Genomic DNA, 72089 nt, shown 5'->3' on the forward strand with positions numbered 1-72089 from the left:
CTGAGGTTCCGTAGCCCAGTCTTAATTTCTCTTGAAAAGCTACTGACTGTTTTGAAAAGTTCTAGATTCCTTTCTCGTAGATGGTCTGAACAGATACCCTACTATCTTCTAAACTTTGCTAAGTCTACGTACAGTACTATGCAGGCATTAAAATCTTGCGTTAAGAAGAATAATACAAATACAAAACAATTTATTTAATTCACACATTATGTCAAGAGATCAATTATTCATTTTATTGAATAAATTTTCAATTTTCATGCCCAACAATTTTTATCTTTAACCACGCTCATAAGGAATCCTTTATATTTTGATTATGTTAAATTGCTTGGTTTCTTTTTATTGTACTTTTAGCAACCCTAAAGCCTCTGTGCCATGTTTTGGCTAAATGCCACATCCCTATTGCACGTTTTTTCTTGAAAGTTAAATAATAAATTCTTTCCCTTATTAAGTCCAAGATATGAAAAAAGAAACATTTCTTTATCAGTTATGCTTATATATATATATATATATATATATATATATATACATATATATATATATATATATATATATATATATATATATATATATATATATATATATATATATATATATATATATATATATATATATATATATATATATATATATATATATATATATATATATATATATATATATATATATATATATATATAAATATATATATATATATATATATATATATATATATATATATATATATAATATATATATATATAAATATATATATAAATATATATATATATATATATATATATATATATATATATATATATATATATATATATATATATATATATATATATATATATATATATATATATATATATATATATATATATATATATATATATATATATATATATATATATATATATATATATATATATATATATATATATATATATATATATAAATATATATATATATATATATATATATATATATATATATATATATATATATATATATATATATATATATATATATATAAATGTAGGTATAAAAAGCAATAACAAATGCAGAATGACACAAGCATTAAAAAGAACAATATTTAAAAATATACCAGTCAGGCATGTTCACCGGATGGGTGCGTTTTTGATGGGGGGTGGGGAGGGGGGGGGGTTGCTTCAGTTACGTATTCATTAATTTAAGCCTGCCAACTTCAACACTATACCAAAAAAGAAGAAAAACATCCTAGATTCATCACTAATCTTTTTATTTATTATAATAATTAGGACAATTCATTCCAACTAATCAATTGCAGGAACTTTTTATCAGCTTGAAAAACCCTTATCTAGCGAAATAATTACAATTACAATGCAATCATCACAGAAAAACCAAACTTTTCCACTTTCAAACATTTACCACTTAGAAAAATCAAATATATAAATATAACACACACGATCTGAACAAAAAAAAAAACACAACATACTTCAAAGCCTACTCAGGAGGGGTTTCAGCTCAGCCACAGCTATGGATTTTCATGCATCGATTGTTCAGAGAAATATCTAAATCTTCAAAATCAGGGGGGTGACAATTGCCCTCTCTGCATCCCGTCCAATTGGCACCCCTGATCCATAGTTACAGATTAGTTTAAGGATCTTCTTAAAGTCCAACAACCAGGTCGGCCTAAGACACTACCTAACTTTTAAACCATGTAGGTTTCCTTTTGATATTTCAAAGGGTATTAGGGTACAAGAAGTAAGTTTAGAGGAGAGTTAAGAAACATAAATAATACTTTTTTTGTCAATTTTACAGTTATCTACATAGGATGTTAAACAAGAAAGATGGCTTTCGGCCTTCTTGGTAAGACAAAGCAATTTTAGGATCCAAAGGTTAATCTTAAAACTATTTTTACGAACTGGATTAAAATACATAATCCGTTTTGAAAAACAAACAAACATTTTGGAATGAAAGTTAGATATTAGAAGATTCCATAGGAATGGGACAAATTAATATTTTATCCCAAATATAGCTCAACTTCTTAGTAAAGGCAATAACAAAATTTAAAACTGAACTACAAACAAAATACTTGCTAGATAAATGACAAAATTGTCTAAAGTGACACCAAAATCCAAAGAGTCCGTATTACTGTGATTAAACCGAAATTATACATGCTTAAAATTGATCAACACATGCATTTTCAATGAACATCATACTAAAAAAGGCTTTGTATTTGGATCAAGACAAGTAGAAGAATCTCAACTACAAAAAAGTCCCTTATCGCAAGTATATCAAGTCCATTTTATTGTTGGTTAGTTATTACAGTTCACTATGATCAGGAGAAGCATTGCTATTTTTTTTATTTATTTATTGGTTTACTAGATAAACTCATCACGAGCGTTGAAAAGGAATTACAAGACTTGAAATACTAACACAAACTGTAAAATAGAAATGTGTCAATTAAAAGATAGTGAAAGCATGAACAAGCAACAAAACAGGAGAGGTCATGTGATTGATTTTAGAAACGAGTAAGAAAAAATATGTTTCTAAGGATATTCCAAATAGAGTCGCACCGTTCTTTTTTTTCACAAAACTTTATTCCCAGAACCAGGAATAGCATAGATGTCCAGTACGCCGCTAGTCTTTTATTTAGTTCCATTAACACGTTTTATATCTCTCAAAATTTTGTCTAAAGGAATCAAAAAGTATTTTAACAGGATCACATGCCTAAGGAAAACCGCCCCAAATGGACCAACAGCGCAACACAAAGCTCAAGTAATGAGTCCTGAGTTCAGAAAAATATGAGAGGAGAACTCTCCAGTAAGAGACGAGTGCATAAACAATGCATCTAGATGGAAAACAGAAATAGAAAAAATTGGCATATATATCCTTTTTTATTATAGCAGCTGTGTCCAAATGGGGATCAAACATGTTCTTGTTTGTATAAGATGTCTATAGCCTATAATACTAAAAAACTTGAACTTATAAAAAAAAACAGCTTGGAGCTACCCCCTTTAGCAGAAAAACAACTGGGGCGAAAAAAACGATACTAGCTGACCTCTTTATTGTGGCCCCACATTATTTTGTTTGTAACTTATCGCCTTTAAAAAAAAAAAAAAAAACAGATAGGTAACTCGTAGAATTTGTGCCGTCTATACCGAAAAAAGTTAAAAATAAAAAAATTAAGCATAGGCTTCTAATATAGCGGCCTGGGAATATGAAGCATTTTTTCTGATGCACTTAACAACGGGTTGTGCTCACCTGGACCCCAATCTTTCAATGAAGCAACCTTACACACTCTGTGAAGAAGGTTATTTGCCACGCAAAAACCTTCTGTGTCTTCCAGGTGCGAAAGGACGTTTAAGACTTGACGATGCAGCGGAGGTACAGAGTCACAGGTGATTAGAGAGTTTCTGGTACAAACCAGGTTCATACTATCTGAACAGTCTGATTTGACCTGAAACCAATAGCTTGAGTTCATGTTTTCAGCAACAATCAAAAGGCCGGCAAATTCCAATTTTACATAATAGATATTGAACAAGTCTCGACTTTTGTTTTTACACCCTTTTTTCAAAGCAAACTGGATTAAAGCGTCAGCGAGAATAAACTGTGGATGATTTATCAGCTTCTCACAAAAAGTTTTCTTTGAGCTACGCACTGATATTACGCAAGAACGATTATCAGAATCCCAGTGGTTGAATGAAAATCCGATTATATAATATTGCCCTGGTTCAAGAACACAATAACAGCCGACACTACTTCTCAAAACTCTTGGTGAGCTTTCTATTAGAGATCGTAATGTGCCAGATGCATCAGCCCTATAAACACAGATCATAATATCAAGCCGGATGGATTGAGAATCGCCTCTCAACCCCGACTGGTATAAGACCACTTCTGTCTGCGTCACTTCAAAAACATTTAGTGTCAAAATCATATTACACATATTCTGAGAACTTCTTCCAAAATCTGCCTTAAATCTTTCTTCATGCCAGGCTGGGCAATAACGACAAACATCGATCGCATCAAAGAATTTCAGAATATCTGCAAATTCCATCCAAAACACGCCCTTTTCCTCCTTATACTTTAGTTTCTGTTTGACTTTCTCAGTCCAGAGACATGATTCTGGTGACCAATTACCATTCCACTTAGAACGACCCCAAGGATTTTTGAATTTTACCAACTTTTTATTTTCTATTTCTCGAACGTCGAGTACCGAATAAGCGTGATTCTTATCTAGGCCAGAGAGTTTGAATGAAGATGGTTCTAAAGTGGCATTTCCAGTCCCACAAGATGCTCCCATTAAAAAATTTTGGGTATGGCCGCTTATCAACTTAGCCCACAGAGCGTCTTTATCGATAATTCCATCAAAAGAATTAATAACAAAAGTTTCACACAGTGCACCCGTCAAAATAGAAAGCCCCTCGAAGCAATGTCCAGCTATAAGTGCCGAGTATCTTCCGAACGCCTTGGCTACTCCTTTTTCAATTAATGAAACCCAAAGCTGTCTTCTCTTGGCATATGAAAAGGCGAAGTCACAACTTATGGTCTGTGGTAAATAATCATCAATAACAACTCCAGCTCGCTGACCCTCAATACAAAGAAATATTACATATATACCGTACTCGGAGGCAGTGTTTGGGATGATCATAGCTCTTAGTAATTCTTCTCTTTCAGCAATAACTGCTAGGCCACTAATAAGCCAACAATCTCCTAAAGAACCTTGAATTATATCTGACGATTTTGGGCCATCAAAAACAGACCATCCTCCTCGTGGATAATCACTAGGGCGAAACCATCTTGTTATGCCATAAGAGTTGACTGAGTCTATTTCATTTTCGGCACACCAATTGCCGTAAATAGCAAGCTTTGTTGGAAAACTTTCATCGGTAAACTTCTTTTTTTGCTTTTTACATTCCTCCAGTATTGTTTTGTACTTGTCCAGAGCTTCATCAGCTGGGTAATAAAGCACTTGGTCTTTCATTTCAATTTTTTTAAAAAAAATTTCGCAATACAAATATGCGTCTTCATTTTGGAATGTACATGCTGGACATTCAACAGTCATCATAAGAATCTAAATAGAAAAACAACTGTAAATAAAATCAGTTACAAAAAATAAATCATTCACAATTAAAACAACCAGTAAACAATCCAAAACAAGCAACTTCAAAATTTTCATGGAGAAGGTAGGGAAATACGTAAAAATAGAAAATAAAAGAATTAACTCCTATGTAAAGGTAATTGCGCAAGGAAATCGGAAATTAAATCTTTTCGTTTCGTCATCTCCATCTAGCAGCACTTTATTTTTTACAAGTGAATACACATTTCTACGTTGATTTGCAGTTTAGTAATTCGTACAAATTCAGTATTCCTACACAACACTGAACAGATTAATCATAAAAACAAAGAAAATTTTGTATCAATTCTTGTGTGTCAAGATATTCCAAGTATAGTTACAAGCACTTAAAACACATTTTTTTTTTTGCTAATGAAGCCCATACCAAAACTTCTTAAACTTTTTACCATGTCAGACACCCAAAATTCTTAATACATCGCGCAAATCCTTTAAAACTTACTGCTAAAAAAATTGTTGATGTAAAAAAAATTGTATTAAATGCATACTATAGTACACGTATAATGACGATAATCGCATCATCCTCAATTACTACTCACATATAAAGATAATGTATATATACTATCTTTATATGTGAGCAATAATTGTATATGTGTGTATGTACGTATGTTGTTCTCGAAAACACGTATAAAAAACACGCATTGTAAACGCATAAAAAAACGATCTAGATAGGTCAGAAGACTGATAAAAATCGTTAAAAGCCTTAATTTTGGTTTTTGCAAATGACATAATGTACTATGTTAGTACAGCATATAAGCATTTCGTATGACATCATATAAGTATTTTCTTATATGATGTCATGCATAGCTTCGTTTCTGTGAACCGAGATCCATGCCAATAGAAATGCAGAACATTTTATGGTCAGGTCCTGTTTCTAATTTTGATGAGAGGCCTGACAGATGTTTTCAAACCAGCAATAGAGGAACTAATATCTATAATTTCTCGTCATTAGGGGTAAAAAAAAAAAAAAAATTGGACAAAAACAGACTAAAAGAAATAGTGCGTGGCCATGAATGCTATGATAAAGGCTACAAAATTTCCAAAAACCACGAAAATGTTACAGTAGTAAGGAGTATATTTTCATCTCCAAGCTATTGTAATAAACAGAATAATCCCGGGTCTGTATTGCAGATTCATGGGACTAGCTCATACTGTCCCATTAATCCTGGAATCGAACTCCCTCCTAGCACCTCGCTAGGAGAAATCATTTTACATCCGGGAATGAAACTCTACCTCGAATTTGGTGTACGAGATTGTGAATATCGCCACCGCCTTCCCCAGCTATTTAAAACTCTTGATAAAGACGGGAATTGTAAACTGGACGCAAATGAAATATTACAGGGACTGAACTTGAAGAGTGAGGAAACTGTCGTGAAGATGATCAAGGTTCATGATACAAACGGCGATGGTCTAATAAGTTTGGAGGAGATTAAAAATATGTGCATTCATTTTTCTAATAACAGCGAATCAATCTTATTTATGTTTTTTGATGACGATTTAGAGACAAGGATCATGGTTGCAGCTGTAGCTGCAACCTAGTAAAGAGCGAACCACAGCCCATAGTAACCAAAGGTTAAAAATGCGTTTTGAAAAAAACTACTCAGTGAAAAAAATTGCCATCTGACAGTGATCCAGGAATGTTAAATATTATTTAAGTTCGTCTTAAAAGTAAAAGTTAATTGCGAAAAGAAATTTATGGTGATTTCGAAAAGAGCCTGGAACCCCTCGAAAATGGCGTCGGATCGAAACGAAAAATGCACCATAGGAATTAACATGGTCCTCTACTTTGAACAACAAGAAAAAGCACTTTTTTTGCATGGGTAGCACTGATGTGTCTCCTTTTTTTCTATCAGGGCTAGCGGGTTACCTAAACATCATAGCGAGATGTTTAATAGTTCATTCAAACAGAAATTAAATTTGTTAGTGCCCTTTTTAAGTGACCAAAAAGATTGGAGGGCATCTAGCCCCCTCCCCCCAAAGACGTCTGATCAATATTTTAAGATAGCCTTATTGTTCAGCATAGTTTAAAAGTCTAAAAACTATGGTTTTGGTGATGATATGACCCTCTGTAGTTTCTGGAGAAAGGGATGTACATGGTGTAGGGCGTCAATTGTTTTTTTTTTTTTCAAGAGTGGTTTTGTGCCTTCTATCATGGTTGCAGCAGTAGCTGCAACCTATTAAAAAAAAAACATAGCCCATGGTGGAAAAACGCAGTGTAAAAACGCATTTTGAAGAAAAAAAAAATGTCTAATGGGAAAGAATTGCCATCTGACATTGATCCAAGAATGGTAACTATTATTACGGTTCATCTTCAAAATAAATTTTTTTGGTGAAAACAAATTTAAGGTGATATTGAAAAAGAGCCTGAAACTCTTTGAAAGGGGTTTCAGATAAAAAAAAAATTGCACCATTGGAATCAGTAAGGCCAAAAACCTTGTATAGGGTGATTAGAGTCCCCCACCATGAACAACAAGGAAAATCACATTTTTGCATGGGTAGCACTGATGTGTCTTTTTTTGTCCTTTTTTTACCAGGGTTAGTGGGTTACCAGAGCATGATAAAGAAATGTTTAATGGCTCATTCGAACGGAAATTAAAATTGCTGGCTGCCCTTTTTAAGTGACCAAAAAGATTTGAGGGCATCTAGCTCCCTTCCCCTAAAGTCGTCCAATCAAAATTTTGAGACATTCATTTTTTTCAGCATAGTTGGAAAGTCCAATAACTATAATTTTGATGATGATACAACCCTCCATCGTCCCTGGGAAAGAGTTTTCCATCGGAAGGAAAATTTATGGAGGAACTTTCCAGGAGAAACTTTACAAAGGGGGAGAGGGGGATCTCGTCGCATTATTTGAAAACTTCACAAACTAAATAAAAAATTCAACTGGAGGTAAGAAGTAACATTAAAATTTAAAACGAACAGAAATCATTCTTCACAAGAGTGGGGCTACCCCCTCCATAATAAAAATAAAATAGATCCTGGCAGTGTTGCTTTTACATTAAATTTAAATTAAAAACGGACAAAGATTAATTCAAAAACGAAGTTTTCATTTTTTTTGTATTGGTATCATGTATGTGTCTCCTTTTTTTCTTTCCAGGACTAGGGGTTGATCAAAAAATGATTTACTATTTTCTTCATTGCTTAATTCCAGTACTGAAACATTAAAGTAATCTTGAAAACATCTTATAATACTCCATTTTATTCCACTCTGCGTGGAACACTCATAGCTACGCGTAAGCGCGCTCATCTCCTTCCAGATTGCCAGGCATGGTACATTTCCGCCATGCACGAAATACCACATGTGGTACACGATTTTTGAAGGTGGGTAAACCCTCACTTCCTGGTTTAAGCTGAGATAAGATTGAACTTGATAGAACTTGTTGTGGTTGTGTTCCTTCTATATGATTTTTTATTAAAAACGGGCAAAGTTTAATTTTAAAAACAATTTTTTTTCTAAGGGAAACAAAGAGCGAAGTTGAAACTTAAAACGAACAAAAATTATTACTGCACATCCTATCTAAAATATATCGAAAATATTTGTAATGTTCCCTATGTTAGTAGGATTACAGAAGAATAACGCTTTACTGAAAACACAAAGGCCAAGTATAAAAAGCAAGAATATTGATTTAGGAGTCAAAAGTGAGTAGGTAGCCTCACAACAACAAACCCTTCTATAAAGTTTTTCATAGTCTAACACAAGCTGTGATATCAGTAGCTTTCAGTATACAACTAAAATTACCTTAAAAGCTTAGGCATACTAATAAATATTATCTTAAGAAGTGCAAAGTCATTAAACAGCATACAAATATAATGAATCGATCTATCAAGTGACATCTTGGTCTCACCTAGTATTATTCGAAATGAAGAACAAATAAACCATAATATGAACTCTTGAAATCCTGTTATTTCTCTCTATACAAAGGAGAATTTTAAGCTATGATACAAATTCTAAAGCGATTCTGTAGTCCCAGTACTATCAAGATTGTTTCACTCCGAACTTGTCTACAAAATAATCAAAAAGTATCTTGATTATATGCCAGGGGCATATAAAACATTATATGCCCCCGGGGCAAGGGTAACGTACAACCCTTGTCCCTGGGGGCTTCGTCAATCCTGGAGGCATTGTTATATGTTCATTGGACTACTTTTAACAAAATGGCTATCTCACAATTTCAATAAGATGCGTTTAGAGAAAAGAGGGCTCTGGGGGGGGGGCCTATTTGGCCTTCATAACTTCTGAATCTGAAAAGGGAAAGCAAACTTTGGGCCTCCTCTAAAGTTTATAATACCACCACCTCCAAAAAAAACATATATGCATCCGGGACATAACTTAAAACCTTTCCCCCTGGCTCCAGGGGTTTGTTTCAATCGCAAAGGCCTTGTTATATGACTTTTGGACTATTTTGAAAAAAAAACATGGCAATCTTAAAATTTCTATTGGATACATTTTGGAAAAAGAGGAAGTGGGGGGGGCTAGTCGCCCTCTGATTACTTTTGACTATTAAAAAGGGCATTATATCTTCCGATTTCCAATCAAATAAGTCCCTTCCGAAGTTTATATGACCATCCCTTCCATAAAAACCTTATATGTTAAAAATGCACTAGCATTACTTATAGCCCTTGCCCTGAGAGCTATGGGAGGGGGCGTCATCCCTAAGGACATAATTAATGGACCTTTCAACTATGCTGAACAAAATGGATATATCAAAATTTGATTCTATGAGTTTGGGAAAATGATAGGGGTAGCAGCTGGTTGCCCTCCAATCCCTTTTGAATCTTAAAAAGGACACTAGAACTTTCAGTTAGCAACTGAATGACCGCCTTTTGAAGTTTCCACGACACCTCCGTCTATAAAAATCTCTTGCTCACATGATACAAACAAACAAATAATACATTATACCAGCATCGTTCTTTACTTACGCAGTGCTATTGGGCTAACTATGATCCGATCAAGGAACGGGTCAAAATAATTAAAGTAGACCAAACATTGATTGTTTACGATTTTTAACCTGGATTCAATCCCATCTACCTTGCATTATCAGTCTGAATAGGGACTGAAATCAATCAACTATACTACCATAGTTGTCACATTTGATTTTACATGCACAAATCCATTTTTCTATACCCTAAAATTGAAAACACTTTTTCAAAATCCTCCTAAATAGCGGTATTTGTTAATTAAAATATGTCTTGACTGAAGGGCAGGGACATCCAAACTCCTTTATCAAACCAATGTTTTGGTAGCTTCATTAATGAATAGATCCGTTTGACACTCTCAACGAGGTCTTCAACTGTAATCCATCCGTCTAAATCATCATCGAAAAACATAAATAAGATTGATTCTCTATCTCTAGAAAAATTAATGCACATGTTTTTAAGCTCCTCTAAACTTATTACCCCATCGCTGTTTGTATCATGAACCTTGATCATCCTCACGACAGTTTCCTCACTCTTCAAGTTCAGCCCCTGCAATATTTCATGTGCGTCCAATTTACCATTGCCGTCTTTATCAGGAGTTTTTAAATAGCTCTGGAAGGCTCGGGATGAGATTGAATCAAGGTTACAAATCATAAACACTCAATCCTTGGTCTATTTTAATTCTTTTGGCTCGTTCCTTCATCGAAAAAAGAAAATAAATTCAGCAATAAAATTGATACTAGGTAAAGAAGGACCATGAAACTTCCCTAAAAATCAAGCTCCAGCACCCTTGTTTTCTAAAATGCAATAAAAGTCTAATATGAGTATATAAGAAGGTGAGCGTGGTCTAGTAGTTTATATGTGACGTCCTATATACATAGGGCGCCAAATCGATACTTCAGTTGCTCGGTCTGTACGTATTTTTAAAAAACAAAATGACCTGGGTATTCGAAAGCAAGGAGAGCTAAAACTTATAGACTTTTGTTTATTGAAAGTTGTTGCTCGTGCAGCCTTTCTCTTAAACGTGGACGAGTTTTGCCGATATAAAATTATGCACAAGAACATGGGACACCCAAAACCTACCGATAATTGGATCATGCAAACCTCCTTATATTGGCTCATGCAAGGGGTTACTAAAGTTCTCGAAGATAGTCAAGAACATTAGCTTTGAGATAATTTCTTTAAAAGGCACAAGTACAGCAAAATGATTGAAAAAGACACACGTAGAGTTAAGACGAGGTGAACAGGACTAACTTCTAAAGTAAACAGTCGACCACAATTCCTCTAGAACGGAAGTTCTGGGGATTGGCCAACAGAATATGCACATGAGAAGGACACATGAGAAGGCACATGGGAATCGTGTCGTCCGCACGGATGACTACAGCCAATGTGCTTTAAGGTTGCTACCACGCTTTAAGGAACTTATGTACAATATTAAAGGATGCCCCTTAATTTTGAATTTATTCTACTCCTTGTTGTTACATGTCTTGTAACCTCATATTTCTTTGTTCATTACTTTTGTTTTTGACTTGGGTTAATTCTTAATGCGGCTTATCTTTGAACTAGATGTTTCTCTCTTCTTCACTTTTATCTTTGACTCCTTGTAATCGTTGCTTATGCAAGTATTCTAACAGTACATTTTTTTTTCTTTGTTTTCATTTACCATTACTTTAGACATTTTTTTCAATTAATTAAAAAAACTTTTCCCACAAAAAGTTTTTTAAAGAAAAGTAAAGAACTGCATTAAACCAAAAATGAGCAAAAATTAAATCCAAAAATCTACCAAGCGTGAAACTACCACAAATCAGCAACGATAAATAAATGAAACCCAAAACGAACAGAAATTACGATAAATAACCGATTTAAACTCAAAACGAGCAGAAATTAACAGAAATTTGGCGTAAAACCCCTATGCCTTCCTATGGCCAGAACATAACTTGAACTTTACTGAAAAAACATAAATGTTTTTACTTTTATAACTTTAATAAATCAAATAATATTAACATTTTGATTACTAAATATCAGTATTCAGGGATCAAATTCACTGACACGGGTGGTTATGAACTTCATAAGTTCGATTAGGCAGCAGAACATCGAATTGCAAAAAAAAAGAAATAGATTAAAACAACACCAGGGTTGAAAATAAATCACTAAAACTAGTGATAAACTACAAGGGATTACAACATATTGAAATGAATAGTTGCATGAAGATTTCAGAGGTGCGTGTCCTTTTTTGAAGGAAGGTGGGAGGCATGCGTTATAATCATTTCCGTAGGTGCCCCCCCCCCCGCCTATATTTCGGAAAGTGTTTTTTCATATTTTCATTGAAAGTACCTTTTTTGGTCTTTTCGTTTTAAAACTAAATTTAACCCCCATTGACATTTTCATGCCTTGGTGCCCCTGGTAGATTTTATATAATTTGAAGAGGATTTTTTTTTAAGTATCCTCTTCTCGTGTTTTAGAAAACCCTTTTTTGTTTCCTAGCTGTCTGTAAAAAGGAAATGAGTGCTATCGAAAATATCTAAAGAATGGTAAATGTAGATAAGACGCATTGCTAATCCATTTCACTTATTATAATTAACTGTAATCAGTTTATAGAAACTGGGGAAAACTATTCAGCAAACTTTGTTTCCAATTCTATTAAAAGTTTCGGATGCCTACGTAAAAGTATTAATTAATTTTTCCCAGCTATAGTCAGTTAAAGTAGAAGAAAATATATCGAAGTAAAGCTGTTGAGATGTTAAAAGATCTATCTCAAAATTTTTATTGGATGTGTTGGGGGGACTGAGGGGTGTCGGGGGGGGACTAGTTGCCCTCCAATCACTTTCGACTATTAAAAATGGCACTAGCCCTTTGAATTTTCAATCGAATGGGCTTTTTTTGAAGTTTCTACAACAGCACCTTCTTTAAAAACCTTATATGCCCCCAGGGCATAACTTAAAACCCTTGCCCTGAGGGCTGTGGGGGAGTGTCCTCCTCAAAAACATATTTTCTATCCCAAAAATGATATTATTGATAAAATGATATAAATGATATATAGAATGTTTTCTATAAAAAAAATAATTCTAACAAAATGGCTATCTCAAAATGTTGATTGGATGTGTTTGGGGGAATGATGGGCGTGGGGGAAGGGCTAGTTGCCCTCCAATCACTTTCGACTATTAAAAGGCCACTAGCCACTCCAATTTCCAATCTAATGAGCCCTTTTCGAAGTTTCTACGACAACTCCTTCAATACAAAGTGCCCGGGTATGAAGAAAAAACAAAAAAAAAAACACATTGTGCCCACATCATTCTTTACTTTGGTTGGTCTTGTCATATTTAATGGTCTAGGTTGCTCATTTGTCCACTAGGTATTATGAAACTGCTTAAAATGCCTTCTGTAAAAAGACTAATTACATTCCTTTTGTAATATTGCATGCATCAAAGATATATAAAAACAATATGTTCACTCTTGTTGGGGCGGGGGTCATAAATGGTTAACTTCATTCTCTTGAAATGTCCTCATAAATATGATGTCAATCATATGATTTTTATTGTCAATTAATTAAAACAACTTTTTCCACAAAATAAGTTATTCAAATAAAGTAAAGAACTCCATTAAACAAAAAATGAACAAAAAGAGAACCAAGCAATCTACTAAACCCAAGAGTACCACAAATCAGTATCAATAAATAAATGATACCCAAAACGAACAGACATTAAAAGAATTAGCAGAGTCAAACCCAGAACGAGCAGAAATTAATATAAGTAGGGTTCTAAAACCCTATGCTTTCAAAAGCCAGAATAAAATTTGTATTTTACTGAGAAAAAATCAAATGAATAAACTGAAAAAAAAATGTGCACTGTCAGTTTAATATACATATGCTGATATTCATTCCTTAAAATTTTTGATTTTTTTTTCTTAATTAATTTTTGATTTCTTTAAGTTATAAAAATGAAACCATTTAAAAGAATTTTTTCCGTAAAGTACAAATTATATTCTGGTTTTTAGAATGCTACTCATATTAATTTCTGCTCGTTTTGAGTTTGACTCTGTTATTTATTTTAATTTCTGTTTGTTTTGGATTTCATTTATTTATTGATACTGATTTGTGGTAGTTCTATGCTTTGTAGATTATTTGATTCTATTTTTGTTCATTTTTGGTTTAATGGAGTTCTTTACTTTTATTGGAAAAACTTATTTTGTGGAAAGTTTTCTTGATTAATTTCTGTTCGTTTTATATTGACACAGTCTTTTCAGGGAAGAAGAAAATAATACTTTGAAAAATCGAAATAAATTTTGATTGGATGTGTTTGGGGGAATGATAGGCGTAGGGGGGGCTAGTTGCCCTCCAATTACTTTCGACTATTGAAAAAGGGCACTAGCCCTTTGAATTTCCAATCGAATGAGGACTTTTTAAATTTTATATGACAACACCTTCTATAAAAACATTATATGCCCCCAGAGCATAACTTAAAACCCTTGCCCTGAGGTTTGTGGGGGATTGTTCTCCTCAAAATCATTCTTTTTCTTTCTATTTTCTATCAGCAAATCAACTACGCTGAACAAGATGGCTATCTCAAAATTTTGATTGGATGTGTTTGGGGAAATAATGGGCGTGGGGGGGGGGGCTAGTTGCCCTCCAATCACTTTCGACTATTAAAAAGGGAACTATCCCTTTGAATTTCCTATCGAATGAGGCTTTTTCGAAGTTTCTACGACAACACCTTCTGTAAAAACCTTATAAGCCCCCAGGGCGTAACTTTAAACCCTTGCTCTGTGGGCTGTGAGGGATTGTACTCCTCAAAAACATATTTTCTATCAGGAAATCAACTATGCTGAACAAAATGGCTATTTCAAAATTTTGATTGGATGTGTTTGGGGAATGATGAGCATGGGGGGGCTAGTTGCCCTCCAATACTTTTCGACTTTTAAAAACGGCACTAGAACTCCCAATATTCAATCGAATGAGCCCCTTTTGAAGTTTCTATGACAACCCCTTCCATATGAAATGCCTCTGGGAAAAAAATAATAATAAATAAATAATAAAACATTGGAGCCGTATGGGCTTTACTATAGGCAACACTACAGTGTTGCCTCTGATTAATCAAAAAAACTTTTTGCACAAAATAAGCTTTTGAAAAAAAAGTAAAGAACTCCATTAAACCAAAAATGAACAAAAATAGAATTCAATAATCTACTGAGCATACAAATACCGCAAAGCAGTATCAATTAATAAATGAAACCCAAAACAAACAGAAATTAAAATAAGTCAAACTCAAAACAAGCAGAAATTAATCTGAGTAGGGTTCAAAACCACATGCTTTCTTAAAGCCAGAAATAGTTTGTATTTTACTGAAAAAATACTTTTAAATGTTTTAATTTATCTAACTTTAAGAAATCAAAAATCAATTATGATTTTAAGGAATGAATATCAGCATATCTATATTAAACTGACAATGCACAATTCTTCAGTAAATTCATTTGAATTTTTCAGTAAACTACAAATTATATTCTGGCTTTTAGAAAGCATAGGGTTTAGAACCCTACCCAGATTAATTTCTGCTCGTTTGGAGTTTGACTTATTTTAATTTCTCTTTGTTTTGGGTTTCATTTATTAATTAATACTGATTTGTGGTAGTTGTATGCTTGGTTTGACTTATTTTAATTTCTGTTTGTTTTGGGTTTCATTTATTAATTGATACTGATTTGTGGTAGTTGTATGTTGTATGCTATTTGATTCTATTTTTGTTCAGTTTTGGTTTAATGGAGTTCTTTACTTTTTTTTTGAAAAGCTTATGTTGTGCAAAAAAATTTTTTGCTTAATTTCTGTTTGTATTATATTGACATAGTCTTTTTTAGGGAGAAAGACTGAGCCTCTTCTGAAGTTAAACAACCATCCCTTCCATCAAAACCTTAAATACTCCCTGGGCAAAACTTATAACCCTTGCCCCTAATCTCTGTTTTTTTGTTTTTTTTTCAACCCCAAAAGCCTTGTTATATGATATTTAGACTATTTTTAACAGAATGTATATCTCAAAATTTCTATTAGACACATTTTGGACAATATGACGTGTGTGTAAGGGGGATGGGGTAGCTGCCCTCTGATCACTTTGACTCTTAAAAAGAGCACTAGAGTGTCTGATTACCAATCAAATGAGCCCCTTTCACTGAATGTTGAAATGTTGACACAATGCTCTTTTAGTTGTAATGGGTTTCTTGGGTAAAAACAGGTACAAATTAGGGGTTTGTTGACTCTGATTGCTTTTGGCTCTTAAGATGGGCACTAGAAATAGCAACTTTTGAAACCTGACAAGAGATAATTGTGCAGAATCAATTACTCGCGGGTGGTATTTTCCAGGGGGTAATCGCCAGGCGGGGATGGGGGTAAACGCCGGCCACCATTGTGCCTGTATTTTGGAATATTGGTAGAATATTCCAAAATTCCTTCTTTTCTTCATTTTTTTTAGTTTGACATACTTTCTCTGTGATGGCTCAATTTTACATGGAGGGAGATCTTCCAAGGGGTGAATTTTCTGGGATACAAGTTCTCATTGTGAAAATCTCTTCTGGGGGTAATTTTACCCGGGGGAGGGGAAATTTTCCGCAGAGGGAATTTTTGAGGGCTTTTGACTCAGTTTTTACTATTAGAAAAGGTACTAGCCCTTTCAATTTCCAATCAAGTGAGCCCTTTTTGAAGTTTCTACAACAACACTTTTTATAAGAGCCTTATGTGCCCCCAGATATAACTTACAACCCTTACCCTGAGGGCTTTAGGGGGGAGGGGGCAGGTTTCATCCTCAAAGACCTAATTTCCAAAACTTTCAACTATGTTGAACAAAATGGCTATCTCAAAATTTTGATTGGATGTGTTTGGGGAAATGGTGGGTTTGAGAGGGGGGTTAGTTGCCCTCCAATCACTTTTGACTTTTAAAAAGGGCACTAGCTCTTTTAATTTCTAATTGAATGAGCCCTTTTTTTAAATTTCTACGACAATACTATCTCTAAAAACCTTATATGGCCCCAGGGCATAACTTACAACCCTTGCCCTGAGGGGTGTGGGGGTTTGTCATCCTCAAAGACATAATTTCCAGAACTTTCAACTATGATGAACAAATTGGCTATCTCAAAACTTAGATTGGATTGTGTTTGGATAAATGGTGGGCCTGGAAGGGCCTTCCAAAAACTTATGACTATTAAAAAGGGCACTAGCCATTTCAATTTCCAATCAAATGAGCACTTTTTGAAGTTTCTACAACAACACTTTCTATAAAAACCTTATATTTCCCCAGGGTATTACTTACAACCCTTGCCCCGATTGCTGTGGGGGGGGGGTCTCATCCTCAAAGACCTAATTTCCAGAACCTTCAACTACATTGAACATAATGGCTATCTCAAAATTTTGATTGGATGTGTTTGGGCAAAAGGTGGGCAGGAGAGGGGGGCTAGTTGCCCTCCAATCACTTTCAATTATTAAAAAGGGCACTAGCCCCCTGAATTTCCCATCAAATGAGCCCTTTTTTAAGTTTCTACAACAAAGCTTTCTATAAAAACCTTATATGCCCCCAAGGCATAACTTAGAACCCTTGCCCTGAGGGCTGTGGGGGGAGTGTCCTCCTCAAAAACATAATTTCCATTTGGAAATCAACTATGCTGAACAAAATGGCTATCTCAAAATTTTGTTTGGATGTGTTTGAGGAAATGGTGGGCGTGGAAGGGGTGTTAGCTGCCTTCCAATCACTTTTGACTATTAAAAAGGGCACAAGCCACTCCAATTTCCAATCAAATGAGCCCTTTTTGAAGTTTTTATGACAACTCCTTCAATAAGAAGAGCCCTTGTCTAAAACCAAAAAAAAAATAAAAATAATAAATAATACATTGTGCCAACATGACTTTTTAACTGCTATAATAAATTTTTATAGAAGAATGACTTGCTATAGAGTGACCAGGGGCATCGTTTGGGGGTGGCAAAGGGGAAGTTGCCCCCCCCCCAATAGTGTGAAGAAAAAATTATTATACATCCCACGCCCTTTGACTATCCAGATATGGACCTCTCTTGCCCCCCCCCCCAATAAAAATGCTGGAGGTTTGCCCCTGAGAATGACCACTATAATAATACTATAGTATATTATACACAAAGACTTTATGACACAATGAAATATCAATAAGCTAGAGGAGGGGGAGCCACCCTCATATACAGAATAACTTCTGTTCATTTTTTATTTGTAATGTTGCTTCTTCTCTCTTGAAAAAGCCTATTTTTTTTTAATTTAATGCATAAGTAAAACTGTTTAATTACAAATTTTATCAGCACAGATATTTTTTAGCCTGTGAACAGTTTTAAGTGTGCATTTTGTACAGTAGAAAGGAAGGGAATTCAAATTTACAATATCTATGCATTAGGGACAAGAGGATTCATATTTTAATGGCAATGAGCTTTATATTTGGAAACCATAGCCTATCTATCCTTTAGGATGGTGAGCATGTCAACAATACAATTAAGATTAAGCTCTGCTAGCATTTAAATTAAAACAATAGCTAGCAATTTGTGTGATTAAAGTGAAAAAGAGGGGCTATGAAGAGATGGCAATTCAAATAACCTCCCTGAAAAGCCAAAGTTTTGGACAAATTGTAAAAATTTTACACCTCTTTTGAACTGGATATCCCAGGCTGTGTATAGCCAAGACTCAAGTTAAATATATATGCCTGTTAGTCTATTTAGGAGAATAATTATTCCAAAAAGCCTATTTGAAAATAGGATATAATTTAAATTTATTTATAAAATGTTCATAAGAAATTAGCAGCTTGGTTTTCACCCAGTTAAAACTCAGTGTTTTGTAACTATTGCACTCCTGACATTAATTTGTGTAAGCCCCTTCACAGTGAAGAGGACCTCTTCACAGTGGTAGGCACTTGTTAGCTTCAGTTAGATTTTCCAAAATATAGAAGTAATAATGATCTTTTCTCTGAAAAAAATGTATTATAACAAATGTGCAAGGTATAAAAAGTTGTCTATATGACTTTATTTAGGCTGCTCTATAATGGTATGATCTGTAAAAGGTTATCTGTATGACTTTTTGTTGTTTTCTCTATATAGAAGTTGGGCAGTAAAATGTCTTCTGCATTAACTTTCAGTGTATCATATATATAAAGAGAAAACTGAAAATTCATCTGTATCCCTTTATTTATATTACATTATAATAGAAGGAGAGGCTAAAGATCCCTCAGTATGACTTTATTTAGGTTGATCTATAAAAGTATAATGTATAGAAAGTTATTTGTGTGAAATTTTATTGTTTTCTTGGTAAATTTTTTTTGTTGTTAATTGACTTATAAACAAAGTGAACATACCACTCAGTGCCTTTTTTATGCTCTTTCTAAATATAATAATCACTTTTGCTGCAAATGGATTTTAACCTCACCCCTATATATACCAATTCAGGGTATATATTTGCACATTAGGGGGTGGGGGTTATAATAGAATGATACATTAAAAAGCCATCTGTATGAGTTTATTTAGTCTGCTTTATAATAGTACAAGAAGTTGTCTTTTCAATAATAATTGCTTTTTTACCAAATTTAATTTTAAGCCTTTTTAGGACAATTCTAAATAATAATTTCTTTCTACGGTTTTTTGGCTACAAAAAGGGTTAAATCATTGGTTTCTAGCAAAATATTTCATTATGAAAGCCATATTTTTAGAGTAATATAATATGTAAACATTGATTTGTCACAATTAAGTTGGATAAAAATTCAAAACAACTTTTCTATATGCCATGTTTCTTCTATTGGCTTTGATATTTTCTGACATATTGGTGAAACAGCAGTTTTTCAGCAGCCAAACAGGATAAGAAGAAAACATGGCAGAATTCTTTTTAATTTTTTTTTTATTCAACTTAGTGGTGACAAATCAATGTTTGTGAATTATACAACTTTTCCAAAATGGATTTATAATAAAATAGTAAGTTTGAAACAAATGTTTTAATCTATTTGCATATCCAAAAACTACAGAGTTTTTTTTATTTTTGAGGGTCCTAAAAGCGCTTAATATTGAATTTAAAAAAAAAACAATTATTACATTAAAAGAGGCATCAAATTGTGCATTCAATTTCTTTGTAGGTCAATTATATGAGCTGTTCTATATTTACCTATTTTCCTAACCTAACCACTTTTTAAGATAGGCCTAGCAAAAAGTAGTTTAGGCTATTTAGAATTGTAGGCTACCCTCTAGGCCTACTCTATTTATTTGACAAATATTTTCATCAGGCCTAACAAAGAACTTTTTTTCATCTTGAGCAGAATTTTAAGCCATATCAATGGTTTTTTCCTACACTTAGGAAATGTATTTATGTCTTCTTGGAAACCTCATTTTTCGGTTTATTTTCAAGCTCTATGATTTGGATTGTAAGCCTACATTAACTTATAAATGTTTAACTTACTACCACAACAAATTTTTGAGTATGACAGAAACTGATATATAATAGCTTTACCTGTAATTTTAATCAAAATAGTTGTTGAGTTGATTTGAGGTCACCTCACGTCTTCAAGGACCTTGTGACCAATTTAATCAAAATAGCATTTCTTGTGTTTTAACTTTTGAACTTGTTGCTTAGACAAGCCAGCGTTGCTAAGTGTGTATCTTTTTGTCGGTATCTCCAAATCCTTATGCTTTTCATTTCAGAATTTTTACTTTAATGGATAGAATTACAAGCTCAAGAAGCACCTTTGGGGCCTTGGTGGCCAATAAGCCGAAACTAAATTTTCATGGTTTATTAGGGCTCCAAATCACAGACAAAAATTATATGATACAGATGTGTATAAGCCCTATTTTCCAATGTTAAAAAGAGGTCGGGTTCCCGGGTGCCTTCAGTCTATTTATGATGACGTTCATGGGTTCATGCATACTAGAAGCCTAAGAAACTGAGGATAGACGAGTATAAGCATCAAATTGATTAGTATAATTCAATTATTTTAGTTGAATGTCCACATTACACGCATTTTGTCTGTGCTCCAACTGATTCTCAAGTTCAAGTCCGATCAGCAGAAAAACAAACTGTTTTTGGCCATTTTTCAGGGTAATTGTTTTTTGTGCTTTTGATTGACAAGAATTTGAGGGCATATTTTGGACGTATCAAGAATTAATCTATTGATCTACGGAACTGAAGATTTTGTTAGCCCAACGACTCACAATTTAGCTTCATGATATTGAACAAAAATATTTCGTTGACCCTGCTCTGATCCCATTTTCAGCCAAACCTAATTTTGTGTTTCGGTTGTAGGTAAATACGAACTCCTTAACCTACTAAACATAAATTTCCAAGATTTTTGGACACAAATTTTAATCCAATTCAAAAATGGCCTATTTCGAGGATCCATGTTCCACAAATCAAATTCTATTTTGGAACATCAACGTTCCCATCTTATGGCTGTTTTTAGGCCCCAATTTGGTTCTTTTTAGGACTCTATTCAAAAGAAAACTTTTTCTTTTGCATTGATATACTTTTGGGCCATGGAATTCAGAAAAAAGTTTCAAAGTCATCAGCGACAAATCTTCTGACCTTGTTTTGGGATCTAATTTTTGGCAACCCATACCCCAAAATAAAAAATGTTCGTATATTCTAGGCCCATTGGCTGTTGAACTTGTTTTGGTGTCTTTTATAACCCCATTTGTGGGCTAATCGATGATTTTTGTTATTTTTTGTGTAGTGGGTTACTGTGCACTGGGTCAATTTTTTATGCCTTGATGTTTTCTCGCCTTTTCACTTAAACATACACATTTGAAACCGATCGTAAAGAAACAGTTTTCTGTTGTGTTTGGGCACCATCATCAGGCTTAAACTATTTTTATTTTTTTTTATTTGGACTGGGGTCAAGGTTATACATATAACCTTCAAGCCGATCAGAAAAAGGGTTTCAGCCGATATTCAGGACCCATAATTTTGATCTGATATCAATGGAGATTAAAAAGGTTACCGGGGTGGAAATATACTCGTTATTATTTCATGACTTTTGAATCCAAAACTACTCGAGTTTCTAATTCCCAATTAATTCAGCTGCATCCCAAATTTTCATGCCTCTTAATTTTTTTTCATATTAATCTAACTATAAAAATTATTTTTTTTACAAGAATAAAGATAAATTAAGATTGATAACAATATTATAATTATAGCTGGAAACTACATTTAATGCTGCAGTAGCAAAAGTGGCTAGAAGTTTGAGTTTTCTGAGAAAGCTAAAGAATGAGCGTCTACCAAGGATTCTGATGGTCTTGTACCATTCGCTTTTTAGCTTATATTTGTATCATGGATTTTTGCTTAATGTGGACTTTTTCTTTTAAGTCGAATTTTAAGATTTTAGAAATTTGACAAAATATAGTGGCTCGGTGATTTTGTGAGATTTAAAAATTGTATTTTGATTTGTTTGACTAGGCCAAATATCTTTTATGTTCATCAACTAAAAGAATTTGAACTAGTTATTTTTTTCTCGTCAATGTTTGAATCGACATTCATCTAAATGTTTTTTTGTGAAATATTTAGGTCCAATAAGTTTTATTATTGTTATTGTTTTGAAACTAAATTCTTTGGGAACATTTTCTGAGGCCCAGAATATTTACTCAATACTTAAGATCTGGTAGGAAATTCAAACCAGTTCAAGAGTAGATTGAAACCCTGGGAAACCATGGTTGAGAATAGGCCGAAATACTACCTGCTGCAGGGGCGTCGTTTGGGGGTGGCAAGAGGGGGCAGTTGCCCCCTCAATAATGTGGAGAAGAAAGTTATCATACATCCCATGCCCTTGGACTATCCAGATATGGACCCGTCTTGCCCCCTCAAAAAACATGCTGGAGATTCGCCCCTACCTGCTAGGAAGTTAATGATGATTTTGATTAGTGGATTTTCTTTGGAATGAAGTTTAGAATTTGTATTTATATGTACTAACCAGCTAATAATTTCTTTATGGCAATCGAAAGATGTTTGAAATGATATTTTGCTTATAAGTCTATATTGTCTAAGCTGAAGAGGGATTTCTGCACGAATGCAAATACAGTCTGTCATGCAAAAGATTGTTTATACTACTGTACCTCGTCCTGTGTGATGGGAATAGATTTTAGAATAGCTTTACTTATTTCAGACCATACAGACAAACTATTTGAAAGAACAAATAATCTCAATACGAGAGAGAAGAAATCATATACTAAGCATCCGCGACCAAAAGCAGAGTGAATATGAAGCTATCAGATTGCGAGTAAAGTTTGGATCGGAAAGGTAATTGTTAATACTTTAAAAGGCTAATCTAGTGATTCACTAGTGTCTAGGTGTCAATACAAAATAAAAATATATGAATTTGTACATCACATAATATTTATAGCAATTTTAGAAACCAGGATTCAAAAGAATTTTCATTCTCTAGACTAAATCGAGAAATATGAAATTTAGAAAACAAGATAAAGCGAATATGATCTGATGGAATACAATTGAGGCTACTGGTGTGGGTTTACCATACATACGGAAGTACAATACAGAATATACAAGGTGGAGAGGAAGAATAAAATAAATAGATAGACTTTTTGGAATAATTTATGTTAAATTACCGTAATTCTCAATAATTCTTGGTATTTTCCTCTCAGTAATTATTGCCACTTTTTTTTACCGACATATTCTTTCCTTTTGCTGCTTTAAGATACATTTTTAACCTTAGGTTTATTTTTATCTCTCAAGTTTTCGGTTATATTCTTTATTTTAGTTTTTGACGCAAACCTTTTCTTTCAATTTATCAACTGTCTCAGACTCTTTACTTGTATTATGATTGTGTTTCTGTACAGGTTTTGAAACGCTTTGACTTGAATGTTGAATTTGGCTATTTTTTTCTTGCAGCTGGTGACAGTCGTTTATCAGTTAAGAATTATGTATCTATTTAATAATCTGCCCCTTCTTTAATTTTTTCCATTAATTGTGTAATGATTAATTTAGCCTACTAATTTTAGGATGACCATTGATGACCAATTTTATGTACTAAACTTCTGTAAATGTTTTTTTTTTTACATTTATCTATTGTTTTGACAGTTAAATTTTCTCTGCTTCTGTTCTGTTTTTTGTTCTCTTTTACTTTGCATAAGAAGTGAATTTCAATTCTCCTACCACAGTCCGGGACTTTAATACTCTACTTAGGCATACAGGCCTAGTGTTCAGTCCTTGCCGAAGCAAGGCTGGGCGAAAAGCTTCCTACTTGTCCCTGTAAAAAAGACCCATCAATTAAAAAATCGAATTGACGCTCTGTGTGACAGCAATGGCTTTGGAGGATCTTTATCCTTATTTTTAGTCCAAGGCTTTCTGCCCTTGTGGTTTTTCTGGGGCTCTTGGGGAAAAATTCTGTTACGGCTTAGTACTAAGGAAATTTTATGTTATATACTGTAAAAAAAAGGCAGAGAATACGGCATTGGACTTTACAGTCCCTACCGGCGGTGCTGATCTCCGTTTCTTGGCCCTTCAGTCAGGAGGTGAAATGGGGGGTTGGGGGCCAACCCATACTGTATATACTGTATACTGTGTTATATACTGTATTAGCATAAATTTTACATTCTCCTGTTACTACCAAGGAGAAACATTAGAAATTTATTACTCCACTGACGTAACTTGTATGCAACCGGTAATGGAATGTCTTTAGCCTACATGGTCAATTCACGTCTGGAGCACAATTTGATTTGTATCTATCTGTCACCATCTTTAGTTTGCTAATAGAATAGATCCTTAGAAACAATGCATCATTAATTTCAGTATTTGTGGGTTTGTGAATTGATTTTACTGTGTATAATAGATTTAAAAGCCTTGATATACAGGTTATCTACTCTGGGAATGGTCTAAGGATTTTAATTTCTACTTCTCTAATATCTAATTAACCCTGCAATGATTCTCCAAATTCTCTTATTTGTAACGGGAATACCTAATAAACGTAGATAACGTCCTATTCTTTAATTTTTGGATTTTTTGCTGATTTATCAAACAGTTTGCGGTAACAAACAGTAAGAATAGAGCTACAGGGCTCAATAGTAACCGAAATTCTTGAAATGGAATTTTGGAATGAATCAATATTTCATCGGCCTAATAAGTTGATTCCGAATACATAAGATTCATTAAGCTTAGTTTTACCCATAAGAAGCTAAAAAACTGTGAAAATTTGTCTGATTTTTCAAAGAGGAGGAAAACACCAAATAAAAGTGAAAGAATTTTAATTAAGATAAAAACCATTAGATTCGGTGTATCAGAGAACCCTACTGTAGAGATTTCAAGTCCACATCTGCAAAAGTGTTGAATTTTGTATTGTGCGCCAGAAGAAAAATCACAGATGCGTGTCAATTTCCTTTTTGTTCTGAGGGTGATCGTGTCAAAATAATGGTTCTAGAACATCAGGAGAAGGCTCAATTGAACGGAAATTCAAATTTCTGGCGTACCTTTCATTTGACCAAAAAGATCAGACGGTTATTAGCCCCCCTCTCACGTCCTTTTTTTCCCTAAAATTGTTTGATCAAAAGTTTGAGATAGCCATTTTGTTTAGCATAGTTAAAAGGCTCCAAAACTATACCTTCAGATTTAACATGACCCACTCAGCCACTGAGGATAGGTCTTGGGATGAAAGTAAACTAAGGATAATTTGCAAAGGATATTAGGGATAATATATGATCTATGAAAACCAGTTTCATAACCACAAAAACAAATAATGGGTGACAGAATGGATTGGGCTTGTGTAACTTGAGCTATATATTTGCCCATTAGGGAGGTGGGAGTAAGGTTCGGTTACTTTACATCCACACCTCCCTAATGTGCAACTATATAGCCCAAACTATATTATTGTATAAACTAAAGTATTATAAGTTCATCATATTTTGGCATATTTCATTAGGATTAACATAACTTTACTTCCTAGGCCAGTTCCGCATAATTAAAAGGTACCTCTTTATTTATAAGAAGCAATAGGACTGATGCTTATCGAAATCTGTGAAGAGTGGGACACGTTTTTTCCATGGAATTATAAAATTACCATTTTCAAAATCGTCGCTGATATCCCAGTAATTATAACAGCTCAACAAGAGTGAAAAAACAGTTCCTATAACTTTTGGGGAAAAAACTTGAATTTTTGGATCGACAAGAGAAAAAAAATTAAAAATAAAAAGAAAATTTTTCGATTGGATCACCGATAACCAATTATCCGTGATCAGAATATAAACCAAGGGTACCGATACGGGAACAGGGAGGAAGTATGGATTTTCTTCCATTCTCTGCATAAGGATGCAAAAATGCATTTCTCAAAATTTCAAGGGTATTTTTCGTTGGAGAACAAAAACCCATCAAACTAAAGGTATTTTTCCACATCTAGGAAGTAATTTCACCTCCTTCCAGTAGGTGGGCCTGTATAGAATATGGTAAAGAAACAAAACAATTATTAATTACAATGATAAAGAGTATCAGAATTCTAGTGATTTATTAGTGATTTTCGGTCAATAATCTAGTGATTTATTTGCTGGTTTTGTTATTTTTTTCTGAAATCTAGTGATTTTTTTTCTCACCAGGTGGCAACCCTGGTTGGTTTTCAAACATAATAAAACACTGAGTAGTTTCAAAAATTGGTTTAACAAGCAAGTGAAAGCAAAAATTATTAAAACTATCAATAGATATATCGAATGCTGGTCTTTAAATCATTGGTGCTAAAAGTACTTTATTCTTAGGAAGACTACACAAAAAAAAAAAAAAAAATGATGTTGGTATTGGATTTTCAAGCTATCAGAGGCAACGCTGTAGCGTTGCCTATAGTAAAGGCCATACGGCTCCAATGTTTTATTATCTATTTATTTATTATTCTTTTTTCCCAGAAGCACTTCATACGGAAGGGGTCGTCGTAGAAACTTCAAAGAGGGCTCATTCCATTTTTAAATCGAGAGTTCTAGTGCCCTTTTTAATAGTCGAAAATGATTATAGGGCAACTAGCCCCCCCCCTACGCCCATCATTCACCAAAAAACATCCAATCAAAAATGTGAAATAGCCTTTTTGTCCCGCGTAGTTGATTTCCAGATAGAAAATATGTTTTTGAGGAGGACGCTCTCCCATAACCCTCAGAGCAAGGGTTTTAATTTATGGCCTGGGGGCAGATAAGGTTTTTATAGAAGGCATTGTCGTAGACTCAAAACAGGCTCATTCGAATCGAAATTCAAAGGGCTAGTGCCCTTTTTAATAGTCGAAAATGATTGGAGGACAACTAGCAATCCCCCGCCCATCATTTCCCCAAACACATCCAATCAAAATTTTGAAATAGCCATTTAGTTCAGCGTAGTTAATTTCCAGATAGAAAATAGGTTCTTGAGGAGGACACTCCCCCACAACCCTCAGGGCAAGGGTTTTAAGTTATACCCTGGAAGCATATAAGGTTTTCATAGAAGGCGTTGTTGTAGAAACTTCAAAAAAGGCTCATTCGATTTGAAATTCAAAGGGATAGTGCCCTTTTTAATAGTGCCCTTTTTAATAGAGGGCAACTAGCCCCCCCCCCCCCCTCACGCTCATCAGTCCCCCAAACACATCCAATCGAAATTTTGAGATAGCCATTTTGTTCAGCGTAGTTGAACTCCAGATAGAAAATATATTTTTGAGGAGGACAGTCCACCACAACCCTCAGGGCAAGGGTTTTAGGCTATGCCCTGGGGGCATATAAGGTTATTAAAGAAGGTGTTGTCGTAGGAACTTCAAAAAAGGCTCATTTTATTAGAAATTCAAAGGGCTTGTGCCCTTTTTAATAGTTCAAAGTGATTAGAGGGCAACTAGCCCCCCTCCCCCCCTCCCCTACGCCCATCATTCCCCCAAACACATCCAATCAAAATTTTGAGATAGCCATTTTGTTCAGCGTAATTAATTTCCAGATAAATAATACGTTTTTGAGGAGGACACTCCCCCACAACCCTTAGGGCAGGGGTTTTAAGTTATGCCCTGGGGCATATAAGGTTTTTATAGAAGGCTTTGTCGTAGAAACTTCGAAAAAGACTCATTCGATTAGAACGTCGAAAGTGATTGGAGGGCAACAAGCCCCCCCCCCACGCCCATCATTCCCCCAAACACATCCAATGAAAACTTTGAGATAGCCATTTTGTTCAGCGTAGTTGATTTTCAGATAGGAAATATTTTTTTGAAGGACACTCCCCCACAACCCTCAAGGCATGGGTTTTAAGTTATACCCTGGGGGCATATAAGGTTTTTATAGAAGGCAGTGTCGTAGAAACTTAAAAAAAGGCTCATTCGATTGGAAATTCAAATGGTAAGTGCCTTTTTTAATAGTCGAAAGTGATTTGAGGGCAACTAACCCCCCTCTCACGCCCACCTTTTCCCCAAACACATCCAATCAAAATTTTGAGACAGCCATTTTATTAAACGTTGTTTTAGGTTCTGGAACTTAGGTCTTTGAGGATGAAAACTCCCCCACAGCCCTCAGGGAAAGGGTTGTAATTTAAGGATTCTCCGAATCCTTCATATTATTTCTTATGGAATGATGCTCGTATAAACTTTAGAGAGGGCTCATTTGATTGGAAATTGAAAGTTCTTGATCACTTTTTAAGAGGGGGCAACTAGCCCCCGCCTAACGTAGTCTAAAGTAATGTAATTTACCTAATTAACGCAAGATTGCGTTAATTAAACTTACTCCTAACGCAAGTTCATCGGATCAACCTATTTCGCGCCCCCCCCCCCCTAAAAAAATCCTGGATCCACCCCTGGTGTAACGGCACTATAACTTTTAATTTGTAATTCAATAAACCCCGTTCCAAAGTTTATGCGACCACCTCTTCCACATAAAGTGCCCCTGGAAAAATAAATGAGTATTAATTCATTGAACCCTTATGGCTCTTTACTTAGGTAACGCTATAGCATTGCTTTTGACCTAAAAAGTTGAGTAGAAATTTCAGCTTCCATTTTTTTGAATATCCGAAATTATCTGAGGGGAATATGTTTGGGAGCATATTCCACGGCTGGGAAATTTCTGCTGGGTGGAATTTAACGCGGGGGAATTATCAGCAGGAAAAGAAAAGGTTCTTGGAGGGGGGAGGAATTTCCCAGGGGGTGAGTTTTCCAAATTTGTATTATTCAGGGAGGGGCGACTAAACCCATTCGATAATATTCTAAATTTTACATCTGAAAGTAACGGGAATAAAGAATCAACGAAAATGTCAGAGAGAGGACTTCAGGTTTCTTAAGACGATTATTTTCATGTCTTGAAAAAAGGCATTTTCAAAAGACAAATTATTTTATTTTGTTTTACTTTGTCTGCGACCGCTCGATTACATTTGTGAGAGGGGAGACTTCTCCCCACCAAGGGCTATACTCAGGTTTCAGCTTTTATCTCAAGGCATAAAAATGAACGCAATGCGATAAAAGTATAACTCAAAATAACATATATAGAATAATATATGCACATAACACGGAACAATTAATCAAAATTGTATATTATGAGTAAGGCTCAATAAGGCTCAAAGGTCATGAGGCTCACCCAAATCATGGGCCAGGGGGCTCACCATTCCACAATCTATGAAAGCAATCCTGCAATAACTAAAAATGTAAAGTATTTTTGTGTATTTTAATGTCTTCCACAACTCAAACAGTCTAACATTCTACATCCCAAAGAGTCTCTCTAATCTCCTAAATCGGGAACGGAGGAGATAAGTGAAGTTCCGCTCCGTATTGGATGATTATCCAACTTCACCCTCCCCTCTCCTACTGTCTACGCTAAAGTTTTCTTCTTTATGCCAACTACGCTGCCCCCACTCCAAAGACTTTAATAAGGTAAAGTTTTGTATGTTAAAAGCACAGAGAAAATCTACTATAAAGTAATTAAAATTGAAGCAATAGTTAAAATAAGGTTAAAATACAAATTTCGTAACAAATAATAAATTGATTTGGCACAGAAAATCTAAAAAGTGGTGTAATCAAAATAACGCTATTCTTTCTGTATCAACAAAATTGAATAACCTAGCTACTGCTTTTAGAAGCTGTTAATTCGATCCATTCATTGCTGCGTGAAAAAATCAGGTTTGATTTTTCAGAGGCATGTAATTAAGCTGTCTATAGCAAAGGCCATAAGCCTTCAATGTTTTATTATTATTAATTTAAAAAAAACCCTACATAAAATAAGTTTTCTAAGAAGAGTAAAGAGCCATATTGAACTCAGGACTAGCAGAAATTAATTCCTATTATAGATAAAACTCAAAAAGACCAGAAATTGCAGTTAAAGAATAAACAAAACCCCGAACGAACAGAAATTAAAATTTATTATCTTACAAACATAAAGAAAAGCGGTGCAAACATAAATAAATGACTAAATCTTATATAGCTTCAATTTTTTGTATTATTTTCCTCCCAGAGCTGCTTTATATGCAAGGGTTAAAAATACCATTTTGTTAAAAATAGTTGAAAGGTTAAGTAACAAAACTCTGGCGTCGACAAAACCCCAAGGGCCCGGGGGCAGGAAGGGATTCTCATATAAACTTCAGAGAGGGGTCATTTGATTTGAAATTGGAACTTATAGCCCAGCTCTTAAGAGTCAAAATTGGTCGAAGGGCAAATAACCCACCTCCCACGCCCTTTTTCCCAACCCCTTCCTTTGAACTAATTCTGTTTATATCTGAAGGCCAAATGAGAGTTAGAATGTTTTGGTATTAACACACACCTATTAGGCATCTGCTCTCCTCCCTAACAAGGAAAGAAACAGAGAGTGTAAGGCAGTGGTGGATCCAGGGGAGGGGCAAGGGGAACCCCCCCCCCTTAGCGTAGTCTAAAGTAATGTAATTTACTTAGTTAACGCAAGATTGTGCTAATTAAACCTGCTATTTTTTAATCCATTCATTGCTGTTAATCTCTTTCCACAAGTTATGCAAGCGGTCTATTGTTCATATAAAAGGTTTATATCAAAGAGGTAATCGTAGAGACTTTGAAAAAAACCTCATTCGGTTTCAATTGAAAGTTCTAGATCCGTTTTTTAAAATCAAGAATAATCGGACAGTAAGCAACCCCCCCATGCCATAAACACTTGAAACTTTTTGCAATCAAAAACGAACAAAAATTAATTAAAAAAAACTTTACTAAAATAAGTTTTTGAAAAAAAAGTAAAGGCCATTTTAAACTTAAGCTCAGTAGATACAAATACCTGTTAAAATTCAAACTCAGAACGACCATAAATTACTATTAAAGAATAAATGAAACCCAAAACGAACAGAAATTAAATAAACAATCATATAAAAAAACATATAACAAGTAATAATATAAATGAATAAATAGATCTTAAAGCGAGTAATGCTTCGATTGAATATGAAAATCAAGCTTAAAACGAAAAAAATAGTTTCCAATTAAAGTATAAATGAAACTTAAAAGGAACAGAAATTAAATAAACAATCAATGCGAACAAGCATACAATATATATTAATGTAAATGAATAAATAAATCTTAAAACAAATGAAACTTAAATTGAATACGCAAATCAAGTTTGAATAAATAAAAATAACTACAAACAAGAGTTTGGGTATTGCCTCACTGCAGAAGCCTAAAACCTACTGCGTCATTGGTGCTTTACTGAAAACAAATTATATTACAAATGTTTTCTTTTGTGCTTAATATTGAAGATAAATATTAAAATTAGAGTAAAATTTTGAACTGATGAGCTTTCAGCAATTAATATCATTATACATAAAATATTCAGTTTAATTTATTAGTTCTTTCCAAAATTGGTCAAGACAAATATAGTTTCACTATAAAAAAAATTTGGATACTGCCCCCTTCTTTAACTGTAAAAACCTATAGCCTTCTGCGTCATTGGCGCTTCACTGAAAACGAATTAGGCGTATATTACAAATTTATTCTTTTCCAGTTCTTACAGCATTGAAAATGAAAATGAAATTACAGTGAAAAAAAATCTTGAAGTGATGGATCTTTCAGCAATTAATATCATTATATATCTAATATTCAATTTAATTTTGTTTATACTTTCCTAGACTGTTCAAGACTCATATAGTTTTCAGTAAGGCGCCAATGACGCAGTAGGTTTTAGTCTTCTGCAGTGAGGCGATACCCAAACTATTGTTTGTAGTTATTTTTATTCGATTCAAACTTGATTTGCATATTCGATTTAAGTTTCACTTGTTTTAAGATTTATTTATTCATTTACATTAAAATATATTGTATGTTTGATCACATTGATTGTTTATTCAATTTCTGTTCGTTTTAAGTTTCATTTATACTTTAATAGCAAACTATTTTTTTCGTTTTAAGCTTGATTTTCATAATCAATCGAAGCATTACTCGCTTTAAGATCTATTTATTCATTTATATTATTACTTGTTATATGTTTTTTGCTATGATTGTTTATTTAATTTCTGTTTGTTTTGGGTTTCATTTATTCTTTAATAGTAATTTATGGTCGTTTTGAGTTTGAATTTTAACAGGTATTTGTATCTCCTGAGCTTAAGTTTAAAATGGCCTTTACTTGTCATTGAAAAACTTATTTTTCGGAAAGTTTTTTTAATTAATTATTTTGAAAAGCTTTCAAATTTGTAATTATTATTTCAAGAAATTTGATTTGAAGACAGTACATAATCACGATTTTGTATAGCTTATTTATATGCTTGTATAAGTTTATATTAGATGGGAATGAGTGATAATTATCAAATCCAAAATTTATCTATTTTTTGTGGATAAATCAGCTATAATAGTGGTAAAGGATCCTTATGTGAACCAATTGTGTCAAAATACAGCAGAACAGGAGAAATCACACAGAAGATGATGTTTATGATGCGAGCACTAGGTTTTTTTTTTTTAAGTAATTAACAATGGGTTTATTTTAAAAAAAAAAATATATACATCATCGATTCCCTGAAGCATATATCTTGAAAGGTTATTGTTGCTTAAATGAGCGGAATATGTCCATAAATTTATTTGAGACTTCATTGCAGCCCTAACTTGTTATTTTGTTAAAGTCACTTTTCCTTTTCAAGTCAAACTGAAACATCAGATTAGATTTCTCAAAAATTGGCATCTAAAAATAATAAATGTGTTTTATTTTCCTTAATCTTGTTTTTAACTTTAGGTACGGTAATGTTTACCAAGATGTCACTAGATTAGATGAAGATATTACAAGACACAGTAGAGAAATTGGTCAATTGGATGCAGCAATTCATAGAATGGAATATGAAATAATCAACTTGTCGAAATCGTAGATTGTTTTAACTATAAATTTTAATATTTTCAACTTAAAAATATTTCGCTCATTTTAATATATTTTATATTAAGAACCCCCATTTTCATACGCTTGCTATTTACTTTATTAGTTTTGGTGAGGAACGAGTTTTTTTTTAACTAATTGGAAAGGTTTATTTAGCGTCAAATTTTCTAAAAGAGATTACTTTCAAGTGGAATTACTTTCTTTTCCATTGTGGAAATACAGCTGAACGAAAATAGAACAAATATAGTTTCAGGAAACTATATGAATAACGAAGTAACCAACTTAAAAACTTTCAAGATAAGTGTTTTAATTCAAACAGATATATTGTTGAAAAGCTACTGAAGAGTTCAAACATTCAACATTCAAAGATATATAAGAAAAATAGTTTTATTTATGTTTCGTTTCTTAAGAGCTATCTGCTCTCTAATTATTTAATTTTTATTTTATTAATCAATTATTGATCTATTAATTACTTTCATTTATTAATTGCACCCTCTACTTATTTCAATAAAATTTAAATTCCAAATTACAGAAGATTATAATCATTAGATTATTTATTTGAAATTTTACATCCCTAAAATTCCTGCACCAGGGACAAGTGCCCTTTCTGCCCCCTCCTTTAAAACTGCCTCTGCACAGGTGGCTTAATTCACACCCAAACTCACGTTCTTACCACATATGGTACACATCTTTTTTCAAACAAAAAATTTTCAGAATCATCAATAGAAGTTGCGGGGGAAAACCATACTGTTGTGGTACTCAAAAACAAAACCAACAAACAAAGTAAAATAAATGAAAATAGAAACATTCCAAGAATTATCTTAGTTATTTTTATTCACCGCTAGACAAAACAAACAGTTAATCATTTTAGTTTATTGTTCAATCCCCAATTTAGATTTTGATCTATCACAGTGGTTCATTTTGTTCATTTGAAATTTAGGGGTCATGCTTTGTGAAATTTTAAAAAACAATATACATTTTTTCAATTTGAAAAAATTTGAAAAAAAATTTGAAAAAAAATTTGAAAAAAAAATCTAGCACTGAAACATTGTAAGTGTTTGATCCTTCAAAAAGGCTCTTGTTCTGTACTTTTTCCAGTTATATTTCCTTTTCAGTAGATTACATGACATGAGAGTTGAAACACTTTTGGTTTTTAAATTAAGTAAAACAGTTTTCCCACGAAAATTAAACACCAATTGGAAACTTAAATCAAGCTTATGTTAGCCAATAAAATATAAAGAACATCGAATCAAAAATGGATATAAATAACTATGAACAAGTAAATGCAACCAAAACATATAGATATTATAATGAAAGACAAGTCAAACTTAATACAAACAGAAAATGCCACTAACACGCGTGCTGTCGTCACCCCCTCAAACCTCCTAATGGCTAGACCTTCATTTGTGAATTTCAAACAGTTTTTTTCTTGTTTTTCGTCATATAAAAAAAACAGGATACTGTTCAAACTAGTCAAACTTCTCAAAAAAAACTTTTATCAGTAGTTATTTTTTTTCTTGTAATTTAATCTTCTTAGTTTAAGATGGCACTTCTTTTCATCAACGTTTCTTTTTTCTTTTAGATCTGTTCCCTTAAACTTCGCTAGCTTAATTCAAAGTTTCAAAAATATACATTGGTAATATTGAAACCAATCTTGTGATTAACAATGAGTTACATATTTGAATTACACATACAGGATAGAAAGAAAACTAAAATGAATAGAACTTTGAACAAATGAGAGAGACACCCTTACTGCTTCCAGCCCGCATGAGGATAATATCTTATTTGTGTTTTAATAATAATATAGAAAAACTAATCGAGTTTACGGGGAAAATACTTGATAAGAGGTTTGCGACAATTAATTCACTTTTACTTATTTACATATACCTTTACTTTGTCACTATTTTCTTGCTTTAAATTTATTCCTTTCTATTACATAGAAAAATGATTGTCTAAAGACAACCTTCAATTCAGCCCTCTAGTAAGTTTCCAAGCAGAAATGACACTAGCACCCAAGGGCACATCTGAGACCTTTTTTTCGAGAAGTGGGGGGGGGGAGGGTTTACAAAGTTAAATTAAAAACACGCATCAAAATTTGTTTAAATGCATTTTCTTCAAGTTTTTTACAAGTCAAGCCAAAATTGCAGGGGGGGGGGGTCAAACTCCGTAGTCCCTATGGATAAAGCCTTGCTAGCACCATACTTATTTGTGGTAGCTTCTGTTTGTTTTAACTATGAATTTATTGTACATTGTGTTTACTGTTGGTTTCACATTTGACATCTAGTGTTTCCTTTTTTTTGGAAAACCAAATTTTTGTATACGAACTGGGTTGAAAACTAAGAGCCAGCTGGTGACACATTGTAATTTCTTATCACTTACTTACTTAGGTCCCGGCCATCCTCGTTGGACGTTTTGGGGCCACTCCTCTTGCTAGCTCATGCGTAAGGGCTCGGTACATTGCTCTATCTGGTGCGATATGTGTGATAACTGGGCTATCTTGACGTTGTCGAAGTGGAAGTTCTCCATCCATCGTTTTCGTGGTCTGCCTCGAGGGCGAAGGCCATGGAGGGATCCTTCAAGGGCGATTTTCGGGAGGCGGCTCGGCTCCATTCGCTTGACGTGGCCGAACCAGTGCAGTTGTTGTTTATTTTACTGAGAATGGTTTCAGTGGACTGGAGCCTTTGACGTACTTCCACATCTGTAATTCGTCAGTGTATTTGATTCTAGTAACGCGTCGGAGACATCTCACCTTAAATGCTAAAAGTTTTTTCTCGTCTTCGGTTTTCAGGGTCCACGTTTCGCATCCATAAATAACTATGGGGATTACTAAACTGTTGAATAGGCGCATTTTGAGTTTGTTGGATAGGTGGTTACTTTTCCAGAGGTTTGCTAGTCTTCGGAAGCTAGAGCTAGCAAGTGCAAGTCGACGTTTCACATCAAAGCAATGGCAATTATCTGAGGAGAGTAGGCTACCAAGGTACAGGAAGTGGTCAACCGTTTCAACCTGTCTCCCGCCTATGGTGATAATGGGCGGGTTGTCTAGTTCACGTCTCGTAGTTACCATGACTTTGGTCTTGCTGGCATTGATCTCCATCCCGAACGGCTTTGTGGTATCGTAGAGTTTATCAGCTTGTGCCTGCAATTCTTGTGTAGAGTTGGCTAGCTCATCAATATCATCAGCGTAGGCAAGATTCTCTATTAGCACCCCTCCTATTGTTGCGCCATATTCCGACTGCATAATCGACTACATTATTTCTTATAAGGGAGCTCATATTGCAATTTTGGCCTCATATTTATAATTTAAGACTTAAAGGTGTACAAAATAATAGGAGCTAAAAGGGAAGACATCCCAGAGCATTTTTTGGGTACTCCAGTGCTCAAATTGTTACCATACTATCGTGCCGTGTTACATTATTTACTGTGTTCTGATTTGAGCATTCAGAAAATGATCCTTGGATAATTACAACTATGAAAGAGCTGCAATATATTTATAAATACTGATTAGGAAGCTGTAGGGGAACGTGTAGGGGGGACGGGATATGTAGTTGGTCTGAGCCTCAAGCCTTTGCGATTGTTTTGACCCTAAGATGCGTAATTGGCTGCTTACTTCAACCAGCCAATTTTCAGAAATTCAGAAATTCAATTCAGAAATTAGATATATCATTTTCAAGCAAGTAAAACTTTTACTTCCATTATTCCAAAGTACAACTTCCATAATTTCGTCAGGTAACTTTAATTCGTTGCAACAATTTCTCATTAAGTTACAAATATAGTTGAATTCAGGGTATACTAAATGATATAGCAAATATCTCAAAAATTGTAATTCAAAAACACAAATTTAAGGAAAATTTTGCTAATCGTGACCTCTGTAGAGTCCTAATCTTTAATGTATCCCAGAACAGCTTCTCGGTTTCAGGACGCTAAGGCGATTTCTTCATAAAGATACCAAAATTGGACATTTGTATGTGTTTCCTTCCCAGTAGACAAATGGGCTTGTATCCTTGTCACATAACGGCTAATTTAAATATTAAGTAGGTCATGATTGGATAGTATGGGTTTTCATCTCTTTAAACACAAAAAGTAATAAAACATTGTTAAAAGTAGTAAAACAAAGTAATACAAAATTTAACAATCATTTTCAGGATTCACATCATTCCAATCTCTTGCTTAACCGTCACCGATTCAGAAGTAGATTGTCAAACAGCCAAATCAAAGCAGCCAGCATTGTTTTTTTCCAACCCGTAAACAATGATCAAGCATTGTTAAGAGGATAAAGTTTTTATTACTAGTTTTACTTAAGCTCTTTTCTTCACACCCACCTTAAGTGAATTGGCCAGATTTCTGAAAAACCTGTTGCGTGGACAGCTCTCTGAATCTGGTTCAAGCACTTTTATAAGAATCATAATAGATGGCATACGTATAGATGATGTGACACCTCTGTCAGGTTGACCTATAATTATCAGTTCTTCAAGGTGGTGGAGCAGTGACAATAGCTGTTGCAGTAGAAGCCGTTTGGAGTAGCTAATTTCCAACCTTTCAAAAATCAAACAGTTCGTGGTAACGAACTGTAATTAAGGAGCGACCCAGCTCAATGGTAACCGAAACTGTAGAAAACGGGTTTTTTGATACCAATAGATACATCAAAAGAATCAGATTTCAATGCTGATTTTAAATATATAACTTTCATCAAGTTTAGTGCTACCTATCAAAAGTTACGCACCTGAGAAAATTTGGCTGATTTTCGAAAAAAGGGGGAAAGACCCCCTAAAATTATAGAACCTTAATGAAAGTCACACTATCATATTCAGCGTATCAGAGAACCCTACTGTTGAGGTTTCAAGCTCCTATCTACAAAAATGTGGAATTTTGCATATTTTGCCAGAAGAAAGATCACGGATGCGTGTTTATTTGTTTTTTTGTTTTTTTTCCCAGGGGTGATCGTATCGACCCAATGGTCCTAAAATATCGTGGGAGGACTCATTGTAACGTAAATTAAAAGTTCAAGTGCCCTTTTTAAGTGACCAAAAAAATGGAGGGCAACTAGGCCCCCTCCCATGCTAATTTTTTTCCCAAAGTCACCTGATCAAAATTTTGAGATAGCCATTTTGTTCAGCATGGTTGAAAATATGAGAACTATGTCCTTTAGGATGACTTAATCCCCCGAAGTCCCCGGGGGGAGGGCTGAAAGTTATGAACTTTACCCAATGTTAACATATAGAATTGGTTATTAGGAAGAATACAGACGTTTTCAGGTGGGATTTTCCTGGTAGTAAGGGAGTGAGTGGGTCAAGGGTTATGTGGGAGGATCTTTCCATGAAGGAAGATTTCATGGGGGAAGGGGGCGCCGGATTTCCCAGCATTATTAAAAAAAAAGATCAGAAATTAAATATAAAAAAAACAAGTTTTCCAACTGAAAATAAGGAGTAACATCAAAACTTAAAACGAACAGAAAATATTACGTGTATGATTGGGTTCACTCCCTAGTCAATACCTCGCTCTTTAAGCCAAAGATTTTTTAGTACTTTCATAAGAGCTATTTATTCTACGGTCTTTGTGATTAAGGGGTCATTTTTAAACAATTGGAACACAATTCGAACTTTAGCTTAAAGAGCGAGGTATTGACTAGGGGCGAGCCCCCTAATATACGTATTAAAAATGTATGAATATATAAGTTCGTTACGTAAGTTAATTCGTAAGTTACGTATATTTATTACTAATAAAAACGTTCGTAAGTAAAATTAAACAAGTTTCGAGAAAGCCATTTAACCAAATAAAAGTAAAATTAATATACAAATTTTGTTTTAATTATTCATTTACGGTGAGCCAAAATCAAAACCTGAATTAATTCAAAAACGATCAAAAATTAAATAAAAAAAAACAAGTTTTTTTAACTGAAAGTAAGGAACACTGTTAAAAATTAAAACGAACAGAAATTATTCCCTATATGAAAGGGGCTGTCCCCTCCTCAACGCCTCGCTCTTTACGCTAAAGTTTGACTTTCTCACAACTCTTATTTTTGTTAACAATAAAAACTTTAGCGTAAAGAGCGAGGCGGTGAGGAGGGGACAGCACCCTTCCATATACGAAATAATTTCTGTACGTTTTAAGTTTAATGCCGTTTCTTACTTTCAGCTAAAAAAACTTTTTTTTTTTTATGTAATATTTTAAAAGAATAACAGAAGACCTTTAAAATGGAAAGATTAGTCATTAAATGTGAATTTCAGGATGCTCAGCCGTGGCTAGAATAAAACCATGCTCGTGGGGAAAATTGGACTACCAGACTGTTTCTACCAAAGCTAACAAGACTATGACCACAACTGAATTAATGTAATGCCACCAGCCTTTTGAAACCCCAAGGCACAATGTACAATCAAAGCAACTAAACTTCATCGGTCCTCTTTTTTCACCTGTTTTTCCAACTTCTTCCTCGGCAACATGCTACAATAATAATATCTTTCTGTCAAACCTTTCAGTTAATTGTTTTCGTCAATCACAATGGAAAGATTAAATAAAAGAAACAAACGATTACGGTTCGATTATTATTATCCTTTTTGTAGAATGCAATTACAATTTGATTACGATTTTATTAAAAACGCAGAATCAATTGCAATAATACAATTATTCAATCAATCGAGCGTATCTCTGTCTTGATCAGAGTCTTTGGAGGATCCTGGTTTCAACAAGATATAAAAACATGGTTGCCTTTTTATTAAATGTGTCTAGGAAGTTTCTGTTTATAAATGGGTGATTTTTATCAATTCGGGCCCTTACCCTTTCGATTCTTCAAATTGGATTTCCCCATGAGGAATTTTTTTTGGACCATTGTACCTTTTTGATTCAACTGGCCGTTTTGAATTTCTCGTCTAATGCCGTATCGGGCTTTAGGGGGAAAGGAAATAAACAAGGTGATTGAATGATCTCGTTTCAAACTTTCTTTTAAATGGAACACTTGAGTCTTTGATTGCAGTCGAATTAGCCCACCCGAAAGCTTCAACGGCGATCTATTCTATATGAAAAGACTCTGGAAAAAGAACAAATAGAAAGCAATACGGAGAAGACACATAAACTCTTTACTACGTTAACATTATTGCACTGAATATCATATGAGCTTGTGAACACATTTTTGTTATTAAACTAGCGTTTTTTAACTTTTTAATAAATAATGTGAGCGAAAAAATTTCCATCCATATTACTGCTGTCTAAAGTTATTTTGGCTTACATATAGATGTCTCTAAAGAGCTAAGGAGAAACATAACTGAAAAAGCAAAATAAGCCTTGTCACAGTTTTCGTGGCATCAATCGGGGGGAGGAGGGGGGGAAGGGTGCAAGAGGGCCACTGCCTATAAATTAGATTTTTTACACCCTTTTCAATTAAAAATGCCTTTTATTTGGTTTTTCAATGACTAATTTTTTTAAAAGAAAAAGAAATTTGTCCCTCGTGTCCATGTCTTCCCCAATATCACTAGTTAATTTTCAATCCTTATCGCTTTAAGTTTTTTTTATAAACAAAAAAATGGCCTTTCTTTGACAAAAGTCAACTTCTTTGTCATTATTAACCAACAAATGTAAATTTGTTTTAGATATCCTACAATTATCGATAATAGTGAGGAAATATCCAAACTAACTTGTAATAGGTCCTAAAAATTTTAATCGCCGATAGCAAGTTCAGGACCACTACAACATCTTTAAAAGAAACCTTATTCAAATGCCCTATTAGAATTTTAAGATCCCTGCCGTGCACAAATTTATAATCTAATTTTGCTCTTCTTCCATTTTTTTTGTTAGCTTATTTGCATTGCAAAGAATCCATTTTCCAATTTAATATTTTTCAGATGCTTCTGGAATGTAAGAAACTGTTGTCAGATCAGCTGCTTTGCTGGTATTTGTGCTGGACACTTCAAACTGAATAATTTATTATAAAATTATTAAAATATTTGCAGTTGAATTTGAATACAAACAAACTTGATACAAAGCTGTGGCAATACTTAGACTAGTAAAAATTGGTTTAAAAAATAAAATGAGAAAAAAACGAAATAAAGTCAAAATTACAAAAAAGGCTTTTAATACTTCAAGACTAAAACTAGCAATAACGAATTATCGAAACATCATTTACCATCTTTGTGCCAAAAAAACAACAAAAAACAACGTAAAAAATACGAGGTTAGATTTATTATTGCAGAGTCCTTATTGTAAACTAGGACAAATAGATTGCTATGCTTTTTGTCACTAAAGGCTTTGCGTAAATATGTTTTCACAAGTCGCATAGAGCTGAACAGTCTGTGTGCGTCACAGGAATCATCAGCAGAATAAGAGTCATATCAATAATTCTGATAAATTCGTCGACAGAATTTGGCAGCTTGGACACCTTGAATCGAACTTAAGAGACATCTGACATGCAAATCAGTATCAATTTAAAAAAGTGGTTTTGCTGCCCATCTTATGAGGGAAGGGCTACATTTTGATCTCAAACGTTGGGCATGAACCACAAAATTATAATTTTTTCTTTTGAAAGAAAATCTATGGATTCTAGGTTTAGCGCAAACAAACTTTTGTCAAGGTCGGGTTTTTCCATAACGCACGTCAATTTCACCAATGAACCGAACAGTTGAAGATGAGAGAAGACTAATTTTGTCACCCTCATGGCTAGCACTACTGACAACGATCCTTCTCCTCGTGTATAAGAAAGCAAATTAACCCCAGAGGCTTTGAGAAGATCTGTCTCGACTTGGTTACTGAGAGGTGTTTTCTTCAACCTGTAATCCTATTGGAGATTCTATTGCGCTAGTTTCACTGACACATACACCGTAAAAAATATGTCTGTTCAACTGTTCTGAAAGCTTTTTTTAGTTGTTTGGACTGCAACCAAGCAATGCAGAAATTGCATAGTAAAAGCTCGATCCTTTAAACCCTTGACCTCAGGTATAATCCCAAATTAGGTTCACTGCTCAAAAACCACATCAAGAGCTAAAATGATTGAATTTATTCTTGGTTTTATCTTCTAAACAGACTTATAACATTAGTTCATCTAGTATCTACCAGCTTCTCTAACTCGAGAGCCAACAGCCCTAATTATTTTTGAACTCTCATATACATCTCATGGCATGTAGAACTTTGGGATAAAAATACCTAATGTGACTGCACCTCTAAAACAAATCATGACAATTTGTTTATTTCCCCTGATTGTGGGGATCAGGATCAAATTTAGCTTATGTGAGTGGCAATGGATGTAGACCGCTTGTGGTGTATGCTGTTTCCTGACTTTATCCTCTACTCCATTGGATGTCCCACTCATCGCCGAAGCTCCATCAGAACACAGAGAAACACATCACCCGCAATTTAGCTTGTTCCGAAGAATTAGTTTATCAATTGTTATGGTTAATGACGGGTCATTTAGTCTTTTCATATCATAAGGCCCAGATAGTTTTCTGACGCCAAAGCCACTGGTAGTTGTCGAGCGTATGACAAAACTTAGCTGCTCTTTTTTCGATACGTCTTTGAACTCATCAGCAAGAAATGACCAAAAAGGGGAAACTGCCTCACTGATAAACTTTCCGATAGAAAAAGCAATACTTTCAATGATGACGATTTCGTAAATTCAGGGAGCTGTAGAAATTTAGTCCTGCTTCGCTAGAAATTTGATTGCCAGTATTAGGAATTGAACATGTTTTTTATTTCCCCTCAACTCTGCCTTTTTTTGACTCGAGTATTGACGAAGTTTTTGTCTCGAGCACGAGACAAAGTTTGGGGGTACTTGATTATCTTCGGGTGGGTAGGATCCTCGATCAGGCAACTTGAGAGATCTAAAAAATGTACGTGGTATAAAAAACTGGAAAGAGTCTCGAGTCTCGCAACTAAACTAGAAGCTGATGTTAGCAACTGTCGCTAACGATTTCAATTTTATGTCTTTTATGTGACAAAAATCAAATATCAGTATCAATATGTATCAAATAATGAGTATCAAATAACCTTATTCGACCGTCTACTACTCAGTTCTTTTTCACTTTATCCTTTTTGGCACTTCAGAAACCTCAAAACTGTCGGATGTTTTTCCTCATAGCTATCAATCATTCGTTCACTCACCACTGAGGTAAACTTCAACTAAAACTTCAAGCAAATAAAAAATTTGAACCATACTCGTGCGGGTCATTCATTCTCGTCCAAGCAAGGTATTTCAACCCTCTCGTTACCAGCTACCCCCACTCAATTACCCGGACTGTACATTGGAGCAACTACCCGGACTGTACATTGAAAAATTGTGAACGAAATCTTGATGGTTGTTATTTGATTATATTTTCGGGCCCTTTTTTTCTTTTAGTTTAATTTCTTTAATTTCAACACTTTATAATTTTACCGATAGTTTTACATGCAAATGAGTTGAAATTAATTTCATTTCGACAATCAAGATTTCAGTGGAAAATTAATCAGCTATATTGTGCTGAAGAATAGAATTTTAGAAAAACCAGTAAAATCTGGAGGGTTAAATTCCCTCCCTACCCTTCTCTTCCAAAATGACAGACCTGATTTTAAGATTTCAGAAAATAAATATTTAGAATTAAACTAAGTATGTACATACTACTAGAATATCTTCTCGTCTAAGATCGAAGATTCATACGAAACAGACAAATGGAGACACGGTTTTGCGACCAAATCCATGTTGCAAAATAGCTACGGCGGGAAAATTCATTTAGCGTTCGATTGGGCTTGTTTGACTCAGTTAGTTTGTTGTAGAGACTATTCATTCAGTTTGGTTCAAAAGACATCAAATAAGAAGTAGAGGTTTCTTTTCCGTTATTATAGCCGTATATAGCCCCCCCCGTAACCTCCCAGGGGGTGTGAGGAGTGTGGACCATCCCCAGAGACACGTTCCAGTGAGTGGTATGGAGAAAAGAGCAGAACAATTGAGTGGAGGACCACTTCTAATATATATTATGACCATGGAATATCAAGTTCCGGTTTGTGAAGACATCGAAAAAACTGTTAGAAACATTTTGGTATAGCGTGGTCTAGATTCAGGCAAGGAAATCGTTAGTAACACAGTTTAATGGGCTACTTTGCAATATTCAAGCTCTCTTGACCAAGCTATGTGGCTAACAATCTCTACTGGAAAATTAAAACCACCTGGTAATGGCAATACAACTCCAGAGTTTGAAGTTGAAGGAATCGAAGGATCGCCGAATCTTCAGGAACTGAAGGACGTTGGACAATGGCCCATAACAATTAAAGCAGTAATAGCTGTAACCTAATAGAAGGCCGATTAGAGTGTTTGCGAGGTCTGCTTTCTCTGTTCGTCATAGTCTTCTGTTGCTGTGGTCTCAGATGTCATCTCCTATGAGGGATATTGCTGAAAGGTCTGGCTTCACTGGGTAGTTGAGGCACCATTGCCTCCAAGTTTATGAATTCTAATAATTTTTTTTTTGTTTTTGTTTTTTTTTTCAAGTAGTTCTATATGTTTAATATGCTTTGTTTTTGTTTTGTTGTGAAATGGGAACCCGAATACACTGATGTAAGTGGATGTAAGTTTTTTTTTTGGAGTTGCAATACAAGCCCAGGTTACTGTACTTCATGCATTTTTTTTTTGTTTGAATAAATTGTATCTCCATTGAAAAAAAAAATAAAGAGTGAGCCACGGCCCACAGTAACTGAAATTTCAAAGGGATGTTAGGAGAAAACTTCCTAGGTTAGAAAGTATTTTAAATTGAAGCTAATTCAGGAATGGTAGCTTTTATTTCAATTAATCTTAATAGTAAAAGCTTATTATAAAAATTATGTGAATTTCGAAAAAGAGCCTGAACCTTTCAAAACAATGTCAGTTCGAAATGAAAGCTGCACTATTGGAATCAGCATGGTCAAAATCCTGCATAATAAAATCAAACTGTCCCACCTTGAACAACAAGGAAAATCACTTTTTTGCATGGGAAGCACTAGATGTGTCTCCTTTCTTTGCTTTATTCCCAGGGATAATCATACTGAGCCAGTAGTCGTGCAATATTATTGGGCAGCTAATGGAAAAGGAAATAACCCTACCTAGAGTCCCTTCAGCACCCTTTGCAAAGAACAACGCCCTTTGCCTGCCTTGTGTTTGAGGTTCTTGAATTTTAAAAACCTGTTAACAATAGTACATGTCAAGATCTCTATTTCTGAAAACAGAAAAAAAAAAAACTGAATAAACTTGCTGGTGCTTAAAACAAGGGCGCCACCACCTTTTTAGTGAGTAAAAAAAAATAAAAAAAATTTGGATTTCTTGGTTTTAATGAATTTTAATTCCAGACCATCATGAACATAATTTAATCATTTATTATGTTTTATTATTTGTGTCCATAATTGTTCCTCTATGTTACAAGTCTCATATTCATAGAAAACCTCTACACAGTTAAGTAGTGTTAACGTTATCCCCGCCATTTTCTAATATGGTCAGTTTTAAGGTATGGAATTCATTAGACTCAGTATGGGATTCTTAAGATTCTTCCCCGGGGTGCAACCATACGGGTTGCACCACTGAGTCCCTCTGCCTATATAAAATATAAGGGGCCTGTGCCCCTCTGTATCTCTTGCTTTCTCTAGATTTTGAAAGAAAAATACCAATTTCGGGGTATTTTTATTGAAAAAACCTTTCTTTGCTATTTGCAATATTTTTTTATATTTTCCCTGGAAAAACTAAAAAAAAGCCCACAAAATTTGCTCTCCTAGATGCAGAAGATTATATTTCCTAGCCCTCTAAATTTTGTGAATTGACGTCAATGATTAAACTAACGACATTTGCCTTGTATTGAGAGAAAATCTATTGTAGTCAATGAGACAAACAACATTTTTTCACACATTTTAGCTTGTTTTTTTATATTTAGTAAATTTGCTGCTTATTTTGAATGCTCTACTGACCAAAAATCGAATGCTATACTGACAAAAAATTAAACTGAAATGTATATATTACACAAATTTGATTCCAATTCATCGCGAGTATTCAGAACTTTTCTCTTTTAGAATTTAAGAAAGTTCGTAACTCCATTAATCTTTTTCTAATCCCTTTTATACATTCCCTTTAATTAAGTGAATGTTTTCTAACTTCAAAAGAGCTCGTAATTTGATTCCCAGAAGGGCGAAAAATTTTATAGGGCTACAGAGAAAACTTTTCATCTTTTCCCGAGCCCAAGGAAAATCTTCACTTATTTAAAGACTGTTTTCCGGTTCTACAAAATTAGTAGCCATTAAAGTAAAGGAAGATGTAAAATAAAGATTAGCTGAAAAGCCTTCTCAAGTGTTTGTAAAAGTCACCTAGCATAACAAGATAGTGATTACAAGAAGTTTCAAAAACTGAATTGAACAATCATTAGACTAATAATCTATTATAAATAAAAACAAAAAAATTAAATCAGCAGGACACCAAAAGAAGAGCTAGTAGTAAAAACGATGATATCATTAATCGAAAAACAATAAACAGAATGGAATAAAGGTAAAAAATGAATTTAAAAAAACTCGTCTAAGAAATGGGGACTGAAACCAGAGGTTGTACTCATGTACTACATTAAACACAAACAATCAAATACAAACATAGGGTAAGATTTCATAAATCAGAACACTATGTCAACCCCCTCCCCCATTTGTCCTAATTTACTTTTATAAATGTTAAAAATTTTATAGATTCCGAAGAAAATGGTTCAGCTAAAAACACAAAATAAAATTAAAAGTATATTCTTATTAAGATAAATTTAGGCCACCTTTTTCAGTGTTTCCCCAAAAATATGAAAAGCTACGGCAAATTTAGAGGTATACACTCCCCGTATTAAGAAAATTGCGGGAGGTTGACACAGAAAGTAGGAGATATCTTGTCGGGCGAACAAATATCAAATTTTAATTGAGAAATGACCAGGGTAAAATGACAGGGTAAGATTAGCACCACAAGCGAATTAGCTAGGACTAGGACTAGTCCTTTTGTTTCCTTACTGCTATCAGTAGGCGAAAAATTTCTAAACAAAACTTTACATTTATCGGTTAAAAAAAATATATATTATTAGTCTGAATATACAGTTTGATATTCAACGTTTTTATAGAATGTGCCTTGAGTCACACGTTTTAACTATAACGACGATATAATGACGATAATTAATTGTAACAATGGCGTGATAAAGAAGACTAATAAGATTTAGTGTAAAATTCAGCCCTGATCTGGAAGAAGGCTAATTGAAAAACAGATGGAAGCACAAGTTAAGCGGAATATACTGTCTGTGGTGCCCCTATCCAGTCCCAGAATAGTAAAACAGAGACAGTTGACAGAAAAAACTTGAAACTGACCATTATTCATTATCATGCAAGCATCCCTGCGGTCGATTATCTCGTGAGGATTGTACCCGTTTTTGCTTCTTATATGCATAGATCACTGTAGAGAGATATAAACAGTACGATCATTTCCTATCTCAAGCAATGGAGAAAGCCGGACCGGGATGCAGCTGTTCCAGAGAACATGAAACCAGAAGAAACATAAGTGACGTTAAACTTTTTCATGTCTAATGTCATTAGACATAGGCACGCGTGTGGTATTCAAAGACTGGAGAACAAGTAAAGAAATAAGACGAATCGAGCATCTAGGGCTGCGGTGGGGGAACTTTTTAATCATTACCCCTAAATATTTTTGTGTAAGTTGATATTATGTGTAAGTTAATATTTTGTATTGCCCCATGGCAAAGAGCAGAAAAAAAGAAATCGCCTTTTTGTTTAGCATCTTTCGTATTATAGCCCCTCATTATAACTTTGAAAAGAAAACAAGGTACTTATGCGTTATATGCTACACACCGCTATAGACTGTACAAGCAAACCAGACATGGAGACCCGTCAACGGATATTTGCTATCTAAATTGATTACAGAGCGAGGTTCCTTATCGAATTTACAATATTTAAACGATTGTTTTTTGGAGTTTAGGGGGGAGGGGAGGTATCTAGGTTAGTTAAGTTAGGTTACGTATTTAGTATATGCTATTCTATACCCCCACCCCCCTAATGTGCAAATATATAGCCCAAATTTGTTTCTAAACTATTATATATTCATCTTATTTTATTTTATTTCATTAACCAATCATTGGCCAAACTTGACTTCTGTCGTGTGTAGCATATAATGCATAAGTACCAAAAACAATAACTAAAAATTTAATGTAAACATCATTTATTCAATTTATCAATGTAATACCTAGTACTAGCAATACTTAACAGTAATAATAGTAATACAAGTAATATGTATAACAAATTGAAACCTATTGGGGTACAATTGAGGGTAGACATTTTGGGGCACTGTAGCAAATTATAATGATAATATTGGTGGTAAAAAAAAAAGATATTAGAATTGAAAAAATTAGAAAAAAATGAATAATTGAAAACATTCTTCCTTCACGTTTTGGAGAGATGATGCTGTTTCATGTTCGATTCAATTGCTTGAAAATTAGAACTTTTTGATGTGAGAGCGATTTGAATACAGTTTTTGGCGTTTAATCGATTTCTGTTCTTCGTTTTTATGTTCATTAGAGTGGTAAAGCCTTGTTCGCACAAATATGTTGTTCCAAATGGCAGCAATTTATTAACCACCTTTTCATGTGCCATTTTGAAAGCCTTTGCAGATTTTGACATCCAAAAAGACGACAGGTTTGGTTTACTCTCAAATTGAATGCGTGCTTCGGTATTAGTTCAAAGTTCAAGAATTGGTTTTGCCAAAACTGAAGGTTTTTCTGGTATCATAGCAATTTCACATTTAAAAGGATCTACGATTCAACTGACAGTACGTGTATCAAGATCTAGAAAGTCATCTTAAAACCACTCTCCGAATTTGATAAGATGTCCTACAATTGCATCCTTGATGTTAGTAAAAGTAATATTTTCGCAATCTTCAAAAAACCAAGCTAACCTTGAAAAAGAAGCTATCTTGTTCTGTTCTACTTTCTGTCTCTCATATTGCAGCTTTAATCCAAACACTGACACTATTTCTCTCGCTGAAATGATATTAATATTCTTTCCTTGCAATTCTTTGTTTAATATATTTATACCCTCAAAAATGTCCGCTAAATATGCGAGATATGCAACCCAGGAAGAGTTTTTAAACTTATCTGCGAAAATATTTTTTTGATCAACCATAAAAATTTGGACTTCAGTTTTGAGAGTCCATACTCGATTTATTACATTTCCGCGAGAGGGCCACCTTACTTCTGTATAATAAAGTAGGTCCGTATATTCAGCTTCACCGTCCTGACATAATTCACGAGATAGCCGCGTTTTTAGTGAATGTCCCTTAATAAAACTAACAATCTTGATGACATAATGCATGACGGCTTCCAGTGTAGGTTCTATATATTTGACAATAAGGACCTGGCGATGGATCATACAGTGAGTAACTTCAATATTTGTTTTTTTTTTTTTTTTACGAAAGCTGAAAAATCATTTATATGACCCAGCATAACTGGAGCTCCATCCAAAGATACAGAAATGCAGTTTTCCCATTTTAAACTTTGCGCATTGAATTATTCATTTAATATATTATAGACATCAATTCCACGATATCTCAACTCGAGAGAAGAACAAAACGGTATTTCCTCTTCAAAATTATCTGCACCTTTGTAGCGAACATATACCATTAGCAGTGAATTGCTACTAAAATCAGTTGTCTCATCAAGCTGAATAGCAAAATATTTAGTCTGTTTTAATGCAAAAATAACCTGTTCCTTCACATTTTCTGCTAATATAGAAATTCGTTCTTTCACAATTCTCGCAGACAAGGGCAGTGAATTCAGTTTCTTCACTTCTTTTTGACCCCACATAATCTCTACCATTTTTGCAGTAGCTGGCTTAACCCAGGAAGTTCTCATTTCCTTTAAATCTTTCTGTATGACATCCTCCCACCTCAAACGAGGAAGACCTGCTTTCCGTTTGGCTCCAGGTGGTTGGCCGAAAAGGACAATCTTCGGTAATCTGCCATCCTTCATCCGCAGAATGTGCCCTAGCCATCTCAACCTTTCTCTCATAGCCCTAGAAAGCGGGATTGAACCACACTTTTCGTAGAGCCTACTGTTTCAAATAGCATCAGTCAGCCGGGTACCCAGAACAACCCGGAGGCGATTTCTCTGGAAAATGTCTAGCAAATCTTCATCCGCTTTTTGAAGCACCCATGCTTCAGAGCCATATTTGACCACTGTTATCACCGTAGCTTCCGGTATTATAATCTTGGCTTGCAGACTTACCTTCATATTCTTCCAAACTTTTTTTAACTGTGAAGAAACACCATGAGCCTTGGCTATTTTACTTTTAACATCTTCAGTGCTCCCACCGTCTTTACTAATAATACTACCAAGGTAAGTGAATCTGCCCATCTGATTAATCTTTTCGTTACCCAACATCACCTTTTCATTTTCACTGATTCCTAGTCTTAGTGACCTAGTCTTCTTAACGTTAATTTTCAAATCTATTCTAGCACCCTGAACTCACAAAACTTCTAAAAGATCATTCATTTCGCTCACACTTTCCTCTAGGATGCTTAAATTATCAGCATAATCTAAGTCCAGGAGAATTTTCCCTCCCCATTTAATTCGTGGTCTCCCATTGCCTTTCCTGTGCTTCTTAAAACAAAGTCCATCAAAATAATCCATATATAGGGGGATAGAACACAACCCTGCTTAACTCCTGATTTAATACGAAACTAGCTGCTAACCTCATTTCCTGCTTTAACCGCGGCAGTGTTATTCTCGTACATAACAATACAGTGTTGGGCGATAATTTGATTAAACGCTATATCGATATTTTTACTTTCGATATTCGATAATCGATATATCGATTTCGATATGTCTGATCAGTGTTTTTTGTTCAGATTAACTTTAGGTTTTGTCAAAATTCAATAGCAAAAGTTTTAAGTAAAGAATATTTTGCTTAATTTTTTCCAAATTTTGAATAAAATACAAAAAATTCCATTACATGAATGAATATTACAAAAACCTTGATTCGGAATTACTCGGGCTCAGGATAAAGCAAAATAAGATACTGGCTATTTTTTACTATTCAAAATTAACCACATGTCAATAGTTTCCCCTGACATTTGGTCCTGCCTTTCAGCGATTAAATAATAATAATAAAACAGAATCCACTGAAAGTACGTAGCAACATTAAAATTCAAAAGAAAGAAATTGTTCCGTGCATGAGGGGGATAAGCCCTCTTCAATACCTTGCTCTTCAAACCAAAATTTCTTTTTGTATTTTAAAAATCTCCTTACTCTAATTAAACGGTTTAAATAATTGGGAAAAAAGCTACAATTTGCGTAAAAAACGAGGTAGTGGGGAGAGGGACCCACTCCTCATACACGAGACAATTTCGGTTCGTGTTAACTTTGGTTGTTGCTTCTTACTTTTAGTAAAAAATTTGTTTATTTAATTAATTATTTTTTCAAATAATACCGGAAAATCAGCCGTTTCTCTCCAGGGATAATCCACACCCCTACGAAAATTCCTCCTTGGAAAGTTCCTTCCGAGCGAAATCCCCCTTCCCCCAGACAATTCCATCTCTGCTGAAAATTCCCCACAGAAAACGTCTTCCGGACCCTTCCACCTGGAAAATTCCTTTGATCCAACTTCCGTTTGAAAAAAAGACTTTTAGCTGAGATTTTTCTTTTCATCTCTAATTGTTTTTCAAATCAGGGCGAAAATCCTCTTTTTGTGGAAAATATTTCTTGGAAATTCTCCCCTCCCAATGTGTCAATGAAAAGTTTCTCCCGCGTAAAATTCCAACATAGAGAATCTCTCCCGTGAGAATCCCCCCCCCCTCAACAAAGCACCCCAGACAATTTCAACTCCTTTGAAAATTTTCCCTGGGTAATTTCCCCGGTATATCTCTACATGTAAAATTAAATTGGCCAAGAGAAAGTAAGTCACATAAAGAGAATTTAGTAAAAAAATCTGGTAAATTCCCTCGCTTATGGTTTCCCTTTGAAAGCTCATCCCTGAAACTTCCCTCCCCATAGAACAATCTCTGCTTGGAAAATAGCCACTCCAGAAAATCCCCCCCACACATAAAATTTCCCCCTCCCAAAAAATGTCTGTTTACTTCCCAAAAATAAATACTAAATGTAGACACTGGATATATTTCATAACTTACAACCTTTTCCCCCGGGACTTGCAGGGTCGTGTGATCTCCAATGGCATGATTACTTGACTTTTCAACTATGCTGATCAATTTGGCTGTCTCAAAATTTTGATCGGATGACTTTGGGAAAAAAGGGGTGTGGGAGGGGGATCTAGCTGCCCCCAATCGTTTTTTCACAACATCGTTTGGTCAACTGTAATTTTAGTTTGAGCGAGCCCTCTCTCGATCTTATATTACCATTGGTTTGATACGATCACCCTGACAAAAAAACAAAAAAACAAAAAAGAAACACTGATCTTTCTTCTGGCAAGAATCACGAAACTTCACATTTTTTCAGATCAAAGCTAGAAACTCTTACAATAAGGTTATCTGAAACGCTGAATCTGATGGTGCGATTTTTATTTAAGATACTTTGACCTTTTAGGGGCATTTTTGCCTTTTCACAAATTTTCTAAGACTTCCATGGCTTGTGATGGGTACATGAGACTTGATGAATATAGCTGGAGTAGGCGTAAGAGACAATTCACTTGATGTAACTATTGTTGTCAACATTCCGTACTGCTCCTTAATTACATTTTGTTGCCACGAACTATATGATTAACTGATCAGGCTTGGAATCCACTCTCAGGAAGGGCATTGGGGCGAACATGGACATTAATTTTATGACAAATTTATATAGGTATTTCTGGTTTTCCATATAACAAGACTTCCATGACTTGAGTGGATCAGTTTTTCTTGGAAAAGACTCTCTACTGATAATCTGGAAAGCCATGACAGATGCAGCTGCTGACGAAGCTTGCCTTTCATTGACTAATGAAACTTCGTCATGTAATCCCAACAAACTGGCTTGATTATGATGTGGCTGAATCATAGGGTCTGTCGTGGTAATTGCATTTGGTAATTTGTCCGTGTTCCTACGGTGCAAGCTGTTTTTACAAAAGCCAATGCAAGTTTTGAAGGATTTTTGCCATTGATAAATAATGAATCAGTATAAATACGCGTACCCGTACCAATATGGTGTTAATTCGTGATTGTAAGAGGAACGAGCAATTTGATTTTATTTCCAGAGGCTCTTAATTTTTCCACTGCCAAGGCAACAGAACTCATAGCTTGTTGTTTTCGTACCTGAAGTATTGCCGACGCGAGAGAGACTGTTACATCGGGTGCAGTACCAAGTACTTTTTGCAAAATCAAATTGGACGGAACGAGTTGTAGCTTTATGTCAATCTTTACATTGGGAGGCAGCCAATGAGGTATATCAAATATCTCATGATTTAGGTTACCGACTAAATAGAAATCTTTAGTTGTCGCATCTCTAAGTATATTGGTAGTGTCAGTGTCCCTTTTATATTCATATCCAATGCACATACCTCTCAGGAGCTTATAAGACATTGGAGTCATAAACATGAATTGTATGTAACTTGAAAGCATAATTCTTAAGATTGTTGCTTGTTCTCACCAAGGTTCCATTTATGTAGACACTTATTGGTCTAAAAAAAATTTGTAGTACACAATTCTCTTAGGATAACCCCTCGGCTGCACTTGGTTTTTCATTGTCAGATTTTTTAACAATGACATGAAAATCTGTAGGCGTCGAAGTAAAATCTATGAAATAGTCTTCAATGGAATAAATCTAAAAACGGACATTTTCAGAGAGCGGTTGTTGCGGATAAAATTTTTCATGGCATCCTTGCTTTACACTGACATCTACATTTTCTGAATTGAAAAAATTTAGAGCTGAGCTGACTGAAGGACGAGATTCTTTATCCGGTAGAAATGCCAATTTCTATGTAAAGAAATCCATTTTCGATCTTTTTATTTTCTTTTTTTGATACTTTACGCTTCCTAGCTATGTTGACACTGATGAGTAATGAGGTGTTTCGCACCCTTTTTAAAACTTTTCCGCTTTGTCGCGATTTCAATCGCTCGCCAAAGGATCGCGATCTGGATCTGAGATTTTTTGAAACACTTTCTTCAAAATCCTTCCAAGATCCCCAATCATGCAGTGTAGAGAATGCAAAAGCCGCGGCAACAGGTGCAATACAGTTTTCAGCCAGGGGTAGTGCAGAGCGAATAAGATTATCAAACCAATTGCCAAGACCCAACTGTCCATGGCCCAACTGTCGCGGTCCAAGAGTAGAAACATAGCAATCAATATCAGGACATATAGTTTTATTAGCTTGCTCACTGAATGAATCGTGAATGATATTTAATCACAGCCAAACCTTTTATTATTGCTAGAGGATCACCCAATTCACTTCTTAATTTTAACTGACAGAGCTCCAAATACGAAGTGTTGACTAAAATGCATTGATAGTGCTTTATATTGTAGTCATGAATATGTTCACTAGGGGTTTTTCGTTCAAAAACACGTAGGAGGGGAACATTGGCATTACCAACTCTTGATCTCGTCGACAAAGGATGCATAAAGAAATATACAACTGCCCGAGAAGAAGGCGGGTGGATACTTGTCTAAACTGATACGATCCATGCCACAAGCTTCCAGCACTTTTACCATTGATTATAATATGTTTTAAACCTAGAATATCTCTTAGATTATCGTTTAGAATAACATTTTCGTTGTAAATGGGTGAACTAATTTAGATCTTACCCTCCTCCATTGAATAGTTGAACTGAAAGGCACCATTTTTACGAGCAGAAATTCTTCTATTTTTAGCACGACACAAGTAATTCATGCTACGAAACTCCTTGTATGATAATGTGACAAAGGGATATTCATATGAAATGATCTTTTCTATCTATTGATCTTTAACGAGTGGCCAATCATGTGGTCGAATCATATGTACGATCCTTTCTTAGGATATCATATGTATTTTTGAGAACAAAATCAACAAGAGAGACTTTATACCTTCCCTCAAAGTTAATGGCAAGGGAGAGTTTTGTTTAAAAATCGCTCGTTTTATTCAAATCGTCATATAGCGGGTTAGAAATATTGGACACGAATGTCACATAAAAATCATTAGACATTATGAACGTCTTCAGCGTCTACCCAGGAATCAAACTCAGAGATGTATCCTAGCCAGCGAACAAGCAACTGTCGCTTACCCTTGCGAGTACGTGTCTTTAATACCTTTTCCATTTGGTACAATCAACTATCTCCAACTTTTTGCAATTCCAAATCATAAAAACCGCCAAGAATGTCATCATCTTTCATATCATAAAGACGATACGTTATAGGTTTAGTGTCTAAGACTTTTGACCCTTTAAAAAAGTTCAGTGGACTACGAGTAATTCCCCTTTTCAAAAATATTTCTTGTTCGATTGATTCGAACAGCATCACCTACATTAAATTTTTTCTTCCCCGCCTTTTCATTAGAATATTGTTTAAGTAAAAGTGTATTGTCACTACTTTGAACTTCAATAGGGATAACATTGGACAAGGATCGATGAGGACGTTGGTTATAAATCAACATGATTTTATCTGACATCTTCAATAAATGCAGCAGTATTTTTCAATGTACAATATCTTGAAATTAAAAGTTGAATAGTTCATATCAATCGTTCAGCCAATGCCGCCTGTTCAGCCAATTCAGCCAATGTAGAATATAACTGGGTTCCTTTTGTAAATACTCTTTTGCTAGTTCCGTTTCAATCCCGGTAACTTTAAAAAGTGTAGTGGGAGAACTTAAACTTCCTGGATCTTCAATGTTTTAAAAACACCTTTCAAAACTTGATCCATTTTGAAAGTAATCGTGACCTGAAGCGCCCACTACCCTTTTGCGTAATTAATGATGTGGAAAGACGCGTTCGTTTAGTACCCTTGCCAGGCCCACTTGGCGTGCTATCAAATGATATATTTCGTGATATTTCTTTAAATTCTCTTAATCGTTTTAAAACATGTTTATTCCCAGTAAGAATTTTGAGAAAATTTGACGACTTAAAAATTTAAATAAATGACTATCAAAGAATTTGAGTCTTTTACGATTTGTGTAATTAAAATTTCGAATTTTAATTTGAAAGTTAACAAGGGGGCAGTTAAATGATGGTTAAATATTCTTTTGCTAAGGAAATACTATGATATAGCCGTGTTATTTTAAAGGTATTAATTATAAATATACTTTTTCCACAAAATACGTTTTTCAAAAAAATTAAAGAACTCCATTAAGCCAAAAATGAACAAAAAAATGAAAACATTTAAAAGATTTTTTTTCAGTAGAGTACAAATTATATTCTGGCTTTTAGAAAACATAGGGGTTTGGAACCCTTCTTAGGCACCGGCAGGGGTCCCCCTGGAAATTTGCGACTATATAGCAATTATAAGGAAACCAAAAAAGAGAGCAGAATAAGGAAAACCATGGAAAAAAAGTATGTTGCCCCATTGTTGGCTGCCTGCCAATAGATTTTGACGCATAATATGGAAAATATAAGCTCTAATTTATGACTGAGTTACCCTTTTCCCGTTTTTACAAGCATGATTCAATATGATTTGGTTAAAAAAAAATCAAATTCTTCATAGTAATGAATGGTAAGTAATTAAGTAACCTTTTCACTAACGAAAGAGCCTAATTATTGATAAAATTCAACCGAATAATCAGTTTTTTATGGTGATCCTAAATATGTATTTGTTTATAGTTATTAGTGCAGTTATTAGTACAAAAGAAATTTCGTATAATTATAGAAAACGACAAGGAAAACAACTTAAAAAGGAGCAATTTCGGTAAAAAATATACCGTCATCTTTTGCTTGCATTGCAAGAGTGCCCATGAGCTGATAAATAAAGCCACTATAATCAAAAATGTTTCCCCTGAACGGAATTCTGGGAATTTGTATATTTTCCCCCTGAACGGATACGTTTTTGTGTCTTATTATCATTTTTTTTCAGGAGTGATTGTATTTATCTAGTGTTCGCTTTGAAAAAGATTTAATTTTTTACAGTTATGAAGTATGAGTAGAGGACTAAGTACCATTTTGCACACACGTATAGGAATTACCATGCTATTTGCACAGACGTATAGGAAAAACATTTCCAGAGCATGTACTTATGGATTTGCTTGCCTTATGTTCCTTGGCGTCTCTCCAGAGCATGTACTTATGGATTTGGGTGGATTATATTCCTTCCTATGCTATTCTAAGGGTTTATATTCCTTCCTATGCTATTCTAAGGGTTCATGTTCCCTCCCATGCTATTCTAAGGGTTTATATTCCCTCCCATGCTTTTCTATAGCGCTATGTTCCTTCCTATGCTATTCTAAGAGTTTATGACCTGTCCCATGCTATTCTATAGCACTATGTTCTTTCCTATGCTATTCTAGCAGTGTACGTTCCCTCCCATGCTATTCTACAGCGAAGGGTTTTTAAAAGCACATTCAGCATGGCGTGTTTTATTTTTTTATTTTTTTTTTTTTTGGCAATTGGCATTTTTGTCTGATAACAGGTACCATTCATTGCGATCATAGCTCTAAAAAAAGGGTTTAGCATTTGCGAATTTGGTCCTATTAAGGTGGAAAAAAAGGGTTTAGCATTTGCGAATACTTCGATGTGTTCTGTATAATACACAAGCGGTGTTTGAACAGGGTTGTCAGTTTAAAATAGAGTCTAACGAGGGCTTTTTAACTCAGGAAATTTGTTATATATTTGGGGCAACATAAATCTATGAAAATGGTTAATGATCAAAGAATGACATTGCGAGTTGACCTAGCTCTAGCTCTCCGGATTTTTTATTCGTCCTTGAGATTTTGTATAAAATACTCATACCTTACAATTAAAATTTCATAATGGTTTAACATACACACGAATGGAATTGTCTTGGGGGGAATTTTCCATGGAAAAGGGGAATGGTATTTTTACGTGAAAACAACTTCAACCGTGGCCCGCTCCCCACGATCAGAAATTAAATTATAAAAAGTTTCTTCAACTGACAGTAGGAGCAACATCAAAACTTAAACGGGCAGAAATATAGGTTTTTTTTGCACAGGAGGGTTTTATTTATTTTTTTTTTGGCAATTGGCATTTTTGTCTGATAACAGGTACCATTAATTGCGATCATAGCTCTAAAAAAGGGTTTAGCATTTTCGAATTTGATCCTATTAAGGTGAAAAAAAAGGGTTTAGCATTTGCGAATACTTCGAAGTGCTCTGTATAATACAAAAGTGGTCTTTGAACAGGGTTGTCAGTTTAAAATAGAGTCTAACGAGGACTTGTTAACTCAGGCAATTTTTTATAAATTTGGGACAACATAAATCTATGAAAATGGTTAATGATGATAGAATGACATTGCGAGTTGACCTAGCTCTACCTTTATGGATTTTTTATTCGTCCTTGAGATTTTGTATAAAATGCTCATACCTTACAATTAAATTTTCATAATGGTTTAACATACACAGGAATGGAATTGTCTTGGGGGGAATTTTCCATTGAAAAGGGCAATTGTATTTTTACGTGAAAACAACTTCAACTGTGGCCCGCTCCCCGCGATCAGAAATTAAATTATAAAAATTTTCTTCAACTGAAAGTAAGGAGCAACATCAAAACTTAAACGGGCATAAATAGAGGCTTTTTTCCACAGTTTTTTTTTTTTTTTACGTATCTTAAAATGACATGAAATTAAGTAAGTAACAATTGCTTTCTTGAATTCGCTTCCTGGACTGGACACAATACAGATATTTAATTCAAGAAATGGAAAATCCCCCCCCCCCAAGACAATTCTATTCCTGTCGACTTTTGGATGGTGTTTTTTTCCATTTTTCGATAATCAGGCAATTTTCTCAAGCTCATAGCTTTTGATTGGCAACACTAAAATTAATTAATCCTAAATCTTTGGAATCAGCATAAGAAACCAATTCTTTTGATGAGCCTATTGATTACAACTGAACCCTTACTTAAAATTTTTTGATAATTTCTTGAATGAAATTTCTGCTTTGTGTATACAAGAGGTGACTTCAAGAAAGAGTTTGTTACTTACTTGCAATTTTTTAATAATTTCTTGAATTAAATATCTGTATTGTGTCCAGTCCAGGAAGCGAATTAAATAAAGCAATTGTTACTTACTTAATTTCATGTCATTTTAAGATACGCAAAAAAAAAAAAAAAAAAAAAATGTGGAAAAAAGCCTCTATTTCTGCCCGTTTAAGTTTTGATGTTGCTCCTTACTTTCAGTTGAAGAAAATTTTTATAATTTAATTTCTGATCGCAGGAAGCGACGCCACGGTTGAAGTTTTTTTCACGTAAAAATACAATTGCCCTTTTCAATGGAAAATTCCCCCCAAGACAATTCCATTCCTGTGTATGTTAAACCATTATGAAAATTTAATTGTAAGGTATGAGCATTTTATACAAAATCTCAAGGACGAATAAAAAATCCATAAAGGTAGAGTTAGGTCAACTCGCTAAATTATTCTATCATCATTAACCATTTTCATAGATTTATGTTGTCCCAAATTTATAACAAGTTGCCTGAGTTAACAAGCCCTCGTTAGACTCTATTTTAAACTGACAACCCTGTTCAAACACCACTTGTGTATTATACAGAACACATCGAAGTATTCACAAATGCAAAACCCTTTTTTTCCACCTTAATAGAATCAAATTCGAAAATGCTAAACCCTTTTTTTAGAGCTATGATTGCAATGAATGGTCCTGTTATCAGGAAAAAATGCCAATTGCCAAAAAATACAAAATAAAACCCTCCTGTGCAAAAAAAAGCCTATATTTCTCCCCGTTTAAGTTTTGATGTTGCTCCTTACTGTCAGTTGAAGAAACTTTTTATAATTTAATTTCTGATCGCGGGGAGCGGGCCACGGTTGAAGTTGTTTTCACGTAAAAATACCATTCCCTTTTTCCATGGAAAATTCCCCCCAAGACAATTCCATTCGTGTGTATGTTAAACCATTATGAAATTTTAATTGTAAGGTATGAGTATTTTATACAAAATCTCAAGGACGAATAAAAAATCCGGAGAGCTAGAGCTAGGTCAACTCGCAATGTCATTCTATGATCATTAACCATTTTCATAGATTTATGTTGTCCCCAATTTATAACAAATTTCCTGAGTTAACAAGCCCTCGTTAGACTCTATTTTAAACTGACAACCCTGTTCAAACACCGCTTGTGTATTATACATAAACCAGCGAATTTTTCGCGAATACAAAACCCTTTTTTCCACTTTAAGAATACCAAATTTAAAAATTCAGAACCCCTTTTTTATAGCTATGATTGCAATTAATTTTGACTGTTATCAGACAAAAATGACCCTTGCCAAAAAAATAAAAAATAAAAAAATAACACATGCCATGCTAAATGTGCTTTTAAAAACCCATCTGGTTGAAAACATGTTTGTTATCGTTAACCATTTCAATAGATTGATATTGTTCCAAATTTATAATAAATATCTTGCTTTTTGCAGTGTGTAGGAACTAGTGGGGAAAACCCGCTCGTTTGGAAAGGTAACAATGAAAGGCAAGCAAAACGTGTTTAATCACGTGTAGAGGTTCCATAGAATGACATAGGAAGGAACATAGCGCTATAGAATAGCATGGGAGGGAACGTACACTGCTAGAATAGCATAGGAAGGAGCATAGCGCTATAGAATAGCATGGGACGGAACATAAACCCTTAGAATAGCATAGGAAGGAACATAGCGCTATAGAATAGAATGGAAGGGAACATAAACCCTTAGAATAGAATGGGATGGAACATAAACCCTTAGATTATTAAAGGAAGGAATATAAAACCTTAGAATAACATATGGAGGAACATCATCCACCAAAATCCATATGTACATACACTGGAAAGACGTCAAGGAATATAAGACAAGCAAATGCACAAGTACATACTCTGGAAATGTTTTTCCTATACGTCTGTGCAAATAGCATGGTAATTCCTATACGTCTGTGCAAAATGGTACTTAGTCCTCTACTCATACTTCATAACTGTAAAAAATTAAATCTTTTTCAAAGTGAACACTAGATAAATACAGTCACTCCTGAAAAGAAAATGATAATAAGACACAAAAAATGTATCCGTTCAGGGGGAAAATATAGAAATTCCCAGAAATCCTTTCAGGAGAAACATTTTTGATTATAGTGGCTTCATATATCAGCTCATGGGTACTCTTGCAATGCAAGCAAAAGTTGATGGTAAATTTTTTACCGAAATTGCTCCTTTTTAAGTTGTTTTCCTTGTCGTTTTCTATAATTATACGAACTTTCTTTTGTACTAATAACTGCACTAATAACTATAAACAAATACATATTTAGGATCACCATAAAAAACTGATTATTTGGTTGAATTTTATCAATAATTAGGCTCTTTCGTTAGTGAAAAGGTTACTAAATTACTTACCATTCATTACTATGAAGAATTTGATTTTTTTTGTAGCCAAATCACATTGAATCATGCTTGTAAAAACGGGAAAAGGGTCACTCAGTCATAGATTAGAGCTTATATTTTCCATATTATGCGTCAAAATCTATTGGCAGGCAGCCAACAATGAGGCAACATACTTTTTTTCCATGGCTTTCCTTATTCTGCTCTCTTTTTTGGTTTCCTTATAATTGCTATATAGTCGCAAATTTCCAGGGGGACCCCTGCCGGTGCCTAAGAAGGGTTCCAAACCCCTATGTTTTCTAAAAGCCAGAATATAATTTGTACTCTACTGAAAAAAATCTTTTAAATGTTTTCATTTTTTTGTTCATTTTTGGCTTAATGGAGTTCTTTAATTTTTTTGAAAAACATATTTTGTGGAAAAAGTATATTTATAATTAATACCTTTAAAATAACACGGCTATATCATAGTATTTCCTTAGCAAAAGAATATTTAACCATCATTTAACTGCCCCCTTGTTAACTTTCAAATTAAAATTCGAAATTTTAATTGCACAAATCGTAAAAGACTCAAATTCTTTGATAGTCATTTATTTAAATTTTTAAGTCGTCAAATTTTCTCAAAATTCTTACTGGGAATAAACATGTTTTAAAAAGATTAAGAGAATTTAAAGAAATATCACGAAATATATCATTTGATAGCACGCCAAGTGGGCCTGGCAAGGGTACTAAACGAACGCGTCTTTCCACATCATTAATTACGCAAAAGGGTAGTGGGCGCTTCAGGTCACGATTACTTTCAAAATGGATCAAGTTTTGAAAGGTGTTTTTAAAACATTGAAGATCCAGGAAGTTTAAGTTCTCCCACTACACTTTTTAAAGTTACCGGGACTGAAAAGGAGCTAGTAAAAGAGTATTTACAAAAGGAATCCAGTTATACTCTTCATTGGCTGAATTGGCTGAACAGGCGGCATTGGCTGAACGATTGATATGAACTATTCAACTTTTAATTTCAAGATATTGTACATTGAAAAATACTGCTGCATTTATTGAAGATGTGGATAAAATCAAATTGAATATTATTAATAAAATTGGATGTATTTTAAACGTGGATGTTCTTATTTCTGAAAACCACAACCCAACTTTATTAAAAAATCAAATATTATTAATAAAATCAGATGTACTTTAAACATGGATGTTCTTATTTCTGAAAACTAAAACCCAACTTTATTAAGAAAAATCAAATATTATGAATAAAATCAGATGCATTTTAAACGTGGATGTTCGTATTTCTGAAAACTAAAACCCAACTTTATTAATAAATCAAATATTCTCAATAAAATCAAATGTATTTCAAGTGGGGATGTTCTTATTTTTGAAAACTAAAATCCAACTTTATTTTTTTTTAAATCAAATATTATTAATACAATCAGATGTGTTTTAAAGGCGGATGTTCTTATTTATGGAAACTAAAACCCAACTTTATTAAGAAAAATCAAATATTATTAATTAAATCAGATGCATTTTAAACGTGGATGTTCTTATTTCTGAAAACTATAACCCAACTTTATTAAAAAATCAAATATTATTAATAAAATCACATTTATTTAAATTTGGATGTTCTTATTTCTGAAAGCTAAAACTCAGCTTTATTAGAAAATCAAATATTATCAATAAAATCAGATATATTCTAAACGTGGATGTTCTTATTTCCAAAAATTAAAACCCAACTTTACTCAAAATCGAAATATTAATAAAATCAGATGCAGTTTAAACATGAATGTTTTTATTTCTGAAAGATAAAACTCAACTTTATTAAAAAATCAAATATTATAAATATCGTCAGATGAATTTTAAACGTGAACTTTCTTATTCCCAGAAACTAAAACCCAACTTTATTTGAAAAAAATCAAATACAATTAACAAAACCACATGTATTTTAAACATGGATGTTCATATATCTGAAAACTAAAACCCAACTTTATCAAAAAAATCAAATGTTATTAATAAAATCAAATGTGCTTTAAATATGGATTTTCCTATTTCTGACAACTAAATCGTGGATGTTCTTATTTCTGAAAACTAAAACCCATAACCCAAATTTTATTTTAAAAATCAAATAGTATTAATAAAATCAGATGTATTTTAGACGTGGATGTTCTTATTTCCAAAAATTAAAACCCAACTTTCTTCAAAATCGAATATTATTAATAAAATCAGATATATTTTAAACGTGGATCTTCTTATTTCTGAAAATTAAAACTCAAATTTATTAAAAAATCAAATATTATTAATAAAATCAGATGCATTTTAAACGTGGATATTCTTATTTCCGAAAACTAAAACTCTAATTCATTGAAAAATCAAATATTATTAATAAAATCAGATGTATTTTAAACGCGGATAATCTTATTTCTGACAATTAGAACCCAACTTTATTTTGAAATAAAATACTATTAATAAAATCAAATGTATTTTAGACATGAATATTTGTATTCCTGAAAACTAAAACACAACTTTATTAAAAAATCAAATGTTATTAATGAAATCAGATGTATTTAGACATGGGTGTTTTTACTTCTGAAAACTAACACCTGACTTTATTAAAAAATCAAGTATTGTAATTAGAATCAAATGTATTTTAAATGAGGATGTTCTTATTTCTGAAAACTAAAACCCAACTTTTTTTTTAAAATCAAATATTATTAATACTACCAGATGTGTTTTAAAGGCGGATGTTCTTATTTATGAAAACTATAACTCACTTTTATTAAAAAATCCAATATTATTAATAAAATCAGATGTATTTTAAACGTGGATGTTCTTATTTCTGAAGACTATAACCCAACTTTATTAAAAAATCAAATATTATTAATAGAATCAGATGTATTTTAAACGTGGATGTTCCTATTTCTGAAAGCTAAAACTTAGCTTTATTAGAAAATCAAATATTATTAATAAAATCAGATATATTCTAAACGTGGATGTTTTTATTTGCAAAAATTAAAACCCAACTTTATTCAAAATCGAAATTATGAATAAATTCAGACCCATTTTAATCGTGGATGTTCTTATTTCTGAAGACTAAAAGCCAACTTTATTAAAAAATCAAATATTATTAATAAAATCAGATTTATTTTAAACTTGGATGTTCTTATTTCCGAAAACTAAAACCCAGCTTTATTAGAAAATCAAATATTATTAATAAAATAAGATATTTTTTAAACGTGGATGTTCTTATTTCCAAAAATTAAAACCCAACTTTACTCAAAATCGAAATATTAATAAAATCGGATGTATTTTAAACGTAGACGTTCTTATTTCTGGAAACTATAACCCAATTTTACTAAAAAATCGAATATTATTAATAATATAAGATGTATTTTAAACGTGGATTTTCTTTTTTCCGAAGATTAAAACCCAATTCTATTTTTAAAAATCAAATATAATTAATAAAACCAGATGTATTTTAAACATGGATGTTCATATTTCTGAAAACTAAAACCCAACTTTATCAAAAAAATAAATATTATTAATATAATCAAATGTGCTTTAAATATGGATTTTCCTATTTCTGACAACTAAATCGTGGATATTCTTATTTCTGAAAACTAAAACCCATAACCCAAATTTTTTTTTAAAAATCAAATAGTATTAATAAAATCAGATGTATTTTAGACGTGGATGTTCTTATTTCCAAAAATTAAAACCCAACTTTCTTCAAAATCGAATATTATTAATAAAATCGGATTTATTTTAAACGTGGTTGTTCTTATTTCCGAAAATTAAAACTCAACTTTATTAAAAAATCAAATATTATTATAAAATCAGATGTATTTTAAACGTGGATATTCTTATTTCCGAAAACTAAAACTTAACTTTATTAAAAAATCAAATATTATTAATAAAATCAGATGTATTTTAAACGCGGATAATCTTATTTCTGACAATTAGAACCCAACTTTATTTTGAAATAAAATACTATTAATAAAATCAGATGTACTTTAAACATGGATGTTCATATTTCTGAAAACTAAATCCCAACTTTATTAAGAAAAAATCAAATATTAATAATGAAATCAGATACATTTTGAACGTGGATTTTTTTATTTGTAAGAACTAAAACACGACTATATTAATAAATCAAATTTTATTAATAAAATCAAATGTATTTCAAGTGGGGATATTCTTATTTTTGAAAACTAAAACCCAACTTTTTTTTTTAAATCAAATATTATTAATACTACCAGATGTGTTCTAAAGGTGGATGTTCTTATTTATGAAAACTATAACTCACTTTTATTAAAAAATCAAATATTATTAATAAAATCAGATGTATTTTAAACGTGGATGTTCTTATTTCTGAAAACTAAAACCCAATTTTATTAAAAAATCAAATATTATTAATAAAATCAGATGTATTTTAAACGTGGATGTTCCTATTTCTGAAAGCTAAAACTTAGCTTTATTAGAAAATCAAATATTATTAATAAAATCAGATATATTCTAAACGTGGATGTTTTTATTTGCAAAAATTAAAACCAAACTTTATTACAAAATCAAATATTATTAATAAAACCGGATGTATTTTAAACGTGGATGTTCTTATTTTTGAAAACTAAAACCCAACTTTATTAAAAAATCAAATATTATTAATAAAGTCAGATGAATTTTAAACGTGGATTTTCTTATTTCCGAAAATTAAAACCCAACTTTATTAAAAAATCAAATATAATTAATAAAACCAGATGTATTTTAAACGTGGATGTTCTTATTTCTGAAAACTAAAACCCAACTTTATTTAAAAAAATAAGTATTATTAAAATAATCAAATTTACTTTAAATATGGATTTTCCTATTTCTGAAAACTAAATCGTGGATGTTCTTATTTCTGAAAACTAAAACCCATAACCCAAATTTTATTTTTAAAATCAAATACTATTAATAAAATCAGATGTATTTTAAACGTGGATGTTCTTATTTCCAAAAATTAGAACCCAACTCTATTCAAAATTGAATATTAATAATAAAATCGGATGTATTTTAAACGTGGATGTTCTTATTTCTGAAAATTAAAACCCAACTCTAATAAAAATCAAATACTCTTAATAAAATCAGATATATTTTAAAGGTGGATGTTCTTATTTCCGAAAATTAAAACCCACTTTTATTAAAAAATTAAACACTTTAAAAAATCATATGTATTTTAAACGTGGATGTTCTTATTTCTGAAAACTAAAACCCAACTTTATTAAAAAATCAAATATTATTAATAAAATCAGATGTATTTTAAACATGGATGTTCATATTTCTGAAAGCTTAAACCCAGCTTTATTAAAATATATTAAATATTATTACTATAATCAGATGTACTTTAAACATGGATGATCCTATTTCTGAAAACTAAAACGTGGATGTTCTTATTTCTGACAACTAAAACCCAACTTTATCAAAAATCAAATGTTATTTTTAAAATCATATGCTCATCTGTCGCTGACTTTGGTAAAAGTTCTGTTTACCTATCTAATTTTCTAATATAACCTCAATGAGCCTGCTAGTAGTATCTACATTTCTGTAATTTCCTTTTACTACATCTCCTACTTTTTAATAGATATTCTAAACGGTTGACGTTCTAGTATAGCCTAAAAATAATGATCACATAACAAAGTAATGTATAATATTTTTTAATGAAATAATGACATGTAGTATATTAGAATGAAAAATATGTTTCATACATTATTATACATTATTAACATCATTGAAAAACTTTGGACATTTTGAATCGGCTCCATAAAATAATTAATCGTTTTCTCTCTTGATAGTGCCCTCTGTAGAGATATTCATCTTTTCTATGTTTTCTCTTCAGATCTTTCTTTTCTGCTATATCCAACCTCCTTTTTTGAGAGCTGCCTTGTGCTCTTGATCCTCCTTGTAATAAAGAGGATGTCCCTTGTTTTTATTGTTTCTTGTAATATTGGTCACTCTCTTCTACTGAAGAAAGTGATGAGCTGACCCTTTTTCTCACCATTTCATCAAAGATTCTTCTTGTCATTTCTTGCCGATTGTCCTCTTCTACTTCATTTTCCATGATTTCTAAATTTGCTCCATTACTCTCATACGAATTACTGAAGTCGTGATAGTAGCCATTACAAATAGCACACTCACAATAAAAAAATATTTCTAACTTAACACTTTGATCCATGTTAAAATCCGCTGTTGTTGATTGATGTATCTTTAGTTCTCAAATGGTACAGCCACGTGGTGCCAATAACCGCCCATAGAATACCATAGGGAAAGCCGCGTAGTGTCCATGAATATCCATAGAGTACAACTGGTAGAGCAGCAAACATATTTCGTATCATTTTAAAATACGTAGAAAAAAAGTTAAATAATTTTCTAAGTAAAAAAAACTCAGTCCAAAAAAAGTGCTACTACAAACATTATTTTTCTAATAGTAAAAGTTACGACTAACATTTCCATACAATTCTCATTTTGAATTTGGAAAATATTAAATGTGATTTTTCTTATGTTTTAAGTATGTTTTATGTCATTCTAAGACCTGTAAAAAAAGTTGAAAAAAATTACCATGTTAAAAAAATAAAAAAAAGTTAAAAAAAATAAACTTCAAAAAAGTAAAAAAAATGGGGGGGGGGAGGCCCAAAAAATTGGAGGGAGGGGGCCCCTTGGAAGTTGGGGATAGAGGACCCTTGGAAGTTGAGGTCTTTGGTGGTTAGGGTAATTGATGATGGAGGTCCTTGATGGTTCAAACCCATTATCATCTCACTTGTTGATTTCTAAGGATTTCTAAGGATTGTTCTTAATTTCTTTATTAAAATTCTTTTCTTAGCATCTACAACTTTATTAGTTTCAACTTTTTAGCATACTCTAATGCTAAAGCATATTTTATATTGAGAACACAGCTCAAAAATACATCTGATTTTATTAATACTATTTGATTTTTAAAATAAAATTCGGGTTATGGGTTTTAGTTTTCAGAAATAAGAACATCCACGATTTAGTTGTCAGAAATAGGAAAATCCATATTTAAAGCACATTTGATTATATTAATAATATTTATTTTTTTGATAAAGTTGGGTTTTAGTATTCAGAAATATGAACATCCATGTTTAAAATACATCTGGTTTTATTAATAATATTTGATTTTCAAAAATAGACTTGGGTTTTAATTTTCAAAAATAAGAACATCCACGTTTAAAACACATCTGACATTATTAATAATATTTGATTTTTTAATAAAGTTGGGTTATAGTTTTCAAAAATAAGAACATCCACGTTTAAAATACATCTGATTTTATTAATATTTCGATTTTGAGTAAAGTTGGGTTTTAATTTTTGGAAATAAGAACATCCACGTTTAGAATATATCTGATTTTATTAATAATATTTGATTTTCTAATAAAGTTGAGTTTTAGCTTTCAGAAATAAGAACATCCAAATTTAAAATACATCTGATTCTATCAATAATATTTGATTTTGTAATATATTTGCCTTAAAGTCTTCAGAAGTATGAGCATCCATGATTAAAATGCATCTGATTTTATTAATAATATTGGATTTTTTAATAAAGTTGAGTTATAGTTTTCATAAATAAGAACATCCGCCTTTAAAACACATCTGATTGTATTAATAATATTTGATTTAAAAAAATATAGTTGGGTTTTAGTTTTCAAAAATAAGAACATCCCCACTTGAAATACATTTGATTTTATTAAGAATATTTGATTTATTAATAAAGTTGGGTTTTAGTTTTCAGAAATAAAAATATCCACGTTTAAAATACATATGATTTTATTAATAATATTTGATTTTTGTTAATAAAGTTGGGTTTTTATTTTCAGAAATAAAAACATCAAAGTTTAAAATATCTCTGATTTTATTAATAATATTTGAATTTTTAATAGTTTTGAGGTGTATTTGTCAGAAATGAAAAAATTCACGTTTAAAAAACATCTGATTTTCTTATCAATATCCAATTTTTAATAGAGTTGGGTTCTATTGTTTAGAAATAAAAATATCCACCTTTAAAATACTTATTATTGGATTAATAATATTTGATTTTTAAAATAAAGTTGGGTTAAAATAAAGCTATATTTTAAAACGTGGATGTTTTTATTTCTGAAAAATTAAACCCCGCTTTATTAATAAATCAAATATTATTAATAAAATCAAATGTATTTCAGACATGGATGTTGTTATTTTTGAAAACTAAAAAAACTTTATTATATAAAAATCAAATATTTTTAATAAAATCAGATATATTTTAAAGGTGGATGTTTTTATTTCTGAAAACTATAACTCGACTTTATTTAAACACCAAAAATCATTAATAAAATCAGATGCATTTTAAACGCGGATGTTCTTATTTCCGAAAACTAAAACCAAACTTTATTGAAAAAGCACATATTATTATTAAAATCAAATATATTTTAAACGTGGATGTTCTTATTTCTGAAAACCAAAACTCAACTTTATTAGAAAATCAAATATTATTAATAAAATCTGATGTATTTCTGACGTGATGTTCTTATTTCCAAAAACTAAAACCTTACTTTATTGTAAAAAAAAATCAAATATTATTATTAACATAAGATGTAGTTTAGACCTGAATGTTCTTATTTGTGATAATTATAACAAAACTTTATTATAAAAATTAAATACTATTGATAAAATCAAATTTATTTTAATCGTGGCTGTACTTATTTCTGAAAATTAAAACCCATTTTTATTTTAAAAATTAAATACTATTAATAAAATCAGATTTGTTTTAAAGGTGGATGTTCTTATATCCGAAAATAAAAACCCAACTTTATTCTAAATCAAATATTATTAATAAAATCGGATGTATTTTAAACGTGGATGTTCTTATTTCTAAGAACTAAAACCCAACTCTATTAAAAACTTAAATATTAATAAGTAAGTCAGATGTATTTTAAACGTGGAGGTTCTTATTTCCGAAAATTAAAACCCAACTTTATTAAAAAATCAAATGTTATTAATATATTTGTAAATTTTTTAATTGTGTACGGTTATATTTCTGAAGACTAAAACTCAAGTTTATTAAAAAAAATACAGTATTATTCTATAAACACAATGTTTTTCAGTCTTGAGTTTTCCTATATCTGAAAACTAAAATTCAAATCAATTGGAAAATCAATATAACCACCAAAATCGTAACTTTTTTAAACGTAAACGTTTGTATTTCTGAAAACTACACCCAACTTTATTTAAAAAAAATCAAATATTATTAATAAAATCAGATGTATTTTAAACATGGATGTTCACATTTCTGAAAACTAAACCCAACTTTTTTAATAAATTAAATATTACTAATTTAATCAGATTTACTTCAAATAGGATGTTCCTATTTCTGAAAACTAAAACTTGGATGTTCTTGTATCTGAAAACTAAAACTCATAACCCAACTTTATTTTAAAAATAAATAATATTAATAAAAATCATATGTATTTTAAACGCGGATGTTTTTATTTCCGAAAACTAAAACGTGGATGTTCTTATTTCTGAAAACCAAAACTCAACTCTATTAGAAAATCAGATATGATTAATAAAATCAGATGGATTTTAAACGTGGATGTTCTTATTTCCGAAAACTAAAACCTAATTTAATAAAAAATCAAATACTATTAATAAAATCAGATATATTTTAAACGTGGAGGTTCTTATTTCTGAAAATTAAAACCCAACTTTATTTCAAAAATCAAAAATTATTAATAAAATAAGATGTATTTTAAACACGGATGTTCTTATTTTTAAAAACTAAAACCCAACTTTAATCAAAATAAAGTATTAATAATAAAATCAGATGTATTTTAAAGGTGGATGTTTTTATTTCTAACAATTAAAACCCAACTTTATTAAAAAATCAAATACTATAAATTTAATCAGATGTACTTTAAGTGTGGATGTTCTTAGTTCAGAAAACTAAAACTCAATATTATTAAAAAATAAAATACTATTAATAAAATCAGATGTATTTGAAACGTGGATGTTCTTATTTCTGAAAACTAATACCCAACTTTATTAAAAAAAATCAAATATTATTAATAAAATCATATGTATTCTAAACATGGATGTTCATATTTCTGAAAACTGAAACCCAACAGTATTAAAATCAAACATTATTATTGTTAAAATTAGATGTATTTTAAACGTGGATGTTCTTATTTCTGAAAACTAAAACCCGAATCTATTAAAAAATTAAATAATAATAATACAATCAGATGTATTTTAAACTTGGATGTTCTTATTTCTGGAAACTAAAAGCCAAATTTTTTAAGAAAAAATCAAATATTATTAATAAAATCAGATGTATTTTAAACGTGGATGATTTTATTTCCGAAAATTAAAACGTGGATGTTCTTATTTCTGAAAACTAAACCCCAACTTTATTAAAATCAAATATCATTATTAAAATCAGATGTATTTTAAACGTG

At 32.8% G+C, this 72089-nt stretch overlaps 2 protein-coding genes across 3 annotated transcripts; both read right to left on the reverse strand.

The window, feature by feature from the left end:
* Positions 1-1229: 1229 nt before the first annotated feature.
* Positions 1230-20590, reverse strand: LOC148955409 (calpain-D-like). Of its 2 annotated transcripts, none has more exons than XM_089102174.1 (2): positions 20488-20590; positions 1230-5038 (listed from the first exon to the last, which is right to left on the reverse strand). In XM_089102174.1, the coding sequence occupies exon 2, from the start codon at positions 5030-5032 to the stop codon at positions 3164-3166; it is 1869 nt and encodes a 622-aa protein (XP_088958300.1). In that variant the 5' UTR covers positions 5033-5038; positions 20488-20590; the 3' UTR covers positions 1230-3163. The 2 variants fall into 2 exon arrangements, with proteins under 2 accessions (XP_088958300.1, XP_088958309.1); XM_089102183.1 differs by having other exon boundaries at positions 20437-20583.
* A 29139-nt stretch (positions 20591-49729) lies between these two features.
* Positions 49730-50074, reverse strand: LOC148955410 (protein ZBED8L-like). Its single transcript, XM_089107301.1, has one exon. The coding sequence runs from the start codon at positions 50072-50074 to the stop codon at positions 49730-49732; it is 345 nt and encodes a 114-aa protein (XP_088963427.1).
* Positions 50075-72089: the final 22015 nt, after the last annotated feature.

Source organism: Artemia sp. Qi Xiang Cuo, chromosome 2, assembly GCF_049724085.1.
Source record: "Artemia sp. Qi Xiang Cuo chromosome 2, ASM4972408v1, whole genome shotgun sequence".
NCBI classification, from domain to species: domain Eukaryota; kingdom Metazoa; phylum Arthropoda; class Branchiopoda; order Anostraca; family Artemiidae; genus Artemia; species Artemia sp. Qi Xiang Cuo.

What these genes read in the sequence shown, in the direction of transcription:
- LOC148955409 (XM_089102174.1), bottom strand. Translation starts at nt 5,032, where the DNA reads ATGATGACTGTTGAATGTCCAGCATGTACATTCCAAAATGAAGACGCA.
- LOC148955410 (XM_089107301.1), bottom strand. Translation starts at nt 50,074, where the DNA reads ATGAGAACTTCCTGGGTTAAGCCAGCTACTGCAAAAATGGTAGAGATT.